The 72,089-nt window shown below is 45.7% G+C and overlaps 1 long non-coding RNA gene across 1 annotated transcript; it reads right to left on the reverse strand.

The window, feature by feature from the left end:
* Positions 1–14,174: 14,174 nt before the first annotated feature.
* On the reverse strand, positions 14,175–15,370 carry LOC114846178 (uncharacterized). The gene is made up of 4 exons (XR_003783984.2): positions 15,106–15,370; positions 14,797–14,960; positions 14,382–14,534; positions 14,175–14,281 (listed from the first exon to the last, which is right to left on the reverse strand). It is a non-coding gene; the product is annotated as an uncharacterized LOC114846178 (long non-coding RNA).
* Between the last annotated feature and the right edge of the window lie 56,719 nt (positions 15,371–72,089).

Genomic DNA, 72,089 nt, shown 5'->3' on the forward strand with positions numbered 1-72,089 from the left:
AGGCCCCATCGGCGTTGTTGACCTTTGCATTTCAGTCGTCTGACAATAAAACCTGGGTTGTCACATGCTGCTTGCAAATGACCTTTACAGAGCTGGTCAGTCAGTGGGGATGTGAATTACATAATGTATCACCTCAGATGGAACCATCTGTCCCGGCCCGACCCACCAGGACCCGCGTCCAGCAGCGTGTTTGGGTGCGAGCTCCTGTGCATGTGTTGGTAAAGTCACAAACTCAACTCATCAACAAATCCGCAACTTATGAAACACATTACATAATCACAGACATGATTACCAAACAATTAAGTTTGGAGCGTCTCCTTCGCTCACAGTGAGCCCAGAATGTGTGACTCTCTGGTAAAGCAGACTCTGCCAAAAATTCAGCTTGTGCAAATCCAAACTTTCTTGGTGCTACGAATACATATTTGCTAATTAGACCAGTTTCTTCTGCCCACAGTTCAGGCTGAAAGCTGTAACTTTGTGTGTGCTGCCACTGTTTCCGACACCAAACAGTGCTGAACATGAGAAACTCTTACTCTTTGTTACAAAGCTCGCACCACAGAGCGAGTCCTGCGACGCTGCAGAACTAATGCTGCTGATTTCAGCGCATGCAAGTAAAGGCTGTGGAAAAAAGCCTGTGTGCTGGCTTTGTTCTGAGCAGATTTGACCAGGACAGGTGCCAGCACACATGCTGATCAACATTTCTCAATATCTCTTCCAACCACAGTTAATGTGACAGTTTCTGTGTTTTACAATTCTCCAACCAACAGATGATGCATTAATTTAAAAAAAACACTGTGGCTCCTAGCTTTGAAGAGTGAAAACTGACGGAGTGATTTGTGGGTAATAGAATAAAATGAAATTACAGCACAGGGCCTGATAAAGAGCAATGCATATAAAATATAATAGATGTGTAAAAATCATCAGCTAAAGCTCAAGAAGATAATCTGTAACATATCTTATAATTCCGTAGTAGATAATTATGACTATAATTATGATAATCTGACTCCTTGGGTTTTCCTGGGAGACCTGCTCCTACATGTATGTACATAACAAGAAGCATGAATGATTCACACCAGTAGGAACCAGTATGTGTTGAAAGAATGAAGGCAGCCACTGGGGAGCTGCTATGGGTTTGGTACCGTAATGCAGCCCATCAGTTCTGTTCCACGGTTCTGAACTCGACTCGGCTCCAGTGACTTCCTGTAGAATTACAGGTTACAGAAGTTCCTTAAGGCTGTGTGTTAGCATTGACCCGTGTTTATTTGTCATGTTAGTGCACATGTTCTAATGAAGCCATGTTAGTGATCGCGTTCTAAAGACGCCACGTTAGTGCACGTGTTCTAATGACGCCACGTTAGTGTTCTAGTGAAGGCAGTTTACTCCCATTGTCCCACTGTTCTTGACCCTTTTGCTTCAGGTGATTTGAGTTTCTTTACTAACCTGAGGAAGAACGTCTTAGTGTGTATCAATCAGTCCGTGGATCTATTCAGCGAGCAAGAACAGAAACATTGAACCGTCTGAAAGCTCCTTTGGGGGCAGCAACCAAACTCACCATAACACCTCTCAACACAAGCATTCACGTGTAAAAGTTTGTGCTAGTGCAAACATCCAGTTTGGGATTGAAACACGCTCTCACTCATCCCCTGGAACCAGCAGACGTCCTCTCACCCATCGTCCATCCTTGGACTCTCTACAGTAATTGCTCCACTCCGTGGTTCAGCAGGAGGCTTTTGCTTCCTCTGACTGGGATAGAGGATGAGAGGCGCCAGCCTGCCTTCAGGGCTTTAGGGTTCCCACAAATCTCTCTCCTCTGTGTCTTTGAAATAAGACACCCCCCTCGGCTTATTACAGACCACCAGCCATCGCTCTCAGAGGTGTCGAGGACCCCTGCCGAGCAAGCCGAGGGGGCCGGAGCCTTCAGGGTGTCAGGTTTGAGTGCGGTGCTTGTCACAGATAGTTCTGGCAGAGTGTTGGGAGTGAAAAGGTGCATGTAGCGTCTGCTCAATTAAAAGGAATTCAATAAATATCAGGGAGCGATAAAATAAAGGAGACATTTGTGTGTGTGTGTGTGTGTGTGTGTGTGTTTGTGTGTGTGTGTGTGTGTGTGTGTGTGTGTGTGTGTGTGTGTGTGTGTGTGTGTGTGTGTGTGTGTGTGTGTGTGAGTCACAGATGGAAACATCTGCATGTGTTGAGGTTTTGTCACGTGACAGCTTGTCTGAGACAAGTTTGACCACATATCTTCCCTAGTGTCAACTGGTGAATGACATCTAATAGAAAATATGAGCCATGCGAAACGTGGAAGCTGCTCCGGTGCCAGTGTGTTGAACCACAAAATAAGCTGTCACTTAATCATACAAATCAACAGACAATTCTTTATTCCTCCAATATCAGTATGAACAGGTGGGCTCTGGAGGGTTCCTTGGGGAACCCCTCCCAATGCAGCACTTTAAACAGCCCCATCAGTCATTGGAAGCGTCTCCACAGACTAACTTTTAGCTGGAGGACCCCAATTCAATCGCACCACTTCTCGCTCCTCAAAGTGGAAGTCGATTCTCATCTTTCTGCTTCATCTGGGCTGGAGAGCGTTTTTGTTGAGTTTGGAAGGTGTTGCAGTGATAATCAATTTGGGAGCAGGGACTAATGAGGAAAGCGTCTGTAGCTCCACGGGGATCGCTTTTATTAGTATTGTTTTCAGCCACTCCAGAACATATCTTGGCTGCGCATCAGTGCTTATCAGGTAAAGATGTTAGCGCAGAAACCGCGTCTGACGTCCTCTTGTGCCCCGAGCTCTTGCTCTCTATTTCCAACTCATCTATAAAACTGTGTTTCTGTTGTTGGGTGAGAACTGTAGCTTTGGTTTAGGCCTAGCTAAAAAACAAACAAACAGCTGATTCCTGTTTGACACTTCTGTTTCATGCAGGGCTGCTCTTTGAACTCTTTGTGGGATGTCTGACTTTTGCTTTTGTCTTAATTACATGGGTTGGAAGAGTTTATACCTAATCATAACCTTTTCTTACTGATCACTGCAGTCTGCCTTCTAAAACATCATTATAGGGTAACAGGGGAGCAGGTAGAGGTAAAGTCATTATTCATCAAATACAGATATCTAGAGTATGTATGAAAACCTTTTTTCCATCAGACACACGCAGCCGGTTTCAGTGTGTGACATTTGTGATGGGATGAAGTTGGGCGCTCTTCTCGCCATCTTGCCGCCGTCTTTGCCAGTGAGTGAAGCCAAAAAAAAAGTCTCAGTGGATCTTATGGACAGGCAGAGAAGAACAGCCTTCTACCAGTCAGACTCTCGGGCTTCAGACATCTTAAACTCTGGAGTGGAAAACATTTAATGTGAGATGATTAAAAACCCGCTAAACTAAAGATTTCTGCAGTGGAAGTCACACTAAAAAGGGCAGCGCTTGCACTTTTATTATTTCAGGATGATTTCTACCTCAGACCTGGGAGCCGATGCCTCTAACTTTCTGCGCTTCCTCCTCATGCTCCCTGTTCACATACTGTACCTGCCTCTGCTCCTCTCTGGCTCCTCCTCGTGTTCTTTCACCTTTAAGTATCTCATTAATAATGCTTCAGCTCGTTCTCTCCCTGGGCGTTCATTATCACAGCAGCTGCAACACCTACGCCGCTGCAATCAATCCAAATTAAAAACGTAGTGGACCTACTGTATAGTAGAAGCGCTCAGGTGCTGGGGCAGCACGGAAGCGTTTGCTTTGCAAAGGGAACTCTGGCTGCATTTCAGTGTGTGTTATGGTGCTGAACCTGGCGCCCTAAATAGAAAGCAATTCAAAGGAATCCAACAGGCAGGTGTGTGTAGCCATGCAGCGGTTAGTAGTTCAGGGTCCTATCAGAACAGGATGCAAAGTTTACATGCTGAAGCCAAGGTTGGGAGCGTGAACTAAGTACACAACCCTGGTGCTTTGTGTTTGTGTGATGTGTGTGTATTTGTAACACATTTCACAATAAGCTTTGCTTGTACCTGTAACATCTTATAATACTTTAGTAAAGAGTCTAGTTTATAATTATGGATCACAGCATGCGAAGCATGTATTATGTTAATTTAGAATATAATATATGAAGAAATCAAACAGGTGAAGTGTGTGAATCTTTTCAAAATGAAAGTGTGTTTGCAAGAGGGAAAGACAAAGACAGACCAGGCAAACAGGAGGTTGGATGCATTATACTTAAATGCAATGTGCGTGTGTGGAAACCCCTTCCAGGAAGAGACAGACTGAGTGCAGCGTGTGTGTGTGTGTGTGTGTGTGTGTGTGTGTGTGTGTGTGTGTGTGTGTGTGTGTGTGTGTGTGTGTGTGTGTGTGTGTGTGTGTGCGTCTGCAGACAGATAATGTATTTGGGAGTTCAGTCGTCTTTCTGACTGGCTGCAGGTCTCAGCGTGGAGCCGACTGATGGAGCAGGTACCAGTAACTCACTACGTTTACTCCTCTCAGCTGTAGTTTGTACATTTACATGGTGTAGTTTTAACAGTCTGGGATTTTTCTCTCTTTCCCTCATGCTTCTCTAGGGAAACAATAAAGCTCTTGTAACAACAGTCCTTCATTCTTTTCATCTACACACTTTGTGCTCCTCAGGACACACGTAGTTAGTGGTTTGACGCAGATCCTTTAAAAGGAAAGATGTTGAAATCAATTTTTTACGCACAAGAACAGGAAAGCTGTCAAACATGACAGCTTTTGGTTCTGTGAACTGTGATCAAGTCATTCTAGGAAATCCAGGAAATCCCAGTGTGGAGTGAAACTGGAGGCAGGTGGAGTGAGTTGAGTGAAGGGCTGCAGTAAGTAATAGAAGTCCCAGGGAGACGAGGTCTAGTGCTGTCAGGAGGCATTTTTCTTGTTAAAATCTGGTTACTGGAGAGTTGCAGGTTGACTGATCAGGCGCCAGAACACTGGCTTTGTCCTCCACGCAGTCCTCATCTGCCTGGAGTGCCCTCGGCGCTCGGCCAGCATTAATTGCGTTTGGAGTCGAGTCGGGGCATGGTCTCGGAGCTAAAGAGGCGCAGCAGTCTGCCTCGCAGGACCCAGACTTCCCCATCTCTCCTTTCTTTGTGTCTCTCTTACGTAATTAAGTCAATGTGGTTATCATGAAACGACTCCCCGAGCTCCCGAAATAGGGAGGAGGTGTTAATCGAGAAAATGTACATACAGTAAGCTGCCTGTGGAGAAAGTTGCCAAGAATGGGATTAACTCATCTAAACAGTGCTGTCGAGGTCAGGACACCTTTAATGCAGGTGTTGTTCTTCCACAGCTCTGCTTTCTATGAGCTACACATGAAGAGTTACTGATCAGGATTCAGGGAACCAGGCCTTTATGTGTCCTCCACTCCTTGGGTTCTCACTGGGAACATTCACATTTTACAACAATAGTCTCATTTCATGTGTTAACAGGAGGATCAGGTTGGATTCAACAATGCTTTTCCTTTTTTATTGTATCCAGTGGAGCAAACAAGTCGGCACAGTCCTCGAAATGTAGCAGAGCGATGGTCATGGGAAAGACACTAAACTGCCGTCCTTCAAGTCAGTGAAGAAATAAATGAACAAACAAGAGGCAAATGAAGAAATGAGAGAAGTGACACAAAATGATGCTAAAACTAATAAGAAAGCAAAGCAGACACCAAGCAATAAAAAGACATCATACAGACACAAAATAATACAAAATAAAAAACAAATGGCAGAAAAAAGAGACACATTCACCATCAAGTGACCCACTTCCTCCTTCCCGTAAACAAACACAGTAGTGATGATTCAAAAGGAGCGGTTGATTTGCTGTAAGTCATAGCTCCAAACTTTCCAGGAACAGGCTGGAAGTGTCCAGATGCTGGAGCAGAGCTGAGCAGCATGTGTCCCTGTAGTTACAGCGCCGTTTGATTTGCAGACTGTAACCCAAGTCCTCTTTGGCCCGGCATTAAGTCTCTGTCCTCTTCTATATCCCCCCCCCCCCCCCCCCCCCCCCCCCCCACACACACACACACACACATCTTTTCCTTGCTGCTGTAAATGTTATGCATCAGTGCTAAGAAACATATCTCGTGTCCTTGCAGCTCTGGGCCTTAGACTTTTCCTTTCCATTTCCATGCATCACGCTGCTCCTTTGGGACGGACCTTGTTATCTAACGGAACATAAGACGCAAACCCATGCACTTAGCGCTCGGGACCGAGCCGCTCTTTCATACTGTGTTTGGCTATTTTCATTACAACTCTGATTCGATTCAAACCTTCATTTTCAGGACTGGTCACACATTCGCTTGTAGGTTTTTCAGAATAAAGCTCAGCTGAATAGGGAAGGTAGTGCCACTGGCAGACGTTCCACATCCCAGGAGGCACAGCTTTTGGAGCGTTGGTGGGGGTTTGGCAGCTTAAAGGACCAATAGCGACAAAGCCACCAGCAACAAATGTTGAATAAAACATGGTTTGTGTTCGATCACATCCATTTGTAGAGGCTGGGGTCAGGACGGGGCGGTGTCGGAGCTCAGTGGTTCTGATCGATGTTTCCTGGAGTGTTGAGAGCATACTGATCCTTTTGTTGGCCAAAAAACCTTACTTGCGCTTTCTCGGCCTTTCATCTTTCATTTGAGCTCGGGGCATTGATTGATCGAGCAGGGAGCCATTGACATCAAACTGGGCCTTTGTCTTTTATTCCCTCCATCTTCATTGAAGCCAGGATTTATCGGTGCTGCAGTCATCAGGTTACTGGGCTACAATGCAGGGTTTACTTCAAATGGCAGGATTATCCATCATATATGTCACAGAGAAACGTCCCTCAGCAGACACAATTTCTAAATCAACACATCAGGGGGTGTATTTTTAAGAGGTGAGTTGCTGGTTCAAATCTCTGGTTGAATCCCAGAATGACATTTACTAGTAGTGCTCCGGAGCCAGGCACTTAATCTATGATTGAGTGACTGCAAAGAGCAAAAAATGCCCCAAAATAAAAAAACCCCAAAAACATTGACTTGGAGTTTTTTGACCTTGTGAGAACTAAACCATTAATGTTCCTCCAGGACAGATCTGAGGACGCAAAATGAAAAAAAGCCTTTCTGGAGGAATAATATATACAAATCACAATAGTCACAATAATACAAATATCCCATGTTTTTCTGAATTGCTACAGTGATGATGACGCAGTAACACGTTTTCACTGCTTTCTGTGACTTTCACCTTTCATCATGATTTAACCATGAACACGTCATCCTGTGATTGTGGCAGCGATGGGCTGTTTCTCAGGCGTCTGTCCACACTTGATGCATCGTCACCCCAAACCTGACAACATGTCAGGAATGAGCCTGATGCAGATTCCTGCACAGCTGCGTCCATCCACAGCTTCTCCCTTCATTCGTGGGTCATCCTGCTCGTCATACAGGCACCCACCACCACCACCTCGGCTCCACCTTCCTCTTGGCTGGGGCTCAGACACCTTTCTGCACCATGATGTGCTCCAGCTTCAGTCTCGTAGCCAATGAATTGGCACCAAAATGTTTTAATAAATCATTTTTGTTTCATATTCTTGTGGGAAAGTTCGTTGGGTTTCATTCTTAGCTGCTCATTCATTGATAGTTCAGCTAAAAAACCCGGCCCTGACTTGCTGCTGTGCCACAATATTCACAATACTTAATTACGCGATGTACAGAGAAGAAGAGTAAGAACAGGAGACCATACAAGATTTCAAGTTTTTCAAGTTGCTTTCACGGCTCCGCTTGATGGGAAAGTGAAAGTGTGCTGTTATATGACAATATTGTAAGTGGCAAACACTTCACAATCTATTATTGAACGAAGGAAACACAACACAACGCAATAATCGATCATTGATCATGATAATCAATTTACATACAAACACAAAATAACTAAAACTGTGTAACTATTATAACTAAAAAAAGATGCACAATAACCTTTACATGTTGGGTCCAAGTGACCTTGTGTTTCATGCTCCAAATGCTAAATGCTACTTCAAAGAAAGATCTCCTGTCAAAAGATATTCAAACATGGATAAATGTGTAACACGTCGCGCCAGATGAGCACATCAGCGTATTTAACTCATTGAAGGGCATCACATCTCTGTGTGCACGCTTGAATCATGCTTCTCCAGATGTTTATTTTGACACATGATCAACATGATGGATCTGTTTGTGTGCACATGATCATTAAGCTGTGGGGTTAAACCCGAACCAATTAAGTTGCTCTCTTAATTGTGAGCCTTATTGGAGGGCTGATTATAATTAGAGTTTCTTGATGGGAAGTTAATATGCGTCAATTATGCAAGAAATAACAAAATAACAAAGACCAAACACTCTTTGTCATTATTCCCTGTTTGGAGCAGAGGATGACAGAGACTCCAGCCTGGCCTCAATCTGTCTCCAGATCTGATATAGATCTGATATTAAAGGACTCTTCTCTCTGGGGACAGTGAATCTACACGTATGCAGTGTAATAATAAAATAATCCCTTCGGTTCCCTTTGTCTTTCTGTGCGTATTCAAAGTTCTTCCCAGTTCATTGCAATAGACACTGAACATTCAGATAAATGTCTATGTTAGCTCTGCACGAAGCAGATGGAGAGGAAGAACCTTGTTACAAACTGTGCTGCGAGTTAATAATTATTGTAAAATGATTCACAGCGATGGTGCGTTTGAAGTCATGGAGAACTAGAAGTCATGGTTTGACTGGGATTAGAGCCAAAGCTGCTCAGAAAATACGCAAAAGAGAAGTTAAAACAAGAAAAAAAGAGCAACTAACGGGTAATGTTTAATTCTTTAAAACAATCCTAACCCCAGAATGCTTTTTTCTAGGTTATAGTTGCATAGTTCTATGGTTTTCATGATTTTTGTCATTTGGTTTCTGATGGTTTGTGTCTTATTAGTGGAATTGTGTCAGTTTGTATAAATGTAAAGGTCTTTTATTCAGTAATTCTTTATCTCTTGGTGATTTTTACGCCTCTCTTTATTCTTTCATGCTTCTGTGTGATGTTTAGGATTTTTAGGATTCTTTTTGGATATTTTGTATTTTATTTTATACTTGTTTTCACTGCTGCACAGTTGTGTCTTTGCAGCTGCTGAGTGCCTGTTTATGGTTGGTTCTTGTCTCATTTTGGGAGGTTTTGATCACAGTTGTAATTTCAGACCCGCATCGACTCCACTGCCTTCATGGCCATGCCCTGGTCTCTGGCCAGCCCTTGTTGTCATTCTTTATCATTGCTTTAAGTCTCTTTGTCCCTGTTAGCTTGTGTGAGGCTATTTGATGGCTTGTACAGTGCGTTTGTTTGCTCTGCATTGGTTTTTCACATCTCTAAGTGTTTTAAGTCTCCTGTTGGTCATTTAGTGTCTTGTAGAGGGAAGACGTATTAACAGTCATGTTAGACCAAAGCTCCTGCCCAGGGGCTCTCTGATCTCCTGCTCCCTGGGTCTCCTTCAGTAATCCATCACCGAGGGAAAATCCCTGAGATTGTAATGCTCAGCACTTATATCTCTGACAAAAGGTCACATGTTGCCGCTGCTTGATTTAGGAGACCTGCTGAAAATAAGATGCAGCTTAAGGTGAAGTAAATAGTAACATAACATGCACAGGTTTATGTAAAGTGGACCGGAGCATGGCGCTGCAGGTGAAGAATTGTTAACTGTTTGAAAATGCTTGTGGTGGACTTAATACACTGCAAACATGGCGATAAGCGCGGGGCATTCACAGCGAGCCGGTGGGTCGGGCCGATTACACCCCGCAGACCACAAGACAACGAGAGCAGCACATAATCTCACAGATAAACACACGCTGCTCTCACACCGCACATGATACGGTTTCCTTTTATGACGTCACGCCAGCAGCATCGCAACGCTATTTTGGTCCCTTCTGAACTCCTACACTTGGCGTCAGGTTTTAATTTGACTCAAGATGGCAGCATCGGGGCGGAAGGTCAGAGGTCATCGCTGCAGTGTGGTGATACAGTGTGTGTGTGTGTGTGTGTGCGTGTGTGTGTGTGTGTGTGAGTGTGTGTGGCTGTGGGATTCCGTCCCTGTGTTAAATGGTGACAGAGGCGGCAGGAGGAACGCGTTCTCACGTGGACCAACGCGTCCGCGGATTCAGAGAGCTGGAGTTGGATTTTGTGGCTGCACTGAACACACGTGTGCCTGATCAGGCGTCCACTCAGAGGACGGAGCGGCGCAAGATGAATCCACATACAGAGCGGTTTCATCGAGGTCTGACTCACTGAATCTGACACTTCGTAGCCTCCACAGTGTAAGTCACGCTGCATAATTCCAGCAATTAACCTTGAATGAGCGTGTGTGCGTATGTACTAATTACATTTTCTCTTTGACACTAATATAAATGTACCGGTCGCCCCGTCCGTGCCCTTCTCAGCTGGTCAAAGTTCCTGCCCCCCCAGCTGTCAGTCACGTTGATGAGCTGTCACCTGGAATGTGTCTGACGTAAGCGGCGTCCTTAGAGCCCCTTCATTCAGTCAGATGCTTGAACGTGTTTCTGGGCGCTCAGGTGATTTGTCCTTGTTTTGATTCCAGGCTGTTGTTGGTCCAACTTCACAAACTCATGGGAGATAAGACACCAGAAACAAGAACACCGGGCTCTTTGGCTGATAATACACAGCTTAGCTACATATTGTGATGGGTTCCTCTAGAATAGATATATAGATGTCCACTTTTGGCATCTGCACATATATTTCCATGATTCCAACAGGCTTCAACCTTGAGCTGCAGCCAAGATCTACACAGGCGCCACCACTAACACATACACACTCAGCAAGGCTGGTCTGGGGCCAGCTTCCAGCTCTCCCCGGTCGTGCCAGCGCTGTCATCACTGCTCCAAACGCGCTGCTTGATAATGTTGAAGAGAGACGGGGGAGCGCTGCTGCCAGCGCAGTCTCTGCTCTAACTATTGCTTCACGCCATTAAAGCAGCCTGGCGTCACAGAGAAGGTGAGCGAGGGCACGTGTGCCGCTGGAGAACGGGACCAGGCTCCGCCCAGCGCAGATGCTTCATTGATTCAGGCCCACAGCACCTCCACAAGGCCCAGCTGTAAATTTGATTGCTTCAGCTAATAATCTGTGACATTTTTATGCCCGGCAGCATCTGTGTCACTTCTTCTTTTGAAGCAGAGAACAATTACAATGAGTATGTAATATATATAGTCGGTTAATGTTCTTGATCATGTGCAGTGTTAAAAAAATTCAATCACAATCATTAAAACACACCACAAAAATTTGATGGGTTGGTCAAACAACTGGATTAATTCAAATAATAACAAATACTGAAATCAAAATTTCCCCCCTAAAGTTTTCTTTTTGTGGGAAATTTAGAAACCTTTCCTAAATCTTCATCTTTTCTAGTTTCTTATTTTCAACCTCATGCAAAACGCAACAAATCATCCAGGAAACTGGGGTAATAGGACAACAACAATCAGCAGCAACTACGACACAGCAACCGCCCGCTGGAGACGCTGGAGGATGGGAGCCTGCTGTGCGTAGAAGGACTTTGGTGAATTTCACATATTTTTCATGTTGTTTGATAACAGTCATGATTTGGGATATTTATTGTCTCTTGTTAAAATGAGAACTTGGTGCTTTTCATGAAATAATTTGAATAAATGTTAATATGTTAATAATAAGTGTTTGCAAAAGTGTCAAAGTTCCGCCCACACGGTTTGATTGGCAGCTGGCCCCTGGTGTGAGCTGAATACGCAAGTTGAATTTAGAGTTGTTAATGAATCTATAGTCTCACACATAGGCTGAAGCCTTGTATTAGAGAGAATTGCAAGCCGTCCTCACCGTTGGTTCCTCCCATTTCTTCCTGGAACCTCGAGTTGTGCTGCTGTGGTTTCTGCACAACTAGAAGTAAAATCCCTGCTGATTCGAAGCTGCATATTCACTTTAACCCAAACAGACAGTTTGTATCTGCGACTCTCTTGAAGTCGCGCTAAGGTTGAAGCAGAATGCATCTGAACGACTTCCTTGAAGCACCAGTGACCTCGAGAGGCCGCCATCATTTTTAGATGCTGTCGTCATCACCAGTGTTTCTCTAAATAAAGCCCCACTTATTCTTTTCTCTGTGACCCTGCAGGAAATTATGCCTGTGAATCAGGTGAATCAGGTTTTTATCACCTTTTCTCACCATCTAAATGATGCAAACTTCTACTAAGAGCAGGTCCACAGGACATGACCCTGAGTTTCATTTTCTAAACAGCTGGTTTGGTTCCTGTGATCGGCTTTTGTTGACATCTGTAAAACAAATGTAACATCATATTTTGTCAGCTGGAGCTAAAAGAGAACTGAGCAAAAGAGCAAAAGCACTACACTACACACTAGACTAGTCAAATCAGCATTCAAATGCGCACACACACACACACACACACACACACACACACACACACACACACACACACACACACACACACACACACACACACTTATAATTCTCCCCATCCCTATGTCTGTATGTGGCCACATGTAAGAGCAGTGTTGGCTTTAATCGTGTAGATTCTATGACAGACCAGGCTTATGACGCGTGGTAAAGACGTCAAGGCTGACGTTGAGCTATATATGCAAGTCAAGCTGCTGCTGTAATACTGTATAATGTAGGTAGTTCTATATTTGAATGTGATCTGATGTTGTTGCGATGCTCCCAGTTCAACCAGTGAGAGGAGCCTTAATGGTAAAAGTACTAAGAAAAAATTAGTGGAGGAAAGATGGAGAAGACAGTGGTGAGAGCAGATTTGCTCTATGGGTTAGAGATGGTAACAGTGAGGAAGAGTCAAGAGGCTGAGATGAAGATGCTCAGGTCCTCTTTGGACAGGATTAAGAAGGAGCACATCAGTGGGACGGCTCACGCATCCTTTCTTAGCAACAAAGTCAGAGAGGCCAGACTGAGATGGTTTGGACATGTGCGGAGAAGGGATAGAGAACATATCAATAGAAGGATGTTGGAGACAGTCTTGAGGTTTACTTCATGGGTCAACGCATCAAAACCTCTGCATCTTCAAACCCAGCGAAGAGCGTTACTGGGAAAACTTGTGTCTGGCTGCAGGGGATTGGCCCGCGGTGACGTCATCCACCTGATGAGCCTCCTCCTCCTCTTCCTCCTCATCCAGGCGGCCGGCCAGGCAGTATGAGCTAATACGTCCTTGGAAGAAAAAAAGGGCGCTTGGTTGTATTTTTCATTCTTAAGCACCCTCTTGACAAATGAAATGGGCCTGAGACACTTTTTTTCATACCACTTCAGAGAGCACTGCTCTGTTGAACTGCATTTACATCTGCGTGTTTATTGAGAGAATGCAGCAACTTCAATAAATTATCATCAAGATATTTGTGAGCAATAATCAGTGAGAGTGAGGCTTCAATGATCAAGATGCATTTATGCAGCCAAGTTTAAACATCTTAACCAGCGTTTGTTGGTTTGTCTGGCTTCATAATGAAACATGCAGATCAATATCTGTAAAGCTAAAACATTGGTTCTGTTAGCTGATGCTAGTTGATGTTAGCGGTGCTTTAAATGCTCCATGTCGGGATGTTTACAGTTGATTTAGATGAAAACCTTCTGTACCCATTTACACAGTTTGTTACTGAGGCCAGAAATTAATAATATTTTCCAAAAACAGTTCTAAATGATAAACAACTCGATCCCTACAGTATAGAATTACAATCTATTTTACTAACAAGTGTATCTGTGAACATAAAATGGAATATTTAGTTAGACACTGATCTCTGGTGGCTGAATAGTTCAACTGCTCCCAAACAGCAACACATTCAGAAGTTTCAGCCCGAAAGAACAAACATTAACACAGGAGATTAAAAGTAAAGGCTCTACAAAAATTATATATATGTCAACAATAAGCTTACAAACCATCAAATCACCAAAATAAAAATCTTCAATTTTACTTTTACTTTTATAGCTTCAATTAATGAACAAGGCAATAACGTACCAGTTTGATTTTAGAACAGATCAAACAAAGTTTAGTAAAAAGTAACAAAAAATCTAAATGATGCATTAGCTCATATTGGAAGAAAATATAATTTTCACCACTTTGATGATTCCTGTATGGTGAAATAGGGACACCTAGTGGTAGATAAATGTCACTCAGGAAAAAACTGAATCGATCATAAAAGACGTGTATTTCCCACTTTTCTAGTTTTATTGAAACTAAAATCAACTAATTGGAGGACGCTCATCTGGCCAGATGTCTTTACAAACCTGGTGTTATTCAGCCGCAGTTCTCAGATGACTCGACCCTGGTTGGATGAACTGGAGTACATCGTGGAGTTTGTGGACTGGTATGAGCGTATGCACCAGTAAGATAAAGGAGATGGTAAATGACCATTGATCATCCAGGGGCCAGACATACAGTAGAGACAATGCACAGAGAAGTACCTGTGTGTTCACCTAAACAACAGACTGGACTGGACGCACACTGATAATCAGACCCCTGTCCTCCACCACGCTGTGGTCTGCTGGGGAGCAGGCAGGAAAAGGCTGAAGCAGCTGGTGAGGAAGGCCGGCTCTGTCCTGGGCCTCCACTGGACTCTGTGGAGGAGGACGCTGGCTGAGCTGACATCCATCATGGACAGGGCCTCTCATCCACTGCATCAGACAGTGGAGGCTCTGAGCAGCTCCTTCACTGGAGACTGATGCACCCCCAGTGAAGGATCCTTTATACCCACCGCTGTTAGACTGGACAACACAGTCTGACACGCTTTACTTTGTACATTTCATTTTAGCTCATGCTGTCCTAGTTTAATTTATTTGGACACGTTGGACACATCTTAGTGTTGTAAAAAAATTGTACCTTATTGTCGGGTTTAGGCAGATGTCGGACCCACATGCACAGCGTCAGACAAGATTGTAGTTTAGCTGGAGACAGGTTTTATTGATACAAACGTGGTCAGGTCAGGAAGGTTCATACACGAGGAAGCTTCAGTGACAGTACAAAGGCAGCGGGCAGGTTCAGGTCTAAAAACAGGCGAGGTCGTCAACAGGTAAGCACGGCAGAGGTACAGATAAGGAGCAGGCGGTCTCAGGTCAAAGGTACGTTACCAGGTTATCGTAGCAGAGGTACAGATAAGGAGCAGGCGGTCTCAGGTCAAAGGTACGTTACCAGGTTATCGTAGCAGAGGTACAGACAAGGAGCAGGCAGGAATCAGGAGTAACGAGGTTCAGGAACAAGGTCAGGATCCAGGTAAACTAACACGGCAATGCGGGAAAGAGGTGAGTACACACGCAACAATCTAGCGTTTGACTGCTGGCTGAGGTGGTGCTTAAATACTGGCGGTGATTACTAACTATGGACAGGTGTGTAAGGTGAACCGGAGATAACATAGGAAACAGGTGTGATCTGGCTGAAACAGGTAGTCCTTCAAAATAAAACAGGAAATACAAAAACGGCCCAGGAATCATAACACCTTATTGTATCTTAATTGTCTGTATATTAACTAAACCTAATTACTTAATACTTGTCTGTATATTCTTGTCTGTATATGTTTTAAGTTACCTTAAATTTATTTAAACCTATTGTACATACAACAAAGAACAGTTTTAAATCAACACTTTTGTGGTTTGAATATTCGTGCATCAATCAACAGGGTACCTGCACGCAAGCCTTCGTTATAAATGCTGCGGGCCTAGTCACCCATTGTTATTGTAAAATGTAACAGACACAGTATATATTTGTTTGGTGGCAGCTCAAGTGAGATGTCAGACTTGAACAGCACATTATACATGTAATAACAGTTTAAGGATATAATCCATCACGGATGTCCGGTGTCACATCAGCCAGTGGAGGAAGGAAAAAAAAGTTGCTCTATCTCTCCGGGTCATCGTTTCTCAGCGTATTAGATGACAAATAATTGGTCATTCATCAAGAACAATAGATGAAAGCCACAATGATTTATTGCTGTTATAACAAAAATTGGGCTGGCCCTGTGATGCTGATGGAGCTCTGGGCTCAGTCAAGCAGAAAAAAAGGCAGGGAAGGAGGGAGGCAGTTAAAACACAGAGGGCATGTAAAACGGCAAATTAGGAGGAGAAACGGGGAGAGGAAGGAGGTGAAGGAGGAGGAGCATGAGGAAGAGGAGGAAGACAAAGGAGTAGGCCGAGAAGGGAGACGAGAGCAGAGCCTGGCTGCACGTTGGCCTGGTTTACTGTAGGAACTGGCTCGTGTCTCTGATGTAGCTGTGTGACCACCTATCAAGCCTCCGCCTCGGTGAAACTTCTCTAGATGACGGCTGGGTGATCAGCTGGAAACCACCTGCTCATGTCTGTCATTTCCCAAAACGAAGCTGCATCCAAGATCATGAAACTCACACTCACTTTAATCCCTGTTGTACAGAGACTTGGAGGAGATAAACACAAAAGGGGGAGAACAACACGGACTTGATGACAGTTCGATCTTGGAAAGTTCCTTCCACAATATCAGCTTCTAAGACAAACAATGAGGAAGAAGCAGCAATTTACAGGTTTTTGTTCTGTGGGAGGTTCAAGTGAAGCCGCTGTGTATTTAGTTGACACATCTGCCACTGACAGTCCAGATGTAGCTGCATTGTTCAAATGAAGACGACGCATCTCAGTAATGATGCATCCATTAGGAAACACACAGTTTTATAATCAACAGTGTAGTTTACAGGTTGAATGGGGGACTAATGTGAGAGCTCAGGTCGTGTTCTGAACCCCCCTCTCTAACAGAGCTCCTATGGATTTCTGTACCTGTTTAGATTTGTCAAATGGCACAAAACACTGGGAGAAACATCTGTAATTGCTTTCTGTTTGTTTGGCTTCAGCCTGTTCTCTATTCTTCAGGCTTTCATTACGCTTATGACTGTGCTGTCGAAGAGTCTGATGAGAATGTGTTGTTTTTGCCTGTGATGTAGTGCAACAGTAAAAGTGCCTCAGTTCATCTCGGAGCTTTTCCTCATCGCTTTCACGGCAGCTACTTCATCTGCTCCGAGCGCAGAGCCAGCGACTGTGACGGAGTTATCAGAAGTCCTAATCTGTGTATTTATCTGGCCGCGAGCCGAGCTGGCAGGCCTTCAGTCCTGCAGCCAGTTGGATCAACGGCCTGCCAAGGCGTCGTCCCAATCAATAGATCCAGTTACAGTAAGAGGCCGTTTATCTCGTCATCCTGGGAGGAATCATGGCCGCCGACAGACGCAGGAGCTCTACGCAGGCAGTTACCAAAATGTACAGAGGTGGAGGATTGTGTCACAGCTACAGAGATGCTGACGTCTACTGTAACTTTGTAATTGGAGACTTGTTTTTATACTTGTTTTTGTACTTACCCGTGACACATTTTCCTCCTCAGTTTGAACTTCGTAACTCCATCCATCCGTCCGTCCGTCCGTCCGTCCGTCCGTCCGTCCGTCCGTCCGTCCGTCCGTCCGTCCGTCCGTCCGTCCGTCCGTCCGTCCGTCCGTCCGTCCGTCCGTCCATCTTCATCCCCCCTGGGTTGAAGGGGCAGCAGTCTAAGCAGAGATCTCCAGACTTCCAGTGGGACCCCAAAGCGTTCCTAGACCAGTCGAGAGACATAGTCCCTCCAGCGTGTGCTGGGTCTTCCTCGGGCCTCCTACCATTGGACATGCCCAGAACACCTCCCCAGGGAGGCGTCCAGGAGCCATCCGAACCAGATGCCTGAGCCACCTCAACTGGCTCCTCTCAAAGTGGAGGAAACTCTACTCCGAGCTCCTCCCGGGTGACAGAGCTCCTCACCTTATCTCTAAGGGAGGGCCCAGCCACCCTACGGAGGAAGGTCATTTCAGCTGCTTGTATCCGTGATCTTGTCCTTTCGGTCATGATCCAAAGCTCATGACCATAGGTGAGGACTTTGGGCTCAGCTCCCTCTTCACAATGATGAACCGATACACTGACTGCAATACTGCAGCTGCCAAATCAAATAAATAATGAATAAGAAGGGCAGCTCTGCTACGAACTCAAAGGGTGTAGAGCTGGTCCAGTGTTCCACAACCAGGTCGAAAACCATGTTGCTTCTCCTGTATCTGAGGAATTCTCCTCTCCAGTACCCTGGCATAGACTTTCCCAGGGAGGCTGAGAAATGTGAACCTCCGTTATGTGGAACACACTCTCCTGTCCCCCTTTTTTTGAACAGGGACAACCACGCCAGTTGTCCAGTCCAGAGGAACTGTCCCCATCATTGATGGTTGCAGACGCATGTCACCCAAGACAGCCCCTCAACATTCAGAAACTTGAGGGACTCAGGGCAGATCTCAAGTATAAATTACAGTTATTATAACAAATGAAATATTAGTACAAATGTGTATTGTATGGACTTTTTCCTTCTTTCCTTCCTTCCTTCCTTCCTTCCTTCCTTCCTTCCTTCCTTCCTTCCTTCCTTCCTTCCTTCCTTCCTTCCTTCCTTCCTTCCTTCCTTCCTCCGCCCTTGCCTCCTCTGCCCCCGATGTCATTCGGACTTCCTTGCAGATCACGGACTTCTCTCTTCTGCTTCTCTGACTTCTGTAATTCTGTTCACTCTCTCCTTCCTGAGTAATTGAAGTAATTTCCCACCTTGGCTATGATGAATGTGTCCCGCGCTGCAGCCGTGCCCTTCTACTTTAGCCGGCCTAATTAAAGAAAACATTCCATGATTGCCTATTTTTCCTTGAGCGTGACAACCTATTATTCTCCTCAGCACCTGATTAGAGAGTTATTATGCTTAGATTTAGATTGATTTAACCGGTCAGCCTAATAAAACACTACTTGGACTTTGATTTAAAGTGGGCGAATTGCAGGTTTGGGAGTCAGTCATGGTGTGTAATTGTTATTACTGGTTCATGATATGAGCGGAGAGGCGGGAAAGAGAGTTTGTGAAATTGAATTAGAAAATTAGAAGGTCAATCAGTGTACAACAGGTGACGTTCTCGGCGCGATAGAGCTGTCAGGAGGAGGGACGCTCAGGCACAGATTTGTCCGGAATGATAAATCACATCCATCACCGCCTGCCCACACTGACATTTTTCTATCAAAGCAAGATTAATCGCTCCATCAGCTGCAGCAACGCGGCTCATAATCATCGGCAAGAACTGGATGCAAAACGGACAAATTGACCGGTGTTTGTGTTGTGCTGGTTGTTACTGTCTCAATAAAAACCAAATGGGAGGATACAGTCACGCAAGCCTCAGCCGGGGCCTCTGTCAGGAGGAAGCTTTGGTGATGGATGGTTGGACGAGTACAGTAGGTTCCAATCAAACCAAAAAAACCCAAAACATCAAGGAGGTTTTTTATTCTAATAAAGGTGTATTATTTAAAAATATCCAAATTATGTTGATATCTGACATCTGCACCGTACAAGTGGTTACTTATCCAAATTTTACCCATGTACTTAGCATAGCTGCGCTCAGTCACGCGGCTCAATGGCAGTTTGATGAATGGCAGGATTTGGAGGTGAAACCATTAGTTTGACTGTGGCCACGCCGAGACTTGACGGCCACCACCGAGGCGTGAGCCAGGTCCATTGCTTATGTATGTGTGTCTTTGACCCTTACATCTCCACTGTCACTGTCAGTAAATGCTTTACACTGCAGTGTTGCTTAAAATGCAGCGGTAGATTAATGTGGATGCATTAGGTTCATGGATTCATAGTTCAAATGGATTATGTTCAGTTTAAGGAAAGGGGTCAAAACTACTAGATTTTAAGATAAGATGATACCGTCTGTCATCATGTGCCTTCATTGTATCTGCACTGGGCCTCTGCTGCACAATGATTAGCATGCAGCATCATTTTCTGTGGGTATTAACTCGATGCGATTCCAGTGGAACTTTGTTGGTGGACTTTAAGATCTCGTGATGCTGTGTCTGAGCCAGCTGACTGAGCGCATCCTGTACAGACCTTGTGTTTGTCCAGTCAAGCATCAAACAGTGACCCGAAGTGGCCCAGGTGTGAGCGGGAGGAACGAAGAAACGGATGCATGGGAGGAACAAAGCAGCGAAAAGGGAACAGGGATAAAAAGGACGGTGGAAGATAAGAAAACCAGTAAGATGGAGGAGAAGCGTCACCAGTTGAGTGGCGTAAGAACAAACGAGGACTCGTCTGCATGATGTTTATGAAGCCTGAGATAAATGAGATGTTGCAGCAGCAGCTGGACTATAAACCCAAACATAAAAAAAATAAAAAGAGATGATTTCTTTAAAGGATTAATAGCTCTCTGAAGTCACCGATGATCATTCACTGAAGACTTCATTATTCCAATTAATGGGCCCCTTTGCTACTTGACCCGACCGTCAGAATTAGTGGCAAGGAACCTTTAAGTCAGATGGATGAACTGCCACAGCCTCGCTGCCTAATTGGCAGCCACAATCAAGAGCGAATATGTATCAGGAGAAGAGGAGGAGGCTGAATATATTAGGAGAATGAGAAGAAGAGAAATGAGGCTGTAAGCAACGTGGCAGCACCAACTGTCTGGATGTCAGCGGTGGAAAAATGGTAATGGAAGGAGAGATGGAGGGGAAAATAATAGAAGAAGCAACGACAGCCAGCTAATATCTCTGAGTATCAGCGTAAGTGCAGCGCTCTGTTACAAGTGACTTGGTTTGGTTGGACTGAGTTTTGGAGCATTAGTTGTAATGAAGTAACAGTTTTCTTTTTCTGTCTTAGATACGAACTGTATCAATGACATGATCTCCTCCAGCTTATAATTTAAAAGGTGACAGGATGAACTGACAGTGAGACGTGGTTGGTGTCAATAGACTTGGGCGCACGTGGGCGGTGCGTTCAGGGCCCTCGAGGGCCTCGGCGGCATGGACGAACGGGGCCCGGGTGACTCCTCCGACGCACGGACGCCAGCGCGGCCCTCGCTGAGCCCAACGTGAGCGATGGGCGCTGCGTGGGCGCCCATCGCTTTGCTGTTTCAGGAGAAGGGAGCGGAGAAAAGGCGTGAAATATGGAGCCCAAGTCTCTCTTTCATGCGTCAGGCAAGTCGGGCATAAAATGGCCCGTTTGGATGGGTGATCATGAACCGGCAGCTCCGGGGAAGTTTAGCGGAGCTGAATAGATGTCCACACTCCCCTTCATCCGCCTCCCACCTCGTGTTACGGCTGTAATCTATGGTAATAACACGGCGGGAAAAGAAGCGCATGAGAAACGAGCGTCCTCGCAGCGCGTCCGCGTCGATTGTGAGGAAACGTCAGCGCTATAGGAGGGAAAACGCATCTCTAGGCTGGTTGGAAGAGGTGATTCATGGGAAGTCTTTAGTGTTTAGAGACAAAGTTAGTCGCATGCACGGTGGCAGGTTGGTGGATAGAAGACACAGATCAGTGTGTTCAGCAGCACTGATGTGTCCGTGACATCATCTGATGAGAACTCAGTAATTCTGCAGTAATTGTCAGTAGCTGTCAGTTGATTAAGGCTTGAACAGAAGTTATGAAGTGTTTGTCTTTCAGCTCACAAGTTGTTTGATTTTTCTATGCACCTCCTTTTCTTAAGTTTCAATACATTTTCTGCATAACGTTGCAAAAAGTATTAATGCAAATGCAAAGTTCTTCAAACTGATTCATTTAGTAATTGAATGTGAGCTAAAGAACTTGAAAGCAAACTTTTAAAATATTGGCTGTTTTTGTCAAGATTTCAACTTCAATCTCAACATCAATCTTAAAAAAAAAACCTCTCTCAAGGCCCAAATACTTTGTTGCAATAAAATAACATTGACAGCAGCTCAAACCAAAGAAAGATCGTTTTCTTCTTCCATCGAGAGTTTGAGGCTCGTTCGCCTCCAGCGGTTGGACGGAGCATCAGTGAGGCCAGTAAAGGAGCAGCAGGTTCACCCCCCACATCCTAACGCTGCTCCCACAGCTCCTGGCGTTCACCCTGTTTCTCCTCCACCCAGAAACAACGGTCTGGACTCAGAAGCCTAAATGTGCTGAGACTGTAAACGTTCCACCACCAGAGATTAATGAGCTTGTCAAAAACTCCCTTTTTAGGAGTTTTAATTGTTGTTGAAGCCACTTTTTCAAACTTTTTCTCAAACAAATGATTCACGCGGCCTCTTGAAGTGCTGCTTCCCTCCTTCCCTGCGCTCCTGAAGCGCCGGGTGCAGATTAAGGCAACAAACACCTGTTAATTAATAAGTGTAGTGGCAGGGACGGCGCCCTGAAGCAGCTGACTGTGGAACCAGGAAGGTGCAGATGCAGTTCTGTCATCTGTTCCAGATGAAATGATGAGTTCAGTTTTAGAGGCACTGGATTTTATAGACAGCACGCGACAGAAACCAAAGCCAATGAATAACAAAATAATGAATTGAAATCAGATAATTGGAGTAGGTCCCTGTGCTTCTATTACTCTGTTAATCCTGAATAATTTTCACCAGTTTGGCGTTTAGTGGAGACCTTTACTGGAGATGCAGGAGAATCTGGCATCAAAGCAGACATCAATTTCATTTTTTAAAAATATATTAAAGTTAACCTTCAGTGTAAGCAAGAATACATGAGGTTCATACACATGCCAGTTTTCATTTTGGTGTATTTATCACATATTAGTTGAAATTAAACTGTTTATTCAAATAACTAAAAAGAAATCTGAGGAGCAAAGTGTTTTACCCCTTGTGTCCAGCAGAGGGCGTTTTGTTCCTACTTCTGCCCTGTTGTCGTTCTCTGCACTCATGGCTCCTGTTGTTTGGACGCGGAGCCGCAGAATTTGTGTTGGAAATATAGGTGAAAAAGCAGAATCCTGCTCAGGACGACACCATGGAGCCTCCTCTGAATCGGCCCTGAAAACGAGGCCTAACAGTTTTAACCTGTAATAAGTGGCTCCGTAGTCACAAGGGATTCTGGGACAGTTCTGTGCTGTTGCGTGGACGTCTGGGACGAGGCTTTGCCCGTGGAAGCGCTCGCTGACTTAGTCTGACTCGTGTGTTTCTTCAGGGTTTAACGTCCATTAGGAGTTGAGTGACTGAGGAACGTAATGGTGTCCTGTAGCGCCGCATTACAGACTTCTGAAAAGGACAATTTACCGAAAAACGGTGACTCGTTAATTGTCTCATCAATTACACGACATTAACTTTTTCAGGGTTATCCAATTATTAAGTGGATTTTGTTTACAGAACACCAAGTAAATTGTTTGTGTAAGATTGATAACTTTGGGAAAATGCCCTTTTTAAATCCCCAAAGCAGTGACCTGCATCTCTAACTGGAAAGAAATGGGTAAAGAGTAAGAATGCAGCGTTTTTAGGCTAATGGCTTTACCCTAATTCATGCATTATTTAAACAAACAACGCCTGTATTGTCTATTTGTGAACGTGATCTTTCTTTTTTTAGATATATTTATTGCTATTTTTTTACTTATTATTATATTGTTATTACTTACTTTATGTTTTTGTGACCTGGCACTTTTAAATTCCGTTGCTTCTGTTACTATGGCAATAAAGACTTCTCTTCTCTTCTCTTCTCTTCTCTTCTCTTCTCTTCTCTTCTCTTCTCTTCTCTTCTCTTCTCTTCTCTTCTATTCTATTCTATTCTATTCTATTCTATTCTATTCTATTTTAATTGCATGATATTTGGGTATGTGAATCCCAAACCTGTCCCAGTGCGTGTTCCATGACGAGGAGCCTGTTCACGTTAAGGCCGTGTAACAGAAAGACGCAGTGAAATAGTTTGTTTGTAAACATTGTTCTTTCTGATGATTTGTGATAATGAGCTTCCATCTTATTTGCCTTTTATGTTAATCTACTGTTTTTGAAGACTAGATTAAAACCCAGCTGCATATTTTGACACATAAATGAAGGCTGGGCTTTTCAGCGTGCTGCCGGCCCGTTTGGGAATTCACCCGTTGGTTCTTCCCTCTGTTCACAGAGCTCCTCGGGGACTTCTGCTGCTGCTGCTCCGACTAATAAAGTGGAGCTGATATCGACCTTTTATTGAATATCAAATATCACCAAAAATGCCATTATTCCTCGCATCAGTGGAAACTGCCCAGTGGTGGTCTATGGGCGAACTAAAGAGGGAATTCGGTTTCTAGGCAGCATATCCATGCTAACACTCGCCACCTCTAATAACACAGCCATGCATATTGAGTAAAATCGAATCGGAGCAACCTCCAGCGCAGGTGGAGCAGCGGCTAGCGCATCATCATCTCACCATTAGCATAAAGCTCAGGCGTCTCTTATTGACTGTAATCACCTTAATGCACAAAGCTGATGAAGTGGCCAAGTTGCAGAGAGCGTTTTTTTTTTTTGTCCTGATATGTATTTTTATAATGGCGCTGTCATAACCGCTCTGCTCCGTCTGGGCCTAAGTGAATCTGAGGAGCCATCTTTTAAACGAGGCTAACAAATGAACACGTTTTCCCCCCATCAAACGGCTCCTGACAGTGATGCATGGGCCTCCAGATGAGCAGTGAAAAACTGATGGATCTCCAACGGTAGCGGTGCTTAGATAAACTAATGCATGTAATTACGTTTTCTATTCCCACTACATTGCAAGGCATCTTATTACAATATCATTAGTTGAAATGATCAGCAAAAAAAATTACACTTTGCAAATATTTTTTCTGTCTCCCCCTTTTTTTTCTCCCTGCCCTTTTTCCATGCGGGGTAATTACTGGAAGTTGATTTTCTTGACTGGTATAAAAACCAAATGGAGACTGTTTGTATCTCGTGGAAGTACAGTATCATCAGGCATAAGGAAGTCGTTGACCACTCACATAAAGGTAACCTGTGTTTCACCAGGAAGTAAAACAATGTCTGGTTTGTCTCATTTTTCCAGTTTTCATCATTTACTCGCTGGTTTCTTGTTGCACTTAGAATCAAATAACAGATCAGCAGTTATTTTACTGCAGATGCTCAGATTTCCTCTTGTTTTCTCTTGGCCTGGATCACATTGGATCCATTTTGTATCAGCATGAATGAGTCCAGTTTTTTTATTAGCCTGGGTTTAATTGTCTGTTCCCATATTCTTTAAACAGCCTCAGTCAGTCCAGTGGTGCCTGGTTTGCCCCTAATGCCAAAGTACTGCCTGCACAGCGTTGTTTGTGTTTGTGTGTCTCATACACTTAGAGGTGTGTAACCATCTTAGAGTCCACACGTGTTCCCACACGTCGTGCATCTCCCTGTGGCTCAAATAAAGCCTCGCCGCTTTGTTGGAGTGAGCCGCGCAACATCTGTGAGCCGTGTGCAAGTGCAGGTCCGTGTATATAGGCTGGCGTGGGTATGTTTAAACATGCGTGTTCCTGCCCTGCGAGTGCGTGTCTGCAGCTGTGCCTGAGTGCCGGCGCCCACTGCTCACTCTGCCTGTGAACGCGTCACATGGGCTCATGTGGGGAGCAGCCGTGCAGCTCATTAGGGGAGCACCATGGGAACCCTGGCTCTCCCAGCGCTCCTCTCCGGGCCGCGGTGCGACCCGGCCGAGGCTTCGGCCGCGGCCCTTCATCTGCGCGGCGGCGCCGTGAGGCTGCTCCTCACCGCGGGCACGCCGCGCTCCGGCCGACTGGGGCTGCGTTTGTGTTTCAGCAGAGAATCGAGCAATTAGAGCAGTTTTCAAATGGAGACGCCGGAGCAGCAGCTACTGTAGATATTTACATGTCTGCTGTTTCACATGCAGGGAGAAAAAAATGCAATAAATGCATCAACAGCAATCTCAAATCTAAAATTCTGCTTTTGCAACAGTTTTAATATTTTATAGTGGTTATTAGTTAATTGCTTCAGAAATGCAGCAAATGCAGTAAATGAACACAGTAATATTCAGTGGAATGCAGCACAGCTATAAGTCATCAAAATATTATCTCTGTTGTAAAATCAGAACTGCTTCGCGATTTCTTCATTTCCTGATGTGTTTTGCTGTGACTAGTAGACACACAGATGCGTCAATGTTGCTGAATGTACAGTGAGTTAGTAGCTGCCCTTTGTGGCTAAAACTATTTTCTTTGGGCACTGTATTATTCAGATGAGGTGAAGTTAAATAAGTAAAATAAGAACCCAGTTAATAGATGATAAGCAGCAAACAACTGAATGTACCACAGTTTGTTTTTTCTAATTTATATGTTATTTATTTATTTTTATTTATTTTTTTCTCTTTTTTTCTACATGCCTTGAAATATACCCTGAAACAGGGTTAGGTTATTGATCAGAGTATGTAGGATGCTAATGTACAGTAAGGGCAGAGGTTAAAAAGAGAGTCATAATAATTAATAAACACACATCCTTTCAAACTTTAATTCACACAAGTAAAGTTTCTGAGGGTCAAAGTTCAACCAAACTGAGCCTAAATAATTTAGGAAGATTCAGAGTAATTTTCAATCTATTGTTTGTGGAGAGAAAACCATGATTGAGGAACTTAAATAAGGGAAGTTTGTTGAGGGACGACTAAATATTTGAAGACCTGTTATATTATTAACTCCACTGGAAGCTCTGCCTCTCTCCTTCTTTGACAAATGAGACTTTCATTGGACAATTATCGTTTTCGGGATCGCAAACGCGCGAACAGAATTTGTCACTGTCATTTTGTGTGTTTAAGGGCATATTAATCAAGTGATTAATTGCCAGATATTACCCAGTGAACATGCCCTGTGTTTCCATTCAAGTGCTACTTTGCTTTTGAGCTTGATTGGTTAATGATCGTGGTCGGGTTTGTTTGCAGGAGGCTGCGTAGATTCGCGTGTTGTACAGTTTGGAGCAGAAGTTGGGAATTTCCTGTATCTGTTTTTATAATTATACAGATAATGGATAAAGACAGTCCATGTCTGATGTCAATTATGGCACAAAAAAGCAGCTTTGTTTTACAGTTTGGCCTAAATGCCACAGAAGCATCATGAGCTTCAAATGTAGCTGCTGTCGACATAAACTATAATATAAAATCTCATTGTTATGATTTAAAAATGTGAATATCACAAATATCATAATTTTAATCATTTCATCATTTTTCTTACCTTGCTGTATTCAAAGGTCATAATAAAAATTAATAGTTAGTCTATCAGCTACAGTGAATAGATTCTCACTGTTTAACAGGAGCTAATACAATACAACAATAAAACTGAAAACACATCAGTGGAGTCAATTGTAAGTATTTCTGTTGCTGTGATATTAAATATTCATCTGTAAAACTGTCATTTCTACAAAAAAATACTCACAGTCTTCTGTTCCGGTTGCTGGTGAAGCCGGTGATTCAACAATATCACAAATTGTAGTTTAATGTTAAAGAATCCCCGTAACCATTAATAATAATGCTCCATAAAAGAAGAGAACATAAACATGCCGTCATTTTTATGAACAGTTTGTGCTCGTGTGCTTGCAGGCGCCACTTCTCTAACCGGCCACTAGAGGGAGCTAAGCTAATGTACGATGCCAGTCTCTGTCTCATCCCACACATGCGTCAACACACTTACTTTGGTTTTCCTGCTCCAGCTCAAAAAACAATCCTAATTGGGCTCTTTGCTCGTCTCCAACTCGGTGAAAGACACGTATGTCTTCCCTCAACCTCTGGTCTTAGATGCACCAATTTAATTTTGACAAACGTGATGTTTCAGTTAAATTGTTAATGGTGCTACAGGACGGTGCAAGCCAGACATCAAAGAGCATACATGAATACGCAGCACTCATATTATTTCTTGTTCTGTTTAGTCTCCCAGGGAGAGGAATGCCGTGCGTGAGAGTTGAGATGATCCTGTTTCATTTTTGGAAATTTCTTTTCTTGTTAATAAACGCTGATGCTCCTTTTCCTAAAGGTAAAGCACCTCGGCAGGCGAGCGAGCCGAGCTGCAAACGGGAGCAAACGAGGGGGCCGAGCCAGATGATCCGCCGACGTTAAGAGGCGTCCTTTGAAGAAAATTCCATCAAAGGCGAAACAATAAGTGCAGCGGTGTGTGTTTGTGTGTCTTAAATACCTTGTGTTGTTCAAAAAATGCTTAAAATCTCAATTGGCTGCGTTAACTGGCATCTGGAGAACAATGAGTGGAATCTGTTAGGGCTTTAGAAAAGGCTTTTAGCGTTTCCCTCTCCTTCCATATGCTGCTGCATGATTGCTTTACATCTTCATATTAGACTGCACACCTTGTTTTTTCTCCCCATAGCTGGATAATGAGCGACGGGGAAAACGGCTTCTGATGTTTGAGCAGAGCAGGACGAGCTGGCTTTACCTTCAGAGTCAGCAGATTGAGGAACGAAACAGGCCTAATGGGTCTTAAGGTGCTTCGCTTGGCCCCTAAGGGGCATAAAAGGGGGTCAAACACCAATCCAACACAGCAGCACGCTCTCATCAGGTTAAAGTTAGTGTTAATGTTGATGAGGAAACGCGACTCACCGGAGTCCAGTCTTTTTTTTTGCATCGGCGCCGCAGAGAGCGAAGCGTCTCCAGCAGACGTGTGGAGGAGCCGCAGACGTGCTCATTTCTGACATTTTCTCCAACCTGCTGTGACACAAATAGACTCAGTGGCTCATGATGTACAGTCAACGACGCATCAGGGACCAGGAGGAAGCGTCTGTCAATTAAAGAGACGGGAGGCTTTTACAGTATGAGAAATGATGGGGCTCCTTTTTACTTTTAGAAAAAATAGAAATCAGACGATCTGACGCATTGACATTGGTTCATTGTCGTCAGTCTCCTGTGTTTTTTACACAGTTGTGCTGCAGCAGAATGAAAAGGCCCATCCTGTCCCCTCACAGAGCTGCTGCCGCTGTGCTTTCCACCGTCGCGACCAGGAGCCTCTTAACCAGGTGAGACGCCAAACGGCCACGCCGTCGTGACAGGCGCAGTCCGGGACCGCGTTGATGAGGAGGACCAGCGGAGGTCGAGATCCAGTTCAGCTGAGCTCGGTGCTTGGTCAAACTGGTGCTGCTTCGGTTTAGTAGACGGCGTCGACACTAATGAAAAGCCAACTGTGGTCCTGACCAGGTCTCTGATGTCCAGACGGGCCTTAAAGCGCCTCTGTGTCGCGGGCCGCTGAAACTGCCCCGGGACCCGGTCCCCCCCTCTCTCTCCCGCCTCCTGATTTCCCCAACGTGCTGTGTTTTATGTGCTTTTCCTTGGAACCGGAGCGCTGGCAGGGTCGGGAGGAGCGGCGATGACCGTCCCAGACATGGGAGAGAGGAATGATGTGGCTGTTTACTCTCCCCGCCGGAGCCGCATACCTTTTTGGAGTCGCGTTGGCGCGTGGCCTAAAACAACACCAGAGGCCATGTACACAAACGGCTGCAGGACTGTAGTTCCCAGCGAAACCGAGTGGTCCGATACGTACTCAACACTTGTAAATGCTATAAAACCCGCGCTTTCATGCTTCGCTCGCCTCCATTTTTGACTATCGGTGGGCAGAGTTCACGCGGAGGCCGAGGGGATCACACAACACGGACTTCGGAGCTCCGGTTTCACTTCACAGAGGATGCTAACAGTGACTATGATAGATTACAGCCAGGAATTGTCCTAATAGAAATGAATATCCCAAGTTTCCTCTGATGGTACAGTATTTTTCTTGTCTGCTCCCAAAACCAGATAAACGAGCAGACTCGCGTCGTGTTCACACTGTAGTAATAACAGGGCCATTAGTAATAGATGCTGCACCGGCTTCGCGGTTCCGAGTTCTTCGGGGAGAAATAACAGCCAGCGTAAAAATAATGGAGGCAACGGATCCAACAGAAATATTTAAAAAAACATTTGGACACATTACATGAACGTGTGTGTTCCCTGGTTTGTTTGATCTGTAACCTGCTACCATTCAGTTTTAAGGGGTGTATATCAGCTTTATGCATCTTTGGGGAGTCGTCTGAATAATAACCCTGCATCATAACTCTCTCCACCTTTGTTTGCTTCCACTATGTAAAGGAAATGCCCACGTCCTGTGGTGTTTACTTACCCAGAGCTGAGTCGGTCCTCTCTCTGTCATGGGTTTGTGTCTCTTACAGTATTTATTTTCAGGCTTGTCCAAGCACTTTATCTGTGCTGTAGCAATAAAAATGTATTATTATTGTGATTATTCTTATTTACTTTGTGCTTAAGTAACCTCAAGAAACGTGACAGTTCCTGGAGTGTTTACCCACATTAATCTGGGAGCTGTGAGCCCATCCTCCCCCACCATGTGACTGAATGCCTGGACCTGTCCCGGGGCTGATGAGGCCAGTGAGAGGTCACTGTGAAGCAGGAAATGGGGGGGGGGGGGGTTCCTCAGCACCAGGCTGATGATGACCAGCGGCCTGGAAAGTGTACGCCCATCCATCATGAAAGTCTCTATCTTACACGCGGAGGTGACCCGGCTCCGAGTGTGAATCGATGTCCACAGTGCGTGAGCACAAGTGTGTTGTGCAGTCAACACTGCTGATTGCTGTAATTATAGCCTTTACTATTCAATTCAAGTTCAGAGAGGGAAGGAAGCAGATCCTCTCCTGCTTAGTGGGAGTGTGAGAGAGGGAGCGAGCAAAGGTGGAGGAGAGTGATATCATCCTGCCTTGGAGATGAGACTCAATATTCCCTGTGTGTGTGTGTGTGTGTGTGTGTGTGTGTGTGTGTGTGTGTGTGTGTGTGTGTGTGTGCGTGTGTGGGCACGTGTGCGTGTCCATGCGTGTGTGTGTCCATATACTGTATGTGTGTATGTGTGTATGTGTGTGTCCATATATGTGTGCGTGCGTGTGTGTGTGTGTGTGTGTGTGTGTGTGTATGTGTGTGCGTGTCTGCATGCGTGCGTGTGCATTGTTTGCCAGTCAAACATTACATTAGCGCCGCCGTGGGCCTCGACACGCCCCAGCTGTACTTAGTGTGAGAATGCAGGTTTGTGACTATTCTGGATTTTGTGGAGCGGTGAGAAAAAAGCGCAGTTATTTACACAGGAGCTTTATGGAGACGGATAAACATGAAGCTAAACGAGGATTAATAAGGCCAGAACCGGCTCTGCTCGAAGGCCCTGCAGAGGAAGCCACAGCTGCCGGCTCGCTGATGTGCTGAGGCTCCGCAGATGCTGGAGCCTGCAGCTCCAGTGACGGAGCATCCGTGGAGCCGTGACCCGTCCTGCACGTTCAGTGTGGTGCAGTTCACGTGCTCTGGGTTCTGTCTGTTCTGTGTGTTCCACAGCTTCACGCTTCAGAGACAGAACACTTACAAAGAACTGACCTCTGATGTGGTCCCGGCTTTGTTTTTTAGCCTCATACTCGTCTTGATGAGCTGTGACAAATTGTTTCTCAGCGTCTCTACCGGTCGCTATTAGCAACCGAGCGCCCTGATGCAACTAATGAATTTCTACTGCAGCACCATTAGTCCTTACTGTACATTACGCCACATCCCATTGTAAACAGGCAAGACGTTGGGGGGGTACTGTATCTGGAGTCAGATCCACCAATGTCCACCTCATACGTATGACTGGATTTTGTTTGGGAATTGTTTTGGATCTTTTGGTGCTGGACAGTTGTTAATATGGATGGATTAAGTCACTTATTCTTTACTTGAAATTTTGATTGGAATTTATTTAGAAAACAATCTGATGTGTGTTTATGTACAGTAAACACTAACTGAAAGTCACTGATCTACAGTAGTTCTAAAGTGACACATTAATCAATAACTTACAAAATAAAATTACAATTACAAGTTTCAATATTAAAATATTGGCACAAGGATTTATAGAACTGGACTATTATCAAAGTGAACTTAAGTAAATTAATCGTATCCAGGCCAATATTTAATGTAGAAAAGAGACCTTAAAACAAATAACAAAAAATACATCAAATCAAATCTGCCTCAGTGGTTCATGCAGTCTGTATGAAGTCAACAGCCTCTGCCCTCAGGCCCCGACTTTGACTAAAACAAACAAAACTGAAAAGTCAAAAAAAAATCTACCAAAAAGAAACTAAAATCCAAGCAGACCTTCATAAGTTCTAGCGTACGAGGTCAGAATTGCTGCTTTCCTGCACCCAGATCCGTTTACAGCCAGGGAAATGTGCTCATTTCTTTGTGAAGGCAACTTTGACTAGAGAGGGAGGAAAAAAAAAATCCAAGTGTCTGAGGGAAGCACCAGGGCGGGCAAATAGCCATGAAATCCCCGATGCTCCCTGCCAGCGTGGAGATAGGCCCAGCCAACAACTGCCCAAATCCACAGCAAGTCCTCCTTCCTCCAAAGTGGGGGACGCGGCTAAAGCCCGTCCCAATGTCAAGTGGCATTTATTAGACGCACGGAGGAGGACGTGTCCCCGGTGAGCCGTGTGGTCCAAGCGGCGCTGCCAAACCCGAGCGGCGCTCTTAGCCGCGCCTCCTTGCTGGCCCAGATTAGGGCTAATCCGTCGCTGGCCTCCGTCGGCCTCAGGTACACCTCACCCGCAAACAAAACGCCTGCTAGCGCCACGCCGCCCCGAGATCCATTAAGCTGCTCCGGAGGGAGCCTCCACGCCACACTCTGAGGACCGGGGAGGATTTGGGTGCAAATCACATTTTGTTGTGTTTCTTTGGTCTTTTGTGCGCTGCCCCGTTTTGTCGAGGGGCTGGAGGAGGGTGGCATGCGCCGAACTCGGCCGGCCGAGTCATGGGTGGCGGAAATGTAAGTTACAGTGGAAGTGAGTGGAGCGTGTGGCGTGAGGGCCCTAAGAAGTCACTCCAGATGACACTGACTCAAGAAGGCGCGTTGTTAATGTTGGCTGCAGCCGTACAGAGGTTCGCACCCAGGGATGAGCCTTTTTAGGGTTCGTCTAATCCTTGGGCGACCACCGCGAGGCCCAGATGAGCTCCGACTGCACATCGAGGCGGCTGGAATAGTTTCCCCAACTACCAGCGTCGTCCTTTTGTCTTTTCAATGCACCAGAGCCCATTAAGCGGAGAGCCGGAGCCGAGGCGGGGCGACACGAGAAGCTACATTTATCAGTTCACAGTTTCAGAGGATATTGCAAATCAATTTATTAGATTACGAAGCCTGCTTTGAGCTCTGCTTTTGCTCCCGCTCCGTCCGCTGCCTTCAAACATAATATTTTAAAGGGAACTCTATTTCCAGATTATAGTGCACTTTATCGCAGAACAAGGAAGTATAAATTCTGGCCCAGACGTCGTAAATCCTATTTTCTGTCTTTCCCTTACAGTAACGCGTCTTCATCTTCTCAAGGACACTGCTACAAAGGACTTGGCTTTGCTTTGGTCTGGATTTGTAACCTTTTAGATGTGAATTTATGTAACAACACAAATTAGCCACATGTCAACATTTGTACCTTAAAGCCCGCTAAGGATTTTATAAAATAAAATAAAACCACACTTGGACAGTGAGTTTGCCACACATTTTTTCCGCTTCGAGTCGGGTGGCAGTTCAGTCCACGTTAAGTATCAAATGTAATAACTCCAGCTTCGATTCCTCTTTTGGAAAGTGATGATCCAATTATCCAATTGAAGCTGAAGTTTACAAACACGCGTTTGTTATGTGCTGAGATAAAGCTCGGACTTCTCCAAGACCAAGGAGACAAATTCCTAAATGGCATTAAACGGGTTCGGATGGTGGGGATTGTTCTCAGTGCGCTTCAAAGCGGCCTGCGCATGCCTGCTACCAAAAAGATAATTCACAATGGTAATCGCTGCTCTTTAATTCTACGCCTCTTGTGTTGGGCTGACTTAGGATAAGATCCTTGAGGGAGAGCCCCCTCTCACAACGTAATTCATCTGCTGCTGAAGCTGATGCTTGAAAATGGAATCGATGCTTTGACAATTTTAATGAGTATGCTAATTTTAGGACCAAGTGAATCTAGCCAGTGATAACTAATACAACACAATAGTTGTTTTTTTTACTAATGTAGAATTTGATTATTGTAAGTTCTGAAACACACAATCTCATGCTGTTTGTGTCTCCATCACTTTGAGTGCATCTCAAAGCACTACGGTAACGGGAACAAGGCAATTGTAGTAGGTGAGTCATGTTTTCACTGAACGGATCCCCTGAACAAATGCACATCTGTCTGTGGCCTGTCTGTACATTTCAGGACCTTCAGTGTCAGCAGTGTGGGATTTGACACACTGCTTCAAATGTGCATCGGATTTTTTCCAGAATGCTCTTTCTTGTACGTTTTGAGTAATTAAAAAGTTGAGGTAATTGGAGTAGCAAATTTATAAAAATGCTCCATGTAGCAGAGTTTCTATGTAAATGATTGCTATGAGCCTGTGCTGCGCTTTTATCATTCTAAAATAATAAACACTTACACTAACAACTATTAATAGCAGGAGATATGTGGCGTTATTAGATTTTCTTACTTGTGTACCTGTCAAACTCTGTCACATTAAAACCAAAGGACCTGCAGAAGAAGGACACTTCCTGTCTGCAAATTGCAGTCCCCTGCTGCTAATGTTTATCCCAAACACTGGCATTTTACTTCTGCTAATGGACTGGAGCACAAATCAATTGTGACCCCTGAAATTAGAGCAGTCGTTACCAAAAACAATAGAATTCATTTTTTATCTTTGTTAAATTGCAGCGCTGAGCCAGATGACGTCTGATTAAATACAAGAAACAAAGATGTTAATGAAATGACTTCAGTCTGTGACCAGGACACAGTTTGAAGTGGAGTGTATGTACAAAACAAAATTCACTTATGTTTAATGTCTGTCTACATTTCGTCTGAGATGTTCCTATGATAAATATATTATTCTTCTAAAAGTGTGTTTAATTTTAGGAGGCTAGAAACAGTGAATGTACTATTCATCAGCTATGAAGCTTGTTATAATGCAGATTTTGTATTATTTTACTGTAGTCTGCTGTTATTTTAAATGAAAAATTGTTGTTTTTTATGATTAAGAAAATGTTTTTCCATTTAATAAAATCATGTGAGATGAATTTCAGAATATGCTATAGTCAAAGTCAGCTGAATTGCTACCGCATACTCATCCCTGTCATTTGTGATCATTTTCTTTTCATCATGAGGTCAAAGGTTAACAATGTGCAATGGCTACACTTTCTATAACACCGTTACCTGCTGCGTCAGCTGCACTGCAGCATTTGAAACAGACATTCTACTGAATAAACACAGATCTGAGGCAGTTACACAAACGGTGTCCAAGGACGTTTGCATCCAGTTGCACCATATAAACATCTGAGTTCACAGCCGTACGCTTTCAAACTGCATGTTTAATCCTTGGCCCTGCTTCGTACACGCTGCTTTTCACTGCTGCAGATTTAAGCATAATTTAAACGTGTAGCTAAATATGTTTAGATGAAGGATGATTTCAAATGCAGAAAGAAGGAATGAGTGAATGTGCAGAAGTGGGCTTTTGCTTTTTATTTTGATACATATACATACACACTTGATATATATATATATATATATATATATATATATATATATATATATATATATATATATATATATATATATGTGTGTGTGTGTGTGTGTGTGTGTGTGTGTGTGTGTGTGTGTGTGTGTGTGTGTGTGTGTATGTATTCATCCTCAATAAATTAGGTAGCAATGTAGGAATCACCTTTAGAAGTTACAAGCAGTAGAATTGTATTGACTTCAGGTGATTACCTCTGGAATTAGTCTCCACTTTGTTCATTTTTAATATCATTGGAGCTCCATCGGCTTCAAGCTTATCACAAACCCAGACATATTGTTGAAACGGTGCTCTCAAGTGTCCACATTCTGGGAAACTGTGCGGTGGAAAACAATCCACCAGAAAAGAAAACACAGAGGAAAAAAAAAAAGAAAAAAAAAACCCCAAAGAAGCCAAAGCTGATGAAAAGGACGTTATTAGCTTGGTCGCGGTCGGAGCCCATTTGCGTCCATTTGCATCTGGGCTGAAACCTGCAGCTGAGAGCATCTCGGCGATGTATAATGACCGGTTGTCACAACAACACGGGAGGTGGCCCCGCCGGCAAAATGACGGCCCTGTCACTCCTCCGCAAAGACGGAGCGCTGGCAACCTGTAATTCCCCTCCCAGCGCTGCTTCCTTCCTGCCCGCCGCCTGGTTAAATGGCACTTTTGAAGGAAGTAAATCTACAAAGTTGTGTTTAATAACATTGCCAGAGCCAAATGTTTGACGGGGTGAGGTGTGTTTGTGGGGGGGCGTCGAGCGAGAGGCTCACGGGGTTAAGAGGGATTTGTCATTTGTTTGTGCTCGCAGGCCCTAATCTGCTCATTGAAACGGCCCATCTTTTCAGCTAGCCGCGCTCCAAGTAAATGACAAACAATTACAGTGCACGAAGAGGAAGCCAGGCAAGGTGCAACGCACTGCACGGAGGCCTGTTCATTCTCAATGCTCCTGATAATGATCAGCTTTCCTTCGGCTTTTGAAACCACTTTTTTACGAAAATTAAAAATTACAGTGTCTAGAGCTCAGCTAGTTTTAAGTCAGATGCAAATACAGGTCATTTCTTTTTCTTTTTTTTTTTTCTCTTTTATGAAATAATTCATGTTAGTTCCCAATCTAACAGTCCTCGAAGAGGAAACTCCAGAATAGATTCTGCATCGTCTGTAATGAGTCAAACACCAGCGTTGACTCGCTTGGTTTGCAGCCTCCTGTCTCCGCAGATGTGAAGTCAAGTGACACATTGAAATGCGCGGAGGGAAAAAAAAACACAGCAACAGAGAAACACTAAAACTCACAACCCAAGGCCTCCCCAAAAGGCAAACACATAACTAAACCTGTGCGAAGAGGAAGCAGTGGGGAAATTAGCGACAAAGCATTATAATTTGTCACTGATGCATAAATCTTGCTGACGTGCTCAGTCACTTTAATGGCGCCGTGGCTGCTCGGTGGAAGGCTGTGCAAACTTGCGCAGTTGCAGAAAAACAGAAAAACTATATGTTCGAACATCACCTTATTTGCATAATTTACCAAAAGCCAATGAGGCAGCTCAAGGAGTGCGGGTGATAGTAATAAGTGTTTGGGAAAGGCAGAAAGATCACTAATGGTTTGCCTATGGGGATTTCTCCACGCCATGGGGGAGGAAAATGAGAAATATTTTTCAAACAGCAGGGGTAAAGGTTTTAAAACTAGGAGCACATGGGGAGATAAAGATGTTCCTGCCACGGGGTGCTACGCGGGAAAAATGCAACGGCGAGGATGACAAAAAGAATGCCCTCGTAATTTCGGCATTAAGAGGTAATAATCATGTTTCACCGATGATATTAAAAACGGTAACCCGCAAAGCCGGGGTAAAATAGATAAATATATAAATAAAAGCCGAGAGGGAGAACCGGGGAGGAGAGAGCAGCGGGCCCATCAGGTAGAGGAGGTAATGAGGTGGAGGCTGGGTGGAGGAGGGGGGAGGAGGAGGGCCCGGGCTCTCATCACCGTCTCTGTGTGAGAGTAAACAAAGAGTGAGACGAGTGGTGGAGAGAGTTCGGGGTTCACGACCGAGCTGCGGATCCGCGGCTCCCCGCCGGGCGCGGCGTGGCAGGAGGAGGCCTCATCTGCGTGAAATATGTCTGTGTGAGACAGATTACCTCGTGTGCTGAAGATCCATACATGTGTGGAGAACCTGCGGCGCCGTGATGCTGCCGGAGCCGGGGCGGGTGGAAACGTCGGCGTCGGCCGGTGCCGAAGGCCACAGCTTGGTCTAAAAGCTGCGTCCTCACTCAGGTAGACGGCGCCGTGTGGAGAAGCAGCTCAGGGGTGAGTTCCTGGTTGTCCTGAGGCCACGCCCCCTCACCGACACCAACACCGGACCAGGAACCAAGCTGCCTGTCTGATTAACAGGCAACCCGGCATCTTCATCCATCCACGGTTATAAGAGCCACACAAAGAGCAATGATTACAAAACATTAACACTGAAAGTGGCTGTAAAGATAAAAATGAATTTTTTATAATGTTGCTGCTCAAAATAACCAATAAAATGGTTAGGGTGTATTTAAAGATGCTTCTTCTTCTTTGTCTTCTTTTTCATCTTCTTCTTCTTCTGCTTCTTCTTTTTCTCCTTCGTCTTCTTATTCGTCTTCTTCTTCATTTTCTTCTTCTTCTTCATCTTCTTCTTCTCCTTCTTCTTTGTCTTCTTTTTTGTCTTCTTCTGCTTCTTCTTTTTCTCCTTCGTCTTTTCTTCTTTGTCTTCTTCTTTGTCTTCTTCATCTTCTTCTTCTGCTTCATCTTCGTCTTCTTCTTCTTCGTCTTCTTTTTTCTCTTCTTCGTCTTCTTCTTCTTCGTCTTCTTTTTTCTCTTCTTCGTCTTCTTCTTCTGCTTCATCTTCTTTTTCTTCTTCTTTAAAGATGCTTCTTCTTTGTCTTCTTTTTCGTCTTCTGCTTCTGCTTCTTCTTTTTCTCCTTCGTCTTCTTATTCGTCTTCTTCATTTTCTTCTTCTTCTTCATCTTCTTCTTCTCCTTCTTCTTTGTCTTCTTCTTCATCTTCTTCTGCTTCATCTTCGTCTTCTTTTTTCTCTTCTTCGTCTTCTTCTTCTTCGTCTTCTTTTTTCTCTTCTTCGTCTTTTTCTTCTGCTTCATCTTCTTTTTCTTCTTCTTTGTCTTCTTCTTCTGCTTCATCTTCTTTTTCTTCTTCTTTGTCTTCTTCTTGTGCTTCATCTTTGTCTTCTTCTTCGTCTTCTTTTTCTTCTTCTTCGTCTTCTTCTTTGTCTTCTTCCTTTTTCTCATTGATTTTGGAGCTTTGCTGGACTTGAAGCATATCATTATGACTCTTATTTTAGATTTTTCTCCATTACAAACATTACGTGTCTATAAATTGAGTCACCCTCTCCGTCAGTGGCGTTTGATGGATGTGACTTTCAGGGTACATTCTTTTGTCTAGTGGCCTCTCTCTCCCTATTGATGACAGATCCTTGTGATGAGTACTGCCGCCCCACCTTTTCCAGCCTCACGCACACACACAGACGCACCAAGCACCAAAGACGTACAGCGAGCTCGGAAGTACAACTCTGACTTCTGAATAGTTTCCTGCAAATGTGCTCGTCTGACGCGCCGAGGACACGCGCTGCGGCGAGAGCTCGCTGAATGTCAGCGGATGTCTGCCTCCAACTTCCCATGAAGAAAACGATAAGCGGGGAGCCGGTGGAGACGCTCGGCTGGCGCGCTACATTGTGATAATGACATTTGGGGAGGGATAGTGTTGCAAAGCTGTTAAGCTCTTTCATTGCACCAAGAAGATTAGTCGACGAGATGGGGCTGAATGACAGCGAAGGTAGCGTCCCCAGCCTCGCCTGCCGAGGACTTGGCATGCAGAGGTCCGTTAAAAGCCAAGCGCTCACTTTACACCCAGGACCAATTGTCCTTCACTCTCAAAGTATCGCAAACCCCCACAAAGCAAGGGCATTCTGTTGTTTGTGGTGCTTTCATGTGGCTGGCTTCAGATTCGCTGGTGATTCTGACTTTTACCTTTCATTTCCTGCATTCGTGCCCTTCTGCGGCGCTCTGGCTTCTTCATGGTGCCAGTGGTTTATACACAGCCCGGGTCTTCTGAGGCCTCTGTTTAGTTTATCTTCTCAGCCAACCCTCTCTCAGACCCCCACTTGGTTACAAAGTCACCACATTAGGCCCGTTTGACCGCAGCAAAGCAGGAAGCGGCGCTCTGGACAGCCTGTCCTATTATCTGGAACACTGGCCTGCCAGGCCTTTAAGTCTTTGTCACATCGCCTATTCCCATTAGCAGCTTCAGGGGAGCAGCGCGTGTGTGCATAGATTGACGTGTGTGTTGTTCTGTGGTTTTAACCCAAGTTTCCCTACAGGCTTGTGGAAACACTTTGTCCATCTCTTGATGCCTGGCGTCTCGGCCCCTCTCCCTGCGCCCACGCAGGAGTCGTTTTTATTTATTATCCTCCCTGACAGCCGAGGGAATGACGGGGATGCAGAGATAGCGTTTTGTCACTTCTTAAGTGTGACAGTTCCAATGTAGTTGAGCATGTGAAGAACAAGAGGGCCTTCCTAGTTTGTGTTTATTTTCCTACGGAGGCAAAGATGGGGAGAAAATGACAGCAGTCCCTGAACCCACCAGAGGATTCCCGGCGTCTTGGCTCTGTCATCGTCGCCGCGGCGACGGCGGGGGGGGCGAGGGAGGGGCCGGGGGCCGCGAGCGCTCACCCCCAGCGCGCGGCCCCCGTCCCCCGGTGGTCGCAGCCCCGCGATGAAACACGCGGGCTCCGGAGTGACAAGAGAGCCGTCTTCGGAGGTGACGGCTGCTCTCGCCTGACTCTCCCGTCAGCCGCGGCCCCGACGCCCCCTTGTCACGGAACATGGTTCGGAATATTGTTTTCATTAATTCAGCAGCCAGCTGCGTCCTGACGGAGGGACCGACTTCAGGCGGGATGTTTGCGCAGCGACGGGCGCTGAACTTTACCTTTGTGGAGTGCGTCCGTGTGCGTTGTTTATTTATCCCAGTCTCCCCCAGAGCCTGAAAGGTGGTTGTGTTTGTTGGTCTTGAGAGGACACATCTGTCTGTGGTGGTGTTTAGTCAAAGGCGCGCTCTGAATTCCCAGGTGTGAGCTCACGCTGAGGCCGCCGAGGCTCCAGACAGCGTGTTGTTCCATCGCAGGCACCGGCTGCTTTGTGCTGCATCCACACATCTTCGCTTATATCTGCGATATGCTGCACATCTTCATAGACACAGACTTGGCTCCAGCCTCCTCAGTAGTTACATGTAGCAATTTGTGGCCTCAGTGGGTTTTTTTTTTTTTCGGGTTTTTTTTTTTTTTTAATGTGATGTTTATCCCTGCAAACACAGCAAACAGATTCTGTGAGAGCAACGACAGCCGTGAAAAGCATCGGCGAGCACAGCAGGTACTCCTGAGCTCCGCTGTAACAAATACCTCTTAAAGACTCTTATTTAAATGCCCCATCTGCTTTGACAGGTGCTGTTTGAAATCTAACCCCACGGGGGACAACCTTGTAACTTTTTATGCGCCTCTTTGTAACCGCGCGAGGGAAAACAACGGGGAGCGATCTTTTGTCAGCTCGACACACTTTGAAAAAAAAAAACATACTGTAGAAAAGGAATGGGTGTGCGTGTGTGTGTGTGTGTGTGTGTGTGTGTGTGCGCGCGCGCGTGTGCTGCTGATGGCTTCGAAAACTTTAACTCAAAGATTCGGCTCCGTGCGGCGACTTTCCACTTCCTCCGTCGCCGCGGCGCCACAGCGCCGGCCGCTTCTTCCCGTTTGCGTCGTTTCTCCTGGAAGAGGCCGCTTTGATGAACGCCACCCCCCCGCTGGATTATGACTAATAAAGCAGCCCTACCTGCTTCCCTCCGCTTCCCCCCAACAAGATGAATTACCACCTTAATAAATAATGACACGCAGTGCGCAATGACAATTACCTGCCTTCTCCTCGCTCGGCGCCGCTTGTTGGATGGGAGACACCTTATGCTGTCACGGATGGCGGAGCGTAAACTGCAGCTTTAGGCTTTAATTACCTTGTTGTTTTTGTCCCTCCATCACACTGGCCCCTGCACTCAATCATAGCGCTGCCAAAGCTCCACTCCAGAGAGCCCTCGCTCTTCCCCCTCCCCCTCCCCCCTCCCCTCCCTCCCTCCAGTCCACTGCAACACATTAAGAAGAGATTAATAAACAACATTAATATCTGTGTTCGCCTTTGTTCCCCTCCTGCCCTGACTTTTGTCTTTTTGTTCTCCAAAGTGATGGCTTTTCTTTATTAAATCTGCTTGTCGTCAGGCTTTGTTCACTGTTAAAGGTTCACCAAAAAGCATAGCATTTAATTGCCCGCCACCCTTGATTGCGAGCTTGTCGGCGTGTGTGTGTGTGTGTGTGTGTGTGTGTGTGTGTGTGTGTGTGTGTGCACCAGAGAGGCCACCGCCATTAGAGCCTCCTGAAGGATAATTGCTATCAGTGTAATGATCACAGCGCTTTCATGTATCGGGCTCCTCCATCTTCCAGATATGTGCCATTAAGAGCAAGGTTGTCTTTGTTGCATCTCATGCTTGGACATAGGCCAACACACAAACACACACATACACAGGCTTCTGAAGCGGACACATATTTCTAATATGCCAAGATATTCTCCTTGGGTGGGGATGCAGGGGATGGAGAGAGCGGAGAGTCCGACCTGCGTCACCAGCGCCAGGGTTCTGTTTCTACGACTGTTAAAATCTGTTAAATGGTGATAAATAAAAGGAAATAACTGGTGCAGGTAAAAGGTCAGAGTTGCTTCAGCAGTGAAGAAGTGACACCGTTTGAATGGAGCCCTATTCGTATTATTTCACAATGTTAAGAAAGCAAGAGCTCTGGGAAAAGCAAAGCGTGGACGGAGAGAAAAGCTCCATCCAGACATCTCGGCATCTGCTGCCATTAATTTACTGCTCACTGCTTTCAATGTGAGTCCACCCATATGTCCCATGTGTCTTTGCCTTCGCTCCCTGAAAACAGGCAGCGCTTTGGTTTTCGTCTGACTCGCTCAGTGCGGCTCGTTCCCCCACCTCACACACACACACACACACACACACACACACACACACACACACACACACACACACACACACACACACACACACACACACACACACACACACACACACACACACACACACACACACAGGAAGTGTTGGCCTCCACAAACACAAAAACACATCTCTCCCAATATAATGACTGGACAGGATGCTTTTTTTTCCTACAGGACATTGTACGTGCTTCTATTTCCCATCAGATAAGCCTCAGGTGTGTCGTCTTACGCCCTAATATGTTTAGTCTGAGCTCGTTCCTGAACACAATCTACTCTGATGGCTCACAATGAGGCAGGAACTGTCCCTGTGAGCCTCGGGCCGATAACGGTCTCCAACGTAATAGTTCTCCATTGTTGTGAAAACACAATGCGCCGTGGGCCGTGCCACCCTGACGGTACCACGGGCCCAGTCTGACCCGGCTTTGAAGTCTGCTTCCAGCCTCCCGTGCCACCGGCTCCGGCTGAGTGACTGGTGACGCAGAGCGAGCGAGGCGGCGTCGGTCACGTGAGGGGCAGGACGTGATCCTCACGTGTGTGTTCTCGCTCCCTCTGACTTCACCTGTTTGCAGCCTTTTGTTAATTCAAGCGATAACAAAGCAGCCGTGCAGTGTTTTTCCCATGTCTGAGTCTAATGCATACACGGTGTCACAGCCTCCCGCTGTGCGCTTTGCCACAGGTCTTCCTCAGTCGCGTCCCCCTGCTGCTTTCAAAAATACGTTAGAAGGCGCTCACGGACTCACTTTCCAGCCTGACAGCTGACAGTTGATGGGTAATGAGCTCCGCCATCAGCGCCACGTTTCGGGGGAAGCTGTGCTCTGGCTCCGCGGCTCCACTTCCTCCGTGTCGCCCGACTCATTTGTGTAATCGCGCAATTAGATGGAGCGTTTCAGGCCGGTGAAATGGTGTTTTTGTCAAATGCACGTCGGGAACAGATCCAGTATTTGACCCCACGTCCAGCTTCCAGAAAGCAGCTTCTCTCAGTAGATGTGCTGGAGGTTGACAAGGAAAGGCATCGCTGGGCTTTAATATCTCACATCCTCAGTTTAGATACTTTTGTCCTATGGATGTCTTTTCTTGCTTGTCAATTTTCTTTAACTACAGTAAATGAAATTTAGAATAATGTGTCGAATATTCGGTGTAATTTACTTTCACATAGTTTAGTTCCGCTAAAGTCAAATAAGGAGATTTGCATCATAATGTTTATGGGTATTATTGTTTTTGATTATTGCACAGTAGAACTTTTTCCAGTACACTTGGTGGTTGTCTCATCTGTGTCTGTCTGTCAGTAGTTGGACCGGGCCGTCAGTGTATTTAAAGCTTTGTCCCCAGCGTCTCCGACTCCAGACGGCCCTAATAGGACTATTTTTTTTTCTTCTTTAAAAACTCCAAGTGCCACGACGTGACAGCCGGAGACATGCCTGGGGGGCAGATGATGTCATTTATTGATACAGTGAGCTGACGGCCTATCCGCCAACAGATGGACGATGTCACCGTTTCTGCCGCGACTTATCCACCCATTTACCGTCACTGCTCGTAGCCTTATCAAACAAATGGAGATGTAAAAAGAAACTAATAGATGGGAGATGTGATTTCCTTGGATTGGAAGCAGCGCGTTTTGGGTGCAGTGAGTCACTGTGCAGGAACCACTTCCCTTTGATGTGCGGCATAGAAATGATACAAATTACATTTTGCCCCTCTGAAACACAATAAGCGCTTGGCGTGATGGGGAACATCTTCATTTATTAGCGTGCAGTTTTAAACGCGGGGCCTTATCTGAAGGGACTCGTCGGCTTCAGAAGCAGCAGTGATCCCTCTGCGACTCTGACACAAAGTGGTCTGATTCACAGACTCGCTGATTCCACCAAGATACCGAACGGCTAGAAATAAAGTTAGGAAAGTAGGTCTATGTATTTTATTAGAATGCATCAAGCAGCCGTTTCCTGATCTGTTTCCTGCTTTTATTTTATCTTTACTTGTGTCCAGCTCTACTACTCTTCATATTTCCATTTGCAGATTCAGAGTTGAAATCAATTATTTCCCACCTTTTTAATCGCTTTGTTTGTTCGAGAGCATTAATTGCAAACACATCTGAGGGACGCTGAGCGAAAGCTCGCCGTTGACCTGGAACAGCTTCTCTTCCAGCCTTGGTCACTGAATGCTGGTTACTACAGAAGGAGGCTCGACCCGGCTGACTGCGACTTGATCCGGAATTCATGTGGAAGCCAGAGGTTGCTCACGGGTCACAGCTTTCAGTAAACCACCGTGACCTTTGGGGCCTGTTGGCGTGAAACTCAGTTTGTTAATGAGGGTTTATCGTCGGAGTGGATGAGAATTTGTTCTGGACACACTCCCAGGAGGGAGGATACTGGAAGAGTGTCATTAAAATACAGTAAAGGTGTGTTCACTATATTTCATATATGTGTAGCTGCTACGCAGCAGTAGGAGCAGACACATGGTGAGGAGCTTCGTCGCTCACAGCAGAGCCGGGTGTCTGGTTCCGATACCTCCTGGACGCCGCCCTGGGCAGGAGCTCTGGGCCCCGAGGACGATCCAGTACACGCTGAAGGATCACAGTGTACCCCGACAGGCCTGGGAACGCTCTGGGATCCCACCGGAGGAGCGGGAGGAAGAGTTCAGGGAGAGCGAAGTGTGGGATTCTTTGCTTTAACGACTGGCCTTGCGACCCGGCACCGGATAAGCGGCTGAGGATGGATGCGTGGTCGGACCTAAGGGACTGGGTCCTCTTTTCATTCACTTCAGAGTTCTAACTGATGATAATTACAATGATTATTATAGAGTAAAACAGTGAAAATCAGTTGTGCTACATATTTTTATTACAACCTTTGTACAATATTCCAATATGCTTTTCTTCCTCACCTACAGGATCCCTAAGCCTCACGCTCTATTGGCAGAACCCGCTTTGTTCGGTGGGGAAAGTGGAGACAAGTGAAGTTGCTGTTTTTGTCTGACAGAGGACGTGATGAGGCTGGAGCTGACACAGCCTGGAGGCCACCATTACAGCAGTGCAGCCTCAGCATTTACAGGGAAGCATCACTCGCATTCCGTCATTTAAGTATTTCAGATTCAAATACGCTAAATGTTTTTCACCAGGAAAGCGATATGAGGCATTAATAAACGCTTAATGCGGGGCCCCAAAATAAAAGACAAGAGGGAAACAGCTTTGAGGAATGAGCAGGATAAACAAAAATAAGTCCTAATATTACTGAGTGCAGCCGCATGAGAACAGTGTCGTTCTCATGCTGTGTCCTCTGACAGGAAGCCGCTGACCACAGAGCGGCCCCGACACAATGCACATGTCTGCTGTTTCATCCTGGCCCTCACCGTGGGCCTAAAAGGAATCCATTTTGACAGAAAACCCTGTAATTAAGTGTATTGGTTTGCCCCTCACTAAGCTAATGGCTTTATTTTGACAGTGTTAATTGTCATAATTGTCAGAATGGTACCTCTGACACTCGACTCGGAGACGTCGGCGAGGAATTGTTGTGCATTGATGAAAGCGTTGTCATACATACTTCATCTCAACGAGCTAATGCGGCCCGCGCCTTCGCCTCTCCCCGCCGAGCCTTATGGGACACTGCAGCGTCGGCTTTCTAATTGCCTCTAATGAAACGCCGACGAGGGAGGTGATCCACTCCTATTTAGATCTCAGTCTTTAAAGACAGACAGAGACAGATGGAAGCCAACGTACGGAGAGAGACGACGCGCCCACAAGTTGGAGCCGAGGAGGAAGTGGACAGAGGGAGGAGTGAGAGGGTTGAGGGGTATCAGGGGGTCTCGTGGTGAATGCCTGCTAATTAGGGCTCGAGCCCCTCTCAGACTAGTGTTCTTAAGATTGACACAGAGATGGGATTTCGGTGAACCGCTGCAGGGCCGTATTTGCTGCGTTCAGGCTGCAGTACCGGGCGGCAGACAGCAGATGGCGCTGTGCGCGGTCCACTGCAGCACAGCCACAGATGGAACTTAATTAGGTCTCCTTCTCCCGCAGAACAACACCGGCGAGAGAATCTGATGAAAGCAGCCACGGAACACAGAAACATGACTGTTGATTTCTTAGGGAGGAAAAAAAGTCGAAATGCCGAGAGAATACAGAAACATATGCGAGAGCAGCACAAAACTTTCTAAGGTAAAGTCCAAAACCCCCAAAGTGTAACGCGACAAACACAACAAAAAAAAATTGCCCCTTCACTTTGCTTTCTTTGCGTTGATTTTGCATTTGACCACTTATTAAAGAGAAATGTCTGTTTGCCAGAACGTGTTTCAGACTGTGCTCGAATCATGAGCATATTCAAATGAGACAGATTCTCCCTTCTGAAAAGATGGCCTGAAAAGATGAAACATTACACTACTTCACAAGGAATAAGCAAACAGAGTAATTAAAAAAATCATACTGTATATATATATTCAGTATTTTGTTATTTCCTTCCATGATGTGAAGTGATGAATATTGTCCTGATACAACTTTGAGATAGCGACTGGAAGCGAAAGCCAGAACCCAGAGGAGGACTCGTCTCTGACTTCATTGCAATAATCCAAGTGCAATTATTGCAGCAGCCACAACAACAACAACAACAGGGTCACAGAACAGATAATATACACTGGAAGTTCAAAGGCAACAATTTAGATGAAGCTGCGCGTGTGTGTGTGTGTGTGCGTGTGTGTGTGTGTGCGTGTGTGTGCGTGTGTGTGTGTGTGTGTGTGTGTGTGTGTGTGTGGGATTATCTAGAGGAGGGAAATGGAAGCAGAGACAAAACGAGACGTAGATGGAGAGCGGTTCCTGGGAGAGTCCTCAGCTCAGGTCTAGATAAGAGAATTATGGCACGTCGAGGGGAGCAGACAGAACTCGCTAAGTCTGTTTATTAGCAGGCGCACTTCATTAGAAAGCCCAGATCAGGTTGATGAACACCTCTGCTCCCTCCTCTGGTTAGCCAGTAAATAAGCACCCGTCCGTCCTCCTCGTGGCTTTGTTTCTCTCCAACTGGCAACAAAGTGTCACCAACAGCAGGAAAAGGGCTGAAGGGAACGAAACGGCACCACTAAGTTCCTTTTTTTTTCTTTTTTTCCGGAAAGATTGATAAATATAGTGGAATCTCAATTAGGTGTTGTGCACGAATGCAGATATTAAAAATTTGGTCAAGAATCTAATTAGCTGGAGGTAATTAAACAGTCTCACACAGGGTCATTAATCTTTCCTGTGGACCTTTGATGTTTTGCATACTGTCTTGCAAGTCATTAATAAAATTCATAACGTTTTTCTTTGTGGTGTTTTATCATACCCCCCCCCCCCCCCCCCCCTTTTCACCCCCCTACCTTGTATCCTCCCTCCTCCTCCCCCTCCTTCCACTCTTCCCTGTAAGAGAGCCCAGTGCAAGTGTCAACACATCACAAGGGCCTCTCCTCTTGAGTTAATTTACTTTTTGTGCATATTACATTTTAAAGTTGCATGCACTGTGACCCCTCCCACCCCAGCGTGCCTCAGCCCCCTCCACCACCACCACCACCACCACCACCGCTCTCCTTCTTCCCTCGTCTTTTTTTTTTTTTTCTCTTTTTTGAGAGCACAATTACAGCGGCAGATCAAATTAAATTCTTCTGCAAGCACAGCTCATTTGGAGTGTAAAACATTCCTCGGCAGTGTGCAGCAGAGTGTGCGGCGTGTCAGCGCCTCGCAAGAGGGGGAAAGAAGAAAACAGAATTGTGTGGCCATTGTGTCCCCCGTAATTAAATCCCCACAATCAGTCCATCTTAAATCAGTCACGCCGTAAATATGAAAAGGGCCTGGGATGAGCTTGAGTACTTACTTGGCTGTCAACACAGCAGGGTAATATATGTTATGTAAATGTGCCAGAGATTATACCGACCGACGTAAATATGATGCTTTTAAAAAAAGACTGTGTACATGCGTCTGATGGTTTGGAAAGAAAATATAATGTATGTGCATGGACAAATGAACTCGAATGGACAAATAGAGTATGAAGACGGAAAGGGAATGATTTGAATAAATGCATGTTTGTATGGTGATAGTGTGTGTGTGTGTGTGTGTGTGTGTGTGTGAGAGAGAGAGAGAGAGAGAGAGAGAGAGAGAGAGAGAATCATGTGTGTACATACTGTACATGCAGATTTAAAAATGATTCACTGGAGATGTGTGTGTGTGTGTGTGTGTGTGTGTGTGTGTGTGTGTGTGTGTGTGAGTGTGTGAGTGTGTGTACAGCAAGTAACATCCGTGCACAGCTGTCATGGTTTGGGAATAAGTGTCGCTGAACCTCAGAAGGACTAGTTTTAAGGCCTGACAGCAGAGAATGATTCTGAGCAAAACAAAGTGAATAAAGCCAATGGTGTTTTTTCTGAGTCTCGTCAAAAACGTCACATGTTGAACACCTATGTTTGTAAAAATGTGCCAATACAGCAACAACGTACTAATTTCCGTAGGATGTGGACGCAAATGGCAAATGTGCCGTGTACCTGACCAGCAGCCCTTTCAAAATAAAACAGATGGTTCCTTATTCTTCCATGACGGTGGAAGTGAAGACTGGGCTCTAACGTCGCATCAGGCTCAATCTGCCACTAGGACTCTTTCTGTTTCTACTCTGTAATGGACGCGCTGCTCAGTCAATTCTACTTTTTTATTTAATCAATAGTACAGGTAGATGTGGATGCTATAGTTTTATTTTTCAAAATAAAAACTACCATAGTTAAAACTAATGCAATTCAAAAGTAAAGTACCCATCACAGTAACGTTCTTGAACAGGTATTCATTCATCTGATTTCTGATTTTCATGCTGAGATTGTTTAACTTGGCTGCGAATAATTTCAAAAGCAGGAGCTAAACATTAGTTTGTTAAAAGTTGGGATTCTTACGGTGATCTCCTGTTCACATGCTCCAAACTAATAGTGGATGTTCACTAGGAGACACTTTGACAAGATTTGGCCCCAATTAAGCCTCTGTGCACAAATTTGCCAGATGGAGGGGGGCAAAACTTTCATATTATACTTTGGCTCAGAGGTTTCTCTCTCGTTGCCCCAGTCAGGAGGAATTTGGATGAGATGGCAAACTGTGCGTCTAATTAGCTGAGGACTTCTTCGAAAGCATCTCTGCAGCCGTCCCTCATGCTCTGACGCAGGGAGGAATTCACATAATATTTGTGTTCTACTAAACTGAGGCAGGTCAAGAATAAACCTAGTGTCAGTTTAAATACATGTAATTTAATAAAAAGCATTTCATTACGGTGAAGCTGAACCTTCGTAAATCTGTTGACAAAAGCTTAAATATTAACATTTAAATGGCACAATAAAACCAATGGGTTGGTTGGTTGGTTGGTGAGTATTTATTTAGTATTTATCACTTACTTCAACAATGTAAAATATTATAATTGAATATGACATAATTGCTGTGCCAGTCCTTGCGTTGTTTTAATCTCATTTGGCAAATATAAAATGTGTGTTTTTGTATTTTATTTTTTTGGGGCGATGGTTAACCGTGAGGTTTTTTTTTTCAGCATGCATTTTTGTTTTGATCTCTCTCATTCCATGTGTCACTCTTTTCACTAAACTGAAACAATAAGCGTTTTTATCCTTGACTATTTAATTTCGTAGCCGACATGTCGTGTTGCCTCTGCTTTCACTGCCTTCTATCTATAAATGAATCTACTCCAGTTGTTGTGATGTAGTGCATGCAGCACACACACAACAAACACACTCCCTCACGGCGGGTATTTAAAACATCAAAATCTCATTCCTGGCAATGAGAGAGGATCAAAGGTTCTGTGAAGAACCACCTTCCAGCCTCACTGGTACCTTTGAAAGCGACTGGTGTTTGTGTGGCGAGCGCCGCCGCCGCCGTCCCGCTTCCTTTCTGGAGGGAGCCGAGCGACGCGGCGCGCGGCTAAATATAAACTGGCAGCTGCAGCCGTCCTCAAAGGCGCATTTCTCACGGCACTGGGGGCTGGAGGGAGGGAGGGAGGTATTCGCTTACCTGATAAAACAGCGATTGTCTCGGCGGAGAGCGCGCGCAGATAAAATGATTTTGAGTGGGAGCACAATGGCGGAGGTGCTTATGTTAATCCTGACACTTCTTTAAAAAAAGGCGGTAAATAAGATAAGCTTTCGCCTCAAGGTGAAGCGCGGGGAAGGAGGAAGGCCCCTGCCGCCACCACCACCTCCACCGCATCAACCAATTCTCCTTCAGCTAATTTTTCCTCCGCTGCTTCCCCATCCAAGTTTGTGTCATTGCATTTATTTGCATAATTCACACCTACTCCCCACATTCCCCCCCCAACAAACAATATCCTCTCCCTGTCCCTGCAGGAGCAGGCAGCGCGCTCCTACAATAGGTCGGCAGTTATAGGAATAATGCAGTACTTCAGCAGCTCACTGGTTGAAGTCCCTTCAGTGGGCGGGGCTGAGAGACAGTGTGTCTGCTGTGAAGGAGGACAGATAAGAAACAGTATGGTAACATATCACATTAATAAAACACAGAGTATTTGTAGACTACACCGGTGGCTGATCTGGAGCATAAACATTCAGCGATGCTGTCAGGAGTCAGAGTTGTGCCAGCGTTCCTGCAGCAGGATTCCAGCGTCATGCATCCACAGAGATGCATTCATCATGTCAGCGTGCAGAGGAACAACAAGCACCAAGACCAAAGGAAATGAATGGTGCCAGTTTGATCATGATAGTGTTTAATGTTGTGGGCTCCCATCCTTCACCTCGTTCGTGGTCCTCAGAGGTTACGCAGCAGCAGTGGGTTGTTGTTTCTTCCCGAACCCAGGAGAGCTGCTCTCTGGGGACCCACGGTGACTAACTGCATCGGTGGCAGCCGCCCGCCAGGTATTTCCCCACACAAAGAGAGTTTGTTTTGTTTCACATGGGTTATTTTTGTCTGTCTGTCTTTGTTTATTTCCTCTTTGGTTTTTTTTTTGCTTAATATTCATGTTTGTTTGCTTGAGTCATAATTTCCTTTTAGTCCTTTTGTCTTCTTTTTCTCTCTTCCCGTTTTAATAAGAAGGGTTGGAGGGGAATTTTTAATATTTTGTTTTTAGCTATGCCAATGCGCTTGTAACTAGCATAATTAAAAGTGCTTGTTAACAATGGCAGCTAATGAGCAATACAACCGTGTTAACAATGGAGGCTGATTAGACAAAGACAGGCTGATAAAGCTTCGCAGAGAGCTCACAGTCGGGGCTTCTCTACCTGAAGACACCTGTCTTCTGACATCTTCACCACACACAGAGATTAAAGGACGCGCAGAGTAATTGCAATTATTGTAACTAAGTCATCACATCCTTAATTGTTTCGAGGAGAAACGAAGGAAGTGCGCTTTCTGCCGCTGGAGCTCCGTAGGTTTTCTCGACAGGAGTCACGTTTGCGTTTGTGTTGCACCACAGCCACAACATGTTCAATAAGCACATATGGTTCCAGCTTTTGGTTTTATTCACAATCCAAAAATAAAACATGGGTGTAACAAATCAAAACGCGCCACTCGGCCTCCAGTCTGTCCTCATTCAGACTGAGTCAGTCTTAGTTTAAATCTTCATTTAGACATAGATTCTGTCCTTCTCGTTCCTATTCATATTTTCTTGTGTGTTTCCACCTGGGAGCTTCCCAGTGCACCAGCAGGCCTGCGCTGCTGGTCAGGGAGAAGTGAGCACAAGCAATTTGGGAGCATTCAAGCGTTCACCCACACATATATTGATATATTTGACATGACCAACACACTGTCCTCGATGTGAAACTGTTGCCTTATATAGAAAAATAACAATCTGTGCATGCGCAGTCTAACTACAAAATACCTGTCACTCACGCTTGTGTGCAAGTTAATCATAGACTGGACCAGAAGTACAGCATACAACTGTAGGTCTCCTACTCTCTAAACTACAGCTGATATTACCAGGAGAGATTTGAACCCAGTGATCAGAATGAGCTGGAAGATAAAAATCCCCTGGTTTTACTCATAGTGAGCACGGAAGAAAAATCACTAAATTATTTATTAACTGTGCAAGTTAACTTCCAATTTGTGAAAACAGGAGCTGTCAATCACTTGTATCTAATATATAATGAGATCAGCACAGTGCCTGTGCAGCTGTGCACTAGCTCTATTCTAACAGGCAGTGGTGGTGACCTGTGCCACAGTATGTAAAACGCCTGCAGTTTAACTGGGCTTTAACTCCGGCGTCTGTGTATTAATCACAGGACGTATTATTGTGCATGCGAATCCATCGGCTGTTGTGTGGCAAAGTGAGAAAGCCATTTAAATTCTATTATGCTGCAGCCGTCACCATGTATGTTGAACTTGGAGGGAGAGCAAAGCGGCCCGCGCCGCGCTTCCTCCTCTCTGATATGGAGAGCGGAGACCTTTTGAGTGATACAATGGTGCATTTACACGGAGGAACAGCAACCTGACACACCGTAAAGTACTTGTGAAAAGCCCTCAAAATGCGCGGGGAGCCGGTGGGGAAATGAAGGAGGCTACAGATAAGAGACGACTTGTAAAACATAATTATATTTCCATCGCCGGGGTGCGCGGCCGTTGAAAGGAATGCATTTAACCTGTGATTCATGCATGGCAAGAAGTTGTCGGGGGGAAAAAAAAGAACAGCAGTTAAATTGTGGAGGTAAGAAGCCTTGAATAAAGTGTAGCTAAGGTCAAACCATCTTATGAGAATAATTTGATTCGGTGCTAGTCTTCTCTCCTGCAGGCGTTCTCTGCAGGGAAAAGGATTATATCTTCCTGCGTCTCCTGCTCCCAAAGGATGGGGAAAGGTCTGCTGGTATTAAAATCCTGTGAGCAGGTTTGGGCCTGAATGACTCCACAAAGTGAAAGGAAAAGGTTGAACTGTCGACTTTGTTTCGTCCTGCTTCTTATTTTTTTTTTTAAAGTTGATTGGAAGTGAATTCGTTCATTTAAAATTGCTTCCTCGACGAGTTCAATTTCCCGTTGGCCCCCTGTTTTTTAAGAATTAATCCACAAAGCGTATATTTGACTTGGGAGAAAAGTACAGATGTGTATCAGGACTTTTGTGTGTGGTGGAAAACATTTGACGGGGCAAAGTGGGAACAAGCGCAGCTGTTTTATCAGATCGGGGTCGGAGCCCGTCAGCTGTTTGAATGGTGGCTTCTCCTGTTGCTTACCTCCTCCGCTTCCGCCTATTTAAGCGCGGCGGTAAACACAAGCCGTGTTTGGCGGCGGCCGAGGGAGAGTTTCCCATACGCTGCCTCACATCCGGTTCCTCTGGTACTGGCAAACATATCAAAGCGTTCGCAGGGGTCATTAAACGCTCACTGTCTTGGATATTGGGCTCATATATTTCAGATTCTACCCGATACGCGGGCACAGAACCCGTGGGACGACCCGTGTTCAGGTACACGACGCAGCCGGACTGGACTCCTCTCTGCAAAGAACTGAGTGGCTCCAATCAGGCAGATTTCGACGCGATGCTGCGCCTGGATCGCCTCCACTGAGCAGGTTGGCACAGTTTGAATCAGGCGAGCCGCTGCCGCCAGCCAACCTTCACGCGGAGGAACAACTTGCTATTCAAATGTATGCAGGACTTATTTTATTACCTAAAATATCCGTTTGGCAGAAATAAAGCGAACGGTATTAAAGAACAGTGGGGGAACCTTTTGAAGCACATTTTAGTTCTGTCAGTCTGTCCTGAGGAGATATTATTGGCACCGTCTGGTACAATATCTGTGAACTAGATGTGAAAGATCAGAGCGATATGTGGCCTCGCGGGATTTTCCGGCCCCGGTGGGACTTCAAATCGAGGTTAACCTCCAAAGCTGTCACCTTCATCCGTCCCCCCTCCACCTCCTCTCCTCCTCCTCCTCCTCTCTGCAGGGCTCGGAGAGTTTGTGTCTCAGCTACAAAGTGCCACCCAACTTGGCCAAAGCGTAATTGCAGGCGGATCAAAGTGGTTTGTTCTCCGGCTTGGTGGCGTGTGAAAGGTGATAACATTGCCGGGCGAGTCCTCGGGCGCCGCGCGCTGCTGCCCGGGCAGCACCGCACCAGCCTTCCTGTCTGGAGACAGAGGAGCTTCCTAAGCCGGAGCTCGGCAATTCTTTTCTCCAAATTGTAATTAAAAGGGAATAATTATTTCTCAGCGGTTGCGGTCCAAACAAACAGACTGACAGCTCCTTTCTTTTTTTTTTTTTTTTGGTGAGGGCCCACAGTTGATATCTCCCTGGTGACTTTTTGCAGCTTTCTGAAGCTGCCACTTCTTGCTGGTATTATCTTTGTCTCCAGCCCTGGCCCTTCGTCCCCGCGCTGCCGCTGTTGGCACCGGCCTTGCCCCTGCAATCCCTCTGTTCCCCGCTCAACTTTTTCTCGCCACATGAAAGCGGTCGGCCGCCGAGAGACTCGACCACGTGGCCTGGACGCTACCTTTCGCTCCCAAACTTTCCTGACCTAATTAGCACCAAATTAAATCGGACAGGATGCATGCATTATTAATTTTCCCAGGTTGGGGTGTGTGGAGGGGGGTTGATCTGTAAATAGACATTGGCCATGGAGCACATACAGTATCAGACATGTGAGGATGCATCAGATGCTGCCTCCCTGCCTTGACTTCATCTTAATGCAGCCACATTAGCAGAACAATGCGTCAATCGAGGTGCCTTCACGTTCCTGCCCCTCCTGCTGTTGTGAACCTACAACCTTCTTTTTTGGATCGTGCCCACATGGTGACACTGACTCAACTAAAGTCACTTTCTGAATCAGGATTTCATCATTTTAGACTTTCCCCCTGTCTTTGAAGCTCTAGAGGTCTTGTTTTTCACTTTGACGCTAGTACCTGCTGCAGCAGCTGATGAGAGGAGATGCTCTGCGCTCTTCAGGGATGGGAGGTGTCCAAAATACACTGAAGGCACTGAAACAAATGTATGAAGGGCAATTAACAGTTTTAAGCACTGAGTCATATTTATCTCCTGAACAAGCAGAGGAGCGGAGCGAGGGTCGGCTGAGCTTTGGCAGACGGTCGCCTAAACTAATTAAAAACTCTAGAGTTTGGACAAAGATGAAAACGTAACTGGCTGCGCAGTGGGACACATTTAGGCTGTGGTGATGTGTGCAACTGATTGGACTTTACAGAACACGGCACCATTTGACTACAAACAAACAACTAATCAGAAAAATGAGCTTTGTTTATCCAGTCTCCTCAAAAACACGAATTCTCATTCCTGCAGTGTCTTTAATTCCAACAAACCTCTCACACATTTAAAGCTCGCGTGACAGAGTGAGGCAGATTATGAGGAGGAGGCTTTCTGCTGCTTTATGTTCATCTTATTTTATCCAGATTTCTAGAATTTCTGTTGGTCTTTCTGCTGCAAAGGTCGTACTGGAAACATGGCAATAAAATGAGTCATTGAGATTTAACAGGTACCACAAACTTATTTATTGCTGAAAATACAGGCCATAACTGCGTGACACACGATGATTAAATGCTGTTGTTTGATTGGTCAGATATATGTTATTTCAGTTTTTGTAGAGATTTCAAAGGGTGCAAAGTTGAGCTTTATATAAGTAGTAGAATAATACAGAGGTCATCTGGGATTCTCCAGTTAAAAGCAGCCTTTTCTTTGATCGTTTTAATGTTTAGTCGGATGATTTAACAGGTTGAGAAATGCTACCGAACACGACAAACCTTGTACCAACATGTTGAGAATCAATACACGTTTTAGTGAGAAACACATCAAAGCGGCCGAGGTGTCACACACACTGAGAGGTAAAAGAGTTTTCACGTCGCCAGAGTTCAGAGTTAGACTCGAACACGGTTCACAGAGCCGACCGGAGCGAAACAGAGCAGGCGAGACGCAGGCAGCGATATGTAAAAGAGGGGAGATCAACTGCAGTCATGTCGTAGCCCAAGGCAAAGAGCAGCAGATGTAACAAAGACAGGGCCTGCGATTGTCAAGAGGCATGGATAATGATAGCTTTGCATGTAGGGTACAAGGCAAACATCAAGGCCGAGCGCATCTCAGTGCAGGACTTTAAAGGCTGCGGCGAGAAGGGGCCGAGGGAGCGAAGATGGCGCCAGCGAGGCCCCCAGTGGCGTTCCTGCTGATGGCAGAGGCAGGTAACCGGGAACAAAGCAAATTGGATGGGTGCATTGTGTCAGGCTGGTCTCTGTGTGGAAAGTTTCTCCGCTCCCCGCTGGTTTGATCCTCCCCGTCCCCCGGCGCCCGTGCGGACGAGCGGGAGTCCAAAGCGAGGATGCCGACGATGACGAACGCCAGCCCGTGAAATCCAGGATGAATATACAGGATCTAATACCCGCATCCAAGTTCATGAGACGAGCATCGGGGCACTTTTATAACATGTTAAATGAATAATTTGGGAAATAAATGATGTTTGCGCCACAGCTGATGTTCTTCTGTCGCTTGCATTAAGTCGATATGTGACAGGATACAATATGACTGGATTTATTAAAGAGAATCTTCTCCCTTGAACATTTGGCCTGGGAAATATGTTTGCTCTCTTCTCAGTTGCTATATCATAGACTTCAGGAGCAATTAATGAAATGATGATGGAGAGCTGGAGTTAGTTCAGGCAAGCGTGCAGCATTTCCCCTCTGAGTATTTATGTCTGGGTTCCGTGTGTATTTTGGTAAAGAGTGCAACTTTTCACTTGGCGGGACTCCTCTTAATGACCGTTGGCTGCCAAATGTTTCTTCAGAAGCCATAAACATCATTTTTCCACAGCCTGTTCCTTGAATATGCACAACAAAAATAACCGTCTCAACTTTATTCCGCGTCCAATCCAATTATGAATACTTTGAAAAGTTCATCAGTAATTGCCAGACAGCGCTGTCTTCAGCGAGGGCTGCGCAACAACAGGCAGAAAAATGAGATTTGTTTGGGAGCAGAATGGTTGTACGACCCCAGCAAACAACGCGATCCGTGTTCAAACGTGGTCATTGGCCTGTGGCGATGGCTTTGGATTGTTTTGTGCAGAACGGAGAGATTGGATGATGATACCGATCCTGATTCAGCTTCACTTAATGTTCTGTTCATCTTGTTGCCACTTCATTTTCGATCATTTGGGGAAATAAAAAAACAAACACTTGCTGTACTTCACTTCTCTTCAGGCTGAGAGATACTGCATCACTGTGTGTTGGTTTTTAAGGCCAGAAGTCCGTTTGACCTGGACCACTTTTTTCCCTCTATCTCAAATACACCTGCTCCTCTCACATCTGACCCAACAGGACTTTCTGTTGTTCTGGTGACTTCAGCGACTTCCCATCTGATTTCTGAGCCATGCATCATTTCTTTCCTATGGCTAGATGCAGATGTAAGTACCAGGGGTTGTTGCTAAGGGGCAACACATTCCCCATGAGACCACAAAGGCTTCTCAGCCCTCGGCTCCCTGCGCTCCCCATCGTCAGGGGGACCAGTGCGACGCCTGGGCCTGGTGCGTCCTTCGGCCCCAGGCCACTGGTGGATGTGGCTATTGATGGCTGGGGCGACGAGTGTGGCTCGCCGGCTGGATGGGACGCTGACGAGATGTCTGGGATGACAGGACCGGCCTCACACGTCTCATTCAAAGGTTAAGCATGCTATTATGGGCGTCTCACCGAAGCCGGCGATGGCGGCGGCGAGCCGCGCTGATGGCCTGTGGTGTTTTCTTCATGATTAGACTTCAGACTAGCCCATCTGACTGGTCCACTCATGAATCTCTGAGAGCTGAATGCCAACGAGGCTGTTAGTGGGGACCAAGTCTCAGAAGGCGGCATGTTACAGTCAGCGCATACATAGCACGGGGCTAAATATGAAGCCAGCCTCCGGACGCTTTTCAGATTTCCCCATTGTTTGACACCATTTCAGCTGTCAGGAATTAACAGCAGGCGGGTCTTATGACTCTTGTGGTGACGCCCTGAAATCAGCCTTGTGCTGCTTGATACGTTTTGAATGTGAAACCTGAGACACAGGGTCTCAGACGTTTAAATGACGCGAGCAGACACACAACGGAGCAAAGCTGCTGTTCACAGCCTGCTATTATCCTCTGTGCCGCATTCTTCAAACCGTGATGTTGACTCATCCTGGGTTCTGGCCTCTGCATCCAGATCGGGAGCAGACGGCTTGAGTTGCCTCAGCCCTGGGCCAAATTAAAATCGAAACACTTAATTACTCAGAGCGTTTGCTTCAGGCTGTCTGGATACCCAAATGGTTTGCATCTCTGACACATTACTACTCAAGTCAGGCAGACTTAATAAATGTCTTTGGAGGCTTTTCAGCTCGTATGTGGAGCCAGGTCTGGCATATAACTTGTGCCCAGCAGTAAAACTGGCTTTGTTTTCTTCGTATTCCTATTAGTCATATTCTCCATCTTACTGAAATGACAGATGAGCTTCATCTAATTTACATGTCCCACAGCTTCCAATGTATACATGCTGCATGTAAATCTGCCTCCCAGTAAATAAAGGAACAGGGCGAGTCCAGAAGTTCACTTTTAAAGAACTCGGCTGTAAACTGGTGTTGTTCTGTACAGTAGGTGCGCTTCAACTACCAACCTACAGCAGGGATCTGCAGGATTGTTTGTCTACTCATGCAAACTTCACCATATCCCTCAAAACTAAAATTAAAATCTGGCTAAATGACAGAATTTAAACAAGCGATTAAACCACCTCATTTCTTGTTTTATCACTTCTTATTATTCGTGCGCCGTGCACAGCCTCCGGTCTCCAGAACACATCGCGCTCATAAGCTGCAGAGTTTTCTGAAGTAATTTTCTCCCTGAGCTTCAATTTCTTGCATTTCCAAGCCAGCGCAAATATTTGGAAAGGTGATTTGTTGCAGCGATGAAGTGTCTGCCTGGAGCCAGCGAGAACCTCTTTGCTCTATAATAATGAGCGGCATCAGAACAAGCAAAGTTGTGCGGCAGCTAAGCGAGAGTTTACTCATGTGGGACTGCGCCGCTGATGAAAGTGAAAAGCCTCTACACCCTGAAATTGTGACAGGACCCCTTGAAAGCCAGAGCCCTTGTTTATCAATTTGCCTTTAACATCACAAAGACAAAATGACGTGCGTTGCGGAGGAGCGCTTTGTTTCATCTGGCTTCAAAGCGCTCCCCACCCCGCTCTCTTTTCTCCCGCTCCCATTTCAAGTGTGAAGTAAAGGTTTGCGTAAACATATGCAGAGCGTCGCCCCCTTGAAGACGAACAAGTTGCCGGTTTCATGTCTGCGCGTCTGATTCTTTATCCTGTCTCGCGCCTTTCTTTCCCGCGCTTCTGAGAGAAACATCCCTCAAGGCGTGTGTACACAATGAATAAGCCTGTTTTGACAAAGCAAGGTGGAAGGCAACGTATGTAACAATCTCTCCTCTGCTCGGCTCCGCTCGCCTCTCGCTCCCTCGGCATCTTTGTAGTCTCCGAGAAGCCCTTCGTTCTCGGCTCTGACAGGGACCGCTCCGTGCCCGTTTCATGTCGGCTTGACGGTCAAGGATAATGGTGCGTCGTGGGACCGTTGTCATCCCTGTCAATAGGACGGTGGAGGGAGTGGTTGGGGTGGGGGGGGGTCCCTGTGAAGCCGCTGTCGGCTCCGGACACACACTATGTGCCGGCCACTCAGGTCACTTAACGTCGGCTTGATTAGTTCTGGCGGTGGCATCATGTGCAGATTCGCTTTCCCGGTGTGTCATCCTTGAATGACTTGTCATCTTTTGATAATCCTCTCTGTTCTCTGACGAACCTCCGCACTCCTTCTCCACAACCTCAGCACACACACACACACACACATGCGCTCTCTCCTTTTAATTTTACATTCACGTCTTCTCAATGTCAAACAAAGCCTTGAAAACTACTGATCATTTTTTTCTCTTTTTTGTTTGGATTGAATCTAACAAGGATCCCTTTCTCTTTGATGTAATTAAGCTCCTGAGGCTTGATCTGGGCGTCAGAGTTAATTTTTCCCGAGCATCGCGGGGAGCTATCAGAAGACTTCAGATGTCAGGCGCTCTTTCAAGCTTCACGGCACCTCGTTTTTCCTCCACCTCACATTGGGGGGAGGAAAAACAAACTGACTGGCCTGACGTGGCTGAACCCCCTCCGCTCGCTGCCCAACACCTTCCCCGGTCTAATAGTCCCCCTTATCTCCACGGCCCGATCCCCCAGGCCCCTTTTTGTGCAGCCATCAAAATTGCCCACCTGTAGCCTGAGGGCGGGGGGTGGAGGGGGGTGGAGGGGGGGGTGGGGCTCGAGGATCGTCTTTGCTGATTCCTTTTAACGGGAGTCGGCTTCTGTTGAGCAAGCAACCTGTGTCACTTCCACCTCCTCCATCACTAATGATGTGTCAGAGGACACCCACGGTGAGGCGCCCTCGTTTCCGTCTTTCAAGGCAAGCCAGTCCAATGCCACCGCGGAAATTATTGACAGCAATTTGTATACATGCTCCGATAGTCACAGGGAAGGAAGTGGCCTTAGGGGAGGCGCACGGCCCTCGCAGGAGTCGCTAAAAGATGGAGGCAAGGCTAAGTGATTCCCTGCCTGAAGCTCCCAAGCAGCAAAATAATTAGCCCAGGTCAGTTTCATGTGAGTGAAGGAACATTTGGCCCATTTGAAGGACTGAGCTCTCTCTGCTGTGACTGGTCATCGTCCTTTATAAACCGAGTCAAAGTTTAGTGGGGTGGATTCCGTTCATGGCCCGATGGCTGTGAGAAGGAAGAGACTCAGAGACAATGCCCTGATTTGTCCTCTAGCTTCAGTGTTTAAAGTCGACCCCCCCCCCCGACCCTTGGCTGACAGACACTCAGCCTGTGTTCAAAGCATAATCTTCAACCTCTAGGTAGCGCCGCTCAAGCTTGAAAACAAAATCTTCATAAGACAGGGAGGAAGTGGAGGGAGTCAGAGGAGGGGGGGGGGGAGTTCTTGGAATAAAGGCACATTAGACAGACAGTTACTCTCAATTGCTGAAACAATAAGCCCTATTTATCGCCCATTTGAAAAAGGTTTGACGTGGCGTCGAAACAGAGGAGGCTTTCATCTCCGCGGCATATTAAACTGTCACAGTGCTTAACTTTAAATTAAGGTGACATGCCAGTGACTTGGGGATGTCACTAATAGTGCAATGGCGACCTGCTAATAGAAGTACAATGTGACACGTTTGCTTTAACTAAAACCTCCGCTGTCAGATTACGCCTGTGACATCTTAAACTTTTCATACATTAACATGACACTTGGAACAAATGCAATTTGGCTTTGAGAGTGGGACAAAAGGAGGCGTACGATTCCAGGCGGCGTGAACGCCATTGTCACATAAAAGGATGACATTTCCTTCTACAAGGTGACTGTAATAAATCACGTGTGGGAAGCGCGTGGCCTTAGGACACCTGTCCTAGAGGTTTGAGCTCACTTCTGTAGCTTTACAATAATGTTGTCATAAACACGGGTGAACTGGTAAAAACCTTGTGTCTGATCTTTTCCTGAGGGTAAAACTAATTTCTTGTCCATAAAGGCTTTTTATAAGACCTTTAACAGCCGCTGGAGGACTTTGCTCTTCTTCTGGTCCGATCGCCTGCTGTGTGACATAACTACATTCTCTGCCTCGCTTTTTTATTTTTTTTGTAAATTTCGCAAACAGTCACATTTTATTTTGTGACTTTAAATTTGCCCTCTTAGTTTCTACCACTGAGCCCTGATTAGAGGCCTGACGCTGACTCAACTATCTGTTCCTCCAATTAATTAAAGGCCGTCTGTTCTGTTCCCCACGACCGTGCCAAGTGTGGGGACAAGCACGCATTAACACACATACCATAGAAAAGCTCCACGTACGGCACGTCTGTATTTACATCACGTGGCGTCCGACAGGAACGCACGCCCTCCGGCCGTCGAAACTTCGGCCGCGCCACCACAATGCCTGGGGTCACAGAAACAATTAGGAGAAACGATTGGAGAGCAGTCGGTTTACTGCACAACGGTACAGTTTGAAGCCGTCCATTGGCCTAAATAAACAGGAAGCGTTCAAAAACAGAGAAGTCCAAAATCAGTAAAGATAATCATCCTCCAACAACAATTGAGACTTTGTGAAATGCACAATTTAATACATAAATATTTGATGGAGGGGAGGGTGTGCTGTAGGCTTGAAATGTTATGTTAAACCAACTCAGAGAAGGTTCTATATGAACTGGACAATAATCCTGTAGTTATGAACACGGTTCTTCCTGGTTAATACACCTCCAAAGAGAATGCCATTCATTTCTACCTGGCTCTACATGCATGTGTAAAAACCTCTGCGGGCTCATCCTCCTGCTTAGCGTCAGGGCTAATTGGAGAAAGGGGGGGAGCGGGTGAGAGGGGGACAAAAACTGTAAAATCCCCTAATTCCTGGATTATAATTTAAAATATTCCAAAATGCTAATCAGGGAATTGCAACCAACAAAGGGATAATAAGACGGTCATCCAATTACTGGCATTCTCTCCCCGTTCGGAGGGGTCTGAGCAGACCTGGAGCCCGAATGCGCCTCTGTTTCCTTTTTAGCCGGAGACAGAGACACCGCTCAAGCTGTGAGCAAACACCAGCGCTCCGGCTAGGCCCTCCCTGCATCTGCCTGTCTCACAAATATGTTAATTAGGGTCCAGATATTCACACACTTAATTAGCCAGGGCCTAGTTGTTTCATTTTGATTGGGGGGAGGAAAAAAAAAGGAGAAAATGAGAAAGATGGGGTGAAAAGGAGGGGAAAAAAACCAAAGAGGTTTTACTTTTCAATGGCGAATTAAAATATGGCCTAAAGGTGATGAGGAGGTTTTGTTAACTACTGTACTCAAATGAACTTTTCTCCCCCTTCTCCTACGGCAGAAGGGGAAAATCCAGCGCGACTGAGATTAGGCTATCGTTTGCCACTGAGCATTTCCATTTGGAACATGAAGTGATTGCGCTAATTGAAGTGGCATTCATTACATTAACATATTAGACGTCAAAGATGAGCCGTGGCTGCCCCCTGTACCTACACGCCGCACCGGGAAGACGCCAGAGCCGGGCCAGCGGATGGATGGGGATTGTTCTCCGCTGCTCAGCGCTCGAAGAAAATTGCTCGCCAGCTGCCACAATAGGCGTCATTAGACATGAAATTAGAAAATTTTCGGGATGAACTGTTCACATAAAGGGGTGAAGGATTTGACACAAGCATTCTGACGTGTGCGATTTAGCAAACGCCTCCCAGCGTCTCATTGCCAAGTGTCTACTCAGACATAATGGAGCAAAATGTGGTTGGCCCATTGTCAGAGGGTTGACTGCGTGACTGCAGGAGGAAGAGCGGGGCGGAAAAACAAAATTCAGTTAGAACGTGTTTAACAGCAAGTCAGCGATCCACCCACTCTCAGCTGAGCAGAAATTAATTTCTGCATTTGTTCAGTTTTCTTATTTATCTTCAGTAGCCCATTGCTGAAGTCATCTCAGATATCACTTGCATACAGGAATATTACGATCCGTCTTCCTTTAAAAAGCAGCTTGGCATATTTATTGGCGCGCCGTGCTGAGCCCCCCCCTCGCCCTCTCCCACCGTCCTCGATCCCCCACGCAAATACAATGACCCAAATACAGTCGGAGGGAAGGAGGGTCTAGACGCGGGATCGTCTTTGCCCTGTGGCGCCCTCTCATCCCCAGGTATTTAACATAAACATATCCCCGCTGCTCCGCGGATGCAGCGTCTTGTCTTCAAATGTGCTTTGTTGAATGACGAGTGTAAAGCAAACGGAGGGTTCTTCGTGCCAACTGTTGAAGCGGTCCGGGAACGGGTCTGTGGGTTCATGTAGGTGATGCCTGTTTATCATAAATAATGCATGCATGCGTTTGACCCACAAAGACCTCGCACACCTGTAGTCGAGCCCATTAACATTTCTAGGGGTGTCTGACGCAGATTTCTATACGAACACTTTTGTAACTCGCAGCGCAGCTACCGCACAAAACCTCTTAATGTGCAGCCGAATCAGTGCAATATGTGCAGTAACAGCGCTCTGCACTCGGAGCGGTATCTGACCCCATGGCAAACATCCACCACCATCCGAGTTAGGAGACGCACTCGCAGATCCCCGGAATATTTCGGAGGAATTTGACACGGGTCCAAAAGCAGTCCCCTGGCTTTGAGAGTATGTAAAACACTCTTCTTTGCCGGGTTTCTTTACCTACAGCTGACTGGAGCACCAGCTGGTGGCGAGCGGCCAAGACTGCAAGGCATTCGCTTTTACTCGTGGGCTAACTGCACTGCTGAACCGCTCTGGGATTTGCTCTGCATTATAGGAACGGACCGCAGTATAGATTATTAACAGGGGGAGTGCGTGGGCGGGCTTATTTCTGAGTTTCTTGTCTTTTTCATAATTTTTTGTTTTGATTTAATTTAAACAAGAATCATCTAAACGTCCTCAGACCATGGATGTCCATGGTACAAATTGTTATTCTCAGACGTCAGACTATAAAATAACTATTGCTGCTGTGCATCACAAAGCTCAAAAATCCAATCACTTTTCTTTTATTTCCTTTTTTCAAAACATTTTAAGCGTTTCACTCCACGGAGCAGCAAAGTAAACTGAAATGAGTGCCTTCGCGTCAGTAAAAAGATTCTGGCAGCCGCTGCAAACCTGGACCTCAGACTCTATCGAAAACCATGCGGGAATACAGACGCATGCTTAAAAACAGCTTTAGACCTCCTTCTCCTAAGATGCGAGGACGCACCTCTTTTCCATCTGTGCCGCACGAGCGTGACGTGACTGGGAGGGATTTGTGTCCGTCAGTGTCAGTCAGCAGCAAACTTGGCTCCACTCTTGTCAAACCACAAGTGCGTTTCTACGTCGATAGAGCAAAACAGAGGACGAGTGGAGGAGGAAAAAAAAATCTCCTGTCAGCTATTCTTACATAAAATATTAGAATTCTCATTGTTATGAAGACTTGCGCTGAGAAAGCCTAAGCCTCTTGACTTATGAATTTTAAAACTATCCGGAGCGCAGAGAGGGGAGCCGTTTTCCCCACTGACCTTAATCTCAAATAGGTCTTAGAGACAGGTAGAGTGATAAGTGGACTAAAGCGATTCCAGTTTAAAAGAATGGGAGCTAAGCCCACTTTGTGAGGGCGTGCGTGGACTCTTATCGCTGGCGGGTGACAAACCGATCCAAACTCCAGGTTCCAGAGGAGCGTCTGGGTGCGCGCTGCCAGCCGGGCTAATGCATAGATTAGTTTACACGTTTGGCTCCAGTGCCAATTGGATTAAGCCTCATCACACTGGGGGTATTTCCACATTGTTTGACAGTCTACAAAGGGTCAGCGTCGGCACCGGGGCTGTGATGGACTTAGGCTAAATCCTTTTTTTTTGGGGTGTGTGGTTATCTAAACACATTGTGACCGAAAATGTCAGCAGCGTTGAGAAATTTGTGCTTACTGTAAAGCTTCGGAGCGGCACCTTCAGCTTCTGTCGCCGGCGCTGGGAAGCGATTGTTGCGTTTTATTCCTAGAATAGAGGCTGTCTTGTGCCCCCGGGGCTCCTGTCACCCTGATCCCCCCCGTTCAAAAAAAGGCCCCGTCAAGATCCAAATATCAGTGACAGGCACCGTATCTAACGCGTCTACAGTTAGCCGCAATCAGAGTCATCACTTTGAACTAGTTCACAGAAAGGCGCTTTATTTTCCAAGCGAAATCGTTTGGGTTTGCATTAAGGCCGGGAGGTTTATTTGATTAAGGCTGGAGCGGAGCATGGGAACTCAAGGAGGGGGACTTCGGCGGCATTCCTCGCTAATATTTATACCAATCCCTCGGCTTGTAAATCATTTATGCACGTTCCCACTCGAACGCCAGAGTCAAGCACGAATTAGGGTTTGTAATAATAAACTAAGCTTCTACTCGGGCATTGTCTTGTGTCAGATCAGAGGAGGAGGGTCAAGAGCAACTGGACCTCCAGGGCGCCCCGGGGATCCCCCCCATAACCCGCACAACGTTGCAGAGGGTTTTAATTGCCCCCACGCCCCAATCCTCTCCCCCATGACGGTGTCCGGGCAAACAGAACGGTCCTGATAGCGTTGTAATTAGAGGGAGCGTCCAGGGGGAGCGGGCTGGTGACTTCCAAATCCACTGCCCTTGTTAGCGATGCTTGGCGCCGCTCCGTTGTTACAGATGTCAGTAATAGAGCGCTAATAGAGATCCATTACCCTCAGGTTGGGTGTGTGTGCGTGCACCAAGCCTTATAAGATTACTACGCTCGTCGCTGACCCCGGCCTCCTTCCAAAACCCATTACTTCATTTGATCCAGCCCAAAGGTGGCTGCGGGTCCGGCACCGCGTTGATGAAGACGGCGATTTGATTATCCTGCACCGTCGTCGGAGATCGGGGATCGTAAGTCAGAACCGAGACGGGAAATATTAGTAGAGAAGAAGCAGGGAAGGAGTAGAGAACAATAGAATAACAAATTACATGTTGCCCCCAGGACAGAAGGTAGACAGAAACATTAAATTAATGAGCCCAGAAGAACTTTGTCACAAATGAATCGTGTAAATACATTGATCTTCGCTCCTCTTGAGTCTGTTTTCTTCCTTTGCTATTTTCTCCTCCCGCCTCGGCAGCCTAATGATTTCTTCCCCTACCACTTCTCCATCGCAGAGGAAGAGGAAAAAACCTGTTCTGTTTTTCACCGGCGCTGCCTCTCGGTAAACACTCTTCCTTCTTATCTGCATGCTGCCTCCTCCCGAGGCTATGGAGCAGATTTTTCATTTAGCTAAAAGCTCGGTAAGAGGTCTATGAGAATGATAATCCTACCACAGGCCGCAGCTGGCGCTTCCACGGCGCAGATGATTAGTCGGGAACATTTTGCATTCGACCTGGAGAAATTCTCTCAGTGGGAAGTTAGCATCCGCTTACTGTCTTTTTTGGCGGGGCCCCACTCATGGCCCTGACCCCTCCCTCTCGCTGTCTGCACACACACACACACACACACACACACACACACACACACACACACACACACACACACACACACACACGCGCGCGCGCGCGCACACACACACACACGCACACACACACACACACACACACACACACACACACACACACACACACACACACACACACACACGCTTCCTTTCCCTCGCTCTTTTGTAATGGATGATGAGAGGAAAACTCTGGCGTGCGCTGCCCTCTCTTTCTCATCTCTAAATACCATCACTCCTGTCATTCTCCTCTAAGCTCAGTGACCTTCGTTAAATACATTTCTGATTGCTTTTGATGGGGAATCGGCACCCTGCCGGCTCAAAGGGGGCGTCTCTGAGCTTGGCACATCCCGTTTCCAGGTAAGTGGAGGGATCCCCCCGACAGAATTAAGGCGGTGAACAGGAGGAACAGGTCATGAATGCACTTATCTCATTTGTCTGACAGGTTTAAACGTTTATTAAAGGCCTCGGCACTAATTCCCTCAAGCAGGTGTAAGCTTCCGTTGAGGTGTGAATTATATCCATTGGTGCAGATAGGCTCATAATATGATGAATGCAAGCAGAGCTTTTCCAGGTGGAAATTGAATAACTCATGGTTTCTGGGTGTAATCCATCCACGCATTGAGGAAGACAAATAGAGCTGAAGGGAAGGCATCATCAGCGGCACCACACACTGCATTAATATTATTGTGCACGCCTCCTTAATGAAACAGGAAGTTGAGCCGAAATCCAAACCCTGTGGATTTGTATGATCATTTTAAAGTCCACCTCTGTTGGAGAAGGGAACTAACCTCACACCCCACAGCCCACAGTGTGTGCGTTCCACGCACCGAGGGAGCACATGGCGCTTGTTGCACCATCGGAGCCCCGGGTCACGTCACAACAGGCCTGCACTAGGGTGGATGGACAATGTTCACCCATGCAACAAACACAAATGGGTATTTGCTTTCCTCTGAGCATTATCTGCCTTTAGTAAATACAGCTGTGATTATTGCTCAGGGAATTTACATACTCCATATAGATCAAAATCCCCAAATTCACTGACCTAATGCGTTTTCACTTGCTTTTTCACCATTTCAATAAACATTTGTGTTTCGTCTGCTTGTTTTGGACACAGTGATTTTCCTTATTCCGTGATGGGAGGATGTACAGCAGCTCAACCACAGCAGCTACTGTACAATCACTTATGTGTGAATATTGGACCTACCCACCCTTGTGCCAATGAGTGTCAAAGCTGGGTTTAAAAATTTTATCTGATGCTGTATTTTTACTTTGAACAAAAGCGTTTTTGTTTAAAACTTAATATGTAGAGGTCATTATTACGGCCTCTGCTCTGAGGTTGAGTTGACTTCCATCCACACAGGATAAAAAGGAGACCATTCAATGATTGTGGTCTGTAAACTGTGCACATTAGCTCTGTTGTAGCTGTTTATAGATCTGTGTAGTTTATAATAAACGTGAACACTTGTTTAAGCTACTGTACGGACTTGGGAATTTCTCAGTAATTTGTGTTCTTGTCTATAAATTAACGGTCAGAGACACTAGAGCTGCATAAAACAGATAGGGGCCAACTGAACACAGGCAGGCATCGTACAAAAGGCTAATCAGACAAACTACAACACTCGAGAGCAGACGAACTGATAAGTGTAGTATGTTGGGGAAGTCCTGGAACAATGCTGTCCACAGGTAGAGTCCATTGTGATGATTAGTGCACGCAAACAGGAAATGTCACAAATATAAAAACAAAAGTCTTTGACTTTGACTCGACACGTACTGTAGCTAGTGTTGCGCTTCAAAGCAGTTTGTTGCACGTTTTTTAGGACATTGGGGACTTTTAATATATAATAATTAAATATATATATATATATATATATATATATATATATATATATATATATATATAATTAGTGAAAATAGCTGAAGAAATGGACAATATTTCTAAAACATGTAATAGTCCACTCCATGTGCACTTTGTCCTAAAACACAGATCAATAACACAGTGTTTTTTCTCACAATGCAGTAATATTTTTAACCCAGCAGTGGGGGTCATGACCCAGCGTCTGAGCCATATGTTTCTCTGAATTGAAACGACTTGTGACAGTGTAACGAATGTTTGACTTCAGGGGGAATTTCGGAGGAGTTTCCCCCAGCACTGAAGTTCCATTGTCATCGCGGGCTCTAAAAAGGGCAAAACCATGTTGGCTGGATGCAGTCATGTGACCCTGAGTAATGACAGTCGTGACCCATTTGCGCGATGATAATTATCCATGCACAGCCACAGGGCGCTGACCTCTGAGCGGGGATGAAAACAAAGCCGCCTTTGCCAGGCAGGAGCGCATCCTTCCCAACATGCTCCACCTCCACCACACTCCATATACATACATGTATTTTATAGACGCGCCTTTTGTAGAGCACATGAACAGAAGCACGTGTGAGCTGGATTCGCTCCGTTTATGCCTCCATGATGTCTGACCTTGACAAATTTTCAATTATGCACCAGTGACTTTCTGGCATTTGTAACAGAATCAACCTTCGGGTCCTTTTGTGATCAGATTTAACATCAACACACTCTTGAAACAATAAATCAACGGAGGCGAGTTATCTTTAGCTTTTTCATTTCGCCATTCCGTCGGCTGGCGATCGGAAGATAAAGACAGGAGGATGAAATCTGATTTATTTTTGCATCTGATGTTAATGATTGGGGCTTGATAAAGCCATGGGACCTCTGAACTTATCAGATTTAAAATCATTACACAAGCAGCTTCCCATTTACCGTAATGATGAGACTGTGTGATCCTCAAGCCTTATCACAGTCATGATTAGATTCTATCATATTGAATATTGAAAAAAAAAATGTGAACCTCGAATCAACATCTGGTTTGTGGTCACAGAGACCACAGTTTTACTGAATTCTTATGCATCGCAATCAAAGGTAAACCTTTGATGTTTGCTGCAGGCAGATTAACTTTAGATTTGCTGAATTTCTTTCAATAATGAAAGTCGTAAACTGATCAAAAGCAAATTCCTTCATTACCTCCGCTTGGGAAATACAGCGACTGTTACTGTTGACCTGGATTCCAAAGCGTACGAGCTTTAAAATGGGCTGCCGAGAGTCGAACCGTGTCTTGTAACAACATAATGGAGACGCAGCTCCTCCAGTTCTGATTCCTGAAGCTGTGCTGAAGAATCTTGAAGCCGTGTCTCGAGTGAGAAAGGAGAAGAGACGAGATTAGAAGCGGAGAACCTGGCCCTGCGTCGGTGAGCTGGGCTCCTTCTGCCGCTGTCTGCGCTGTAAGACGGTTGAGTATCACACCTACCAGGCAGATCCAAAATTCAAACACTGAGTGCCAAGATCTTTATGTGGATTCCCTGCTTCCAAATAGCTTAGGATTATTCTCTGTCTAAGCTAATACCTGGTGAGGAAGTAAAGCCTGAAGGATGGGATTATTTAATATGGCATTTTTAATGTGTGACACACTAATCACATCTCAGAACAGGAATACTTCAACCATTTAACTTTCGTCAAGGAAGGAGAGACGGGTTTGAGGGGGAGTAAGCCTCCTTCCTTCCTTCCTTCCTTCCCTCCTTCCTTGCTTCCTTCCACCTCCTCGTATCTCAGAAACCTGCTGCAAACGCGCGGTGACAATGACACATTGTCATGCCTTTGAGGGGGGGAAACGAGAGCGCGAGGATGACAGAGACAGAGCAACCTCCGGAGCAGGAGTGAGGGAAGTTTTTATTCCCACTGTTGTGGAGAAGCAGGGCAGACACGGCGACACGGGGAGTCTTTGCTAAGCATTACACATCAATCCCAAGGCCTAGACGGCAGACAGAATTACTCCTCCGTGTGCTGATAATGATTTCACAATCCTTGCATACCGGCGCCCGAATCTCCCACGGATTTGCGGATAAAGCCGAGTTTTCTCCCGGATTCCAAAGTTTAACAAGGTGAAGTAGACGAGCCGCGATTTGACCAGTGACTGGCTGAGGAAATGCTTGACAGCATTGGACGGGGAAGGAGTCGGCGAGGAGGCTTCAGACACACTCGCCTCTATCTCCATCATCTGTCTGTGATCATTAATGGTTAAACATCTGAAGCGTTGCTATTATATCAGCATGAAAAGTTATTAAAACACACACACACACACGCGCGCCGGCCCCGCGCCGCTCTGTCTTTAAGGATCGCGCTCTGATAGTGATGAGGAAATCAATGAAGGGCCTGAGAGCAGCCGGTCTGGCAGACTTGACACGCAACAGAGGAAGGTAAATTATTGGAACTTTAATTACTTTGATCCGTCATGCATTGTAGCATTGTGTCAGAGAAGTCAATGCCATGACAGACACCGAACAAAGGGCAGCCACGCATTTTCATAACATCTTCACTCCCTTTTCCTAATGCCTGATTAAAGCCGGGTGTGGAGGACCGCGAGCCCCCAGCCCCTGTTTGGAATCCTTCCCCTTCCTCTGCTCTGCGTGCATGCGCTGATTTAGAAACTCATTTTGAAAGCTCTGTTTACCCAACTCATTACTGAAGTCAGGGATTGAATGCCGCTCTATTATGGGCCTTTGCACCACGGCTTTGCAAACAAGCACAATGCGGCGTGCTATCACCATTATCACATTGTATGACCGTAATGTATCGCGGTGTTTTCAAGCCATAAATATAAGGCCGTGTTTTCAGCTAAATTAAGAAGGATTTGCCTCCACAATGAAGCCTGTCCTTTTCTGAGTGGCTGCACAGGAAAACAATGACAAAAACCCCACAAAGTAAATGAGCGAGAGTGAGAAATTTCTTTTTTTTTATCATCAAAGGGTGTACAAAATTACTCCCTTTTCCCGATTTCATGAATATTCTGCCACTTAGCGTTGGGATGAATCTGCAGGATTGTTCTCTGGGCTGATAAATGGCCGGCATGTGTAGT

This window comes from Betta splendens, chromosome 2 (genome assembly GCF_900634795.4).
Source record: "Betta splendens chromosome 2, fBetSpl5.4, whole genome shotgun sequence".
NCBI lineage: Eukaryota > Metazoa > Chordata > Actinopteri > Anabantiformes > Osphronemidae > Betta > Betta splendens.